Raw genomic sequence first — 72,089 nt, 5'->3', positions numbered from 1 at the left:
AACTGTCCGTGCAGCTGTAATATGAAAAGTGAGCACGAGGTGCCGGAGAAATATGATGATTTAATTATGGGCACGAAGTGCCGCGGAAATATAAAAATGGGCTGCGACCCGTATTTACGAAAAATATGAAAATGGGCTGAGACCCGTATTTTTATGATTATGAAACGAGGTGTCACATGGTGACTTTTTAATTGAAAGACTTATATTCAAAATATTTATTTGGAAGGATTTTTATTCAAAGAGTATTATATGATAGAATTGTATGTGAAAGATATTTATTTGAGGAAATTATATTTGAAGAGATTTATTGAAAGAATTTTATTTGAAAGATATTTATTTGAGAAAATTATATTTGGAAAAGAGTTATTTGGAAGAATTATATGTGAAAGACATTTATTTGAAGGACTTGATTTAATTGAGTGTACTTGTATTTATTATTTGTTGAGCGATATTAATGGTGTTTTTGTTGTCTTGCTGTGCATATCACTGGTTGATTTATGTTGCCATTATTGTTATTTGTTTCCTATTATTTTGTATATCATATTGCATAAGTTATTAGACTAGTGAGTGTTTTGACTGTACCTCATCTCTACTCCACTGAGGTTAGTCTTGATACTTACTGGGTACCGACCGTGGTGTACTCATACTATACTTTTGTATAGTTTTGTGCAGAGTCGGGTATTGGAGCTATCAAACTCGAACATAGTTAAAGTAAGATCGCAAGGATTTAAGGTAGAGCTGCTTGGTCGTCGCAGTTCCTTAGAGTCTTTCTATTTTATCGTACTGTTAATTTTTATTCAAACAATATAGAGTATTCGATCTTTGAGATCATTTCATGTATTCAGTTAGAGTTCGTGACTCAGTATTACCAGTCTTGGGAATGTTGCTATATTTATAATTATTTTCGTTGTTAGTTTCTATTTTAAAAAAATGGCTTGAATTGTAATTAAAACCGGCTTACTTAGTCTTAGAGACTAAGTGCCATCACAACGCATGTGGTGGAATTTTGGGTCGTGACAAGTTGGTATTAGAGCTCTAGGTTCATAGGTTCTACGAGTCACTAACTAGTTTTAGTAGAGTCTTGTGGATCGGTACGGAGACGTCTGTACTTATTTTCGAGAGGCTACAAAGCTAGTAGGAAATTTTTTCACTTCTTTCATTCCTTATCGTGCGGTATTTATTCAGCTTGAAGCATATATCTTATGTTCTTTTGCATCCACTCGTATATGAAATTGTACACTCGGTATCAACTATGCGCCAACGGTTCGTGATACCGCAGAGGGGTTATAAGGGAGCCAGGGTTGCTCAACCATTATTACCACGTGTCATCCAGATCGAGGATGCGAAAGTATTGAGAGATCATTCAGTTGTGCACATTGGGGTGCAGCAGGTTCTGACATCTGGTTGATAAGTATGATATTAAGAAGGTTTAATTAATTACCTAATCATCGCAATTGTGGTAGGGTCACGAGGTAGATGTAGATCTGAAATAGTTTGTGGTATTAGAGACTATATAGTTCGTATGGGATTTCTATTTAGCGAAGGGTACATACGTAGCCAAGGCACTGGAGGAAGCGAGTTTAACTGTCACAAGGATGACATGCGCCAAATAAATGGCTTGAGATGTCTTAAGACCGGTGTCCTACGAGCGATGAAGTTAGTATTATGGATCATCACAATGTGTCCTATGGCTTCGTGCCAAGTGAGAGAGTCCTCTATCAACGATCAGATTGCGGGGTCATGTGTTATATGAGTTTTGGCCTGAGATGTATTTATATGGTATTGAAAGGTTCTCCTAAACTTGTATATGATTAAGAGGTGATATTTGTATGGGATGATGTTGGGACTTGCGGTATTCCCGCGTCCTTAATAATTCTACATTTCATTATCAACGGGGTTATGGAAACAATTTCAGAATACTCAGGGTATTCCAGTAAGTTCTTTAATGCACCACCGGCACGAGGTTCCTATAATGGTTATTCCAGTTATTCGGAACCGACTAAGTGGGAGCAGCCGAACCCGCAGAGGGGTTGTTATGAGTGTGGTGGTACTAGACACATCAAGAGAAATTGTCCTAGACTCGGGAGGGGTGAATTTCATCAGAACACTCAGGCTACAAGATTTATTCCAGTTAATACTCCACGTGAATAGCCGGTTAGGGGTGGAGGACATGCGGATAGAGGGCACCTAAGAGGTGGAGGCCCAGCCCGTTGATATGATTGCTATATTATGGCTAAGGCTACTACACCAGATGGTGTCTTTACAGGTACGATCCTGATTTGTTATAAAAGAATGTCTTTCCTTAATTTGATTCGCCCTCCTATTATGCTCCGCTTATGGGTGAGCTTCGTAATTTTGTGACCCACATATATATTTATCCCTGTTGGGTGATTTGAAGATGTGAGCCCGTGTCTGTCATTTTTATTTTTTGGGCACCATTGAGGGATATAAGTTCAAAAGTAACTTTTATTATTCTTTACAGTGGGTTTGATGTGTTTCAGAATAATTTATTCCAATTTTATGAATTATATGCCCTACCGGTATAAGGGTTCATTATGTGTTATGAAAAAAAATATATTTACGAAATTTATTGAAAAGAAGAAAGAAAGAAAATTGAAAATTTCAGTTGGCACAATGTGCAAAATACTTGTGATTCGGAGTTGAGGATGAGATCCTCACATTTTTATATAAGAAGAAATATTTAAACTAGGCTACGAGCCGCGCTGGAAGTTATATAAGGACGAGGTCCTTGTGGTGAAATATTTATGAGTTAAATTCTCCCTTTGTGGATTTTAATTTGTACTATAGTACTAATATGGAGTTATGCTTAATAGGCTTATGTGATAATTCTTTTATGTGTTTTTGTGCCATAATTGTGCTGCAATTATTGAGTTTTAGCCTACGAGGTGAGTGCCTAGGTGACGTTAAATATGACTTGTTAATTCGAGTAAATAGTTATAAGGTCTTCATGCCTCACATTTTATTATCAGTGTTGTGAAAATTCGAAACGAGGTGTTGGTTAATATGAGATTAATTGATGATTCTGGATTTAATTATGAACAGATTTTATGACCAGAGATGTGGTAATGGGCATACATATGATGTACTTCATGTCCTGATGTCATTATGATAATGCAGTGCTTGTAATGCTGAGATTAGTGTTATTGATATATACCTTGTGGTGTTTTGTCGGGTTGTGGATGTGTTGTTAGGAGTTGATTTGGTGTTACTCTAGCAGGCGGATAGGCCCATTTACAGGAGAGACTCTGCCGAAATTTCTGAAAAAATTTGGGAGTTAGAAAAATTTGGGAGATTGATATGTACGAAAGAAGAAAAAAGTTATGTTATGTGTTTGAGGGTGGACTCTACTTCTCATTCAAGGGCGAATGATCCTAAGCGGGGGAGAATGTAATACCCCAAAATTTTTTTGAAGTACTTCAACACTATCAAGAAAGTTGATGTGTGCGTAGGCACGAGTTGCTATATCCAGTTGAGACTAATACCATGCGTTGTTGTAAAAATCAGGCATTTTGGAAATGATTGGAGAGTTAGGGATTTTGCTTTAAAGTTTATAAGAATGGGAAAAAGAAATAATCTCAATTGAGATGGTGTTGTCGGACCCGTGTTAAATTGCGAGAACGTAGAATCACCCACAAGTATATGCGTAAGAATACACTCAGTAATTTAAAGTTCTCAGAAAGATTCTTAGCTCGTTTGAGGACGCACGTTTGTTTAAGAGGTGGAGAATGTAACGACCCGACTTGTCATTTTAGAAATTTATGCCGCATTCAACGACTTAATATCCCGAGCAACTTCGTAATACGTATTATGACTTGTATGTGTGATCGAGTTTGATTTTCGTAAGATTCATAATTTAATTAAAAGAACAATTCTCATTTTTGAAGTTTAAATAGAAAGAGTTGACCGAAGATTTACCTTATGTGTAAACGACCTCGGATTCAAATTCTGATGATTCCAATACCTCCGTATGGTTATTTTGGACGTAGGAGCATGTCCGAAAAATTATTTGGAAGTCCGTTGTCACGACCCAATTTCACCTATAGGTCGTGATGGTGCCCAACACTACAGTTAGGCAAGCCAACTAATAAGTCATACGTACATTGGTTAAACTTTTATTCCAAAAAAATAATAAAATACCAACTTCTACCAATGTGTGTGTGCCAAGACCCGGTGTCACAAGTGCATGAGCATCTAGTAGATTATACAAAACTCCAAATACTGTCTGAAATGAAATAGACAGAATATAAATATAAGAAGAGACACTGGTAGCTGCAGAACGTCTCAGAAAGGCAGCTCACCACTATGCCTCGGGATGACGTGGGTATGTAATGATAGGTCCTCCACTAGCACCTGTCTCAGATCCTGCACAAAAAGTGCAGCAAGTGTAGTATGATTACGTAAACAACGTGTACCCAGTAAGTATCAAGCCTAATCTCGAAGTGGTAGAGACAAGATGGCCGACTTTGACACTCACTATGGGTCAATAATAATAACTAAAATATATCTAGAATATTTAAATCAGCATGATTTACAGAATTTACAATAATTTATTTAATCAGCAGAGATAATCAAATTCCTTCAAATGTAATAATTAACAATATATTAATTAAATTTCTTCAATTCAGAAAAATTCCAATTTATCAATTTAAATCTCATTTACAGGAGTAACAATTAATTCCATAAACAAGCAAGAATAATAATCCATTAAATTTCAAGGATTTTTCAATTTATTAATTAGCTTCTCAAGCTGAAATAAATTATTAAAGTATCGTATAATTATTATTATTAAGCACGATTTCTGCCGAGGACGTACGGCCCGATCCAGAGTGTCGTGTACACTGTCGAGGGACGTGCGGCGCGATCCATAGATGCATCTATCCTGCCGAGGTGTTCGGCCCACTCTACAAGAAAGGAGGACATTTTCTTATGTGCCTCCGGAAGGACAGTATGTTTATTATATGATAAATTTGGGAGGAGAACAATTTTTTTTGACAATTAATTGATATAAATAGAAATCAAGCCTATGAGATTTTCATCCTTTAATATCTTTATCAAACAATTCACAATATATATATATATATATATCAATTAATATTAATTAATCAAAGAATACAATTTACACAAGTAATACATGCTTTGAGTCCTAAACTACCCGGACTTTAGCATTAATAGTAGCTACGCACGGACTCTCGTCACCTCGTGCGTACGTAGCCCCCACAATTAGCAACAATTATTTAATCTTAATCACCTATGAGGTAATTTCCCCCTCACAAGATTAGACAAGAGACTTACCTCGTCTTGCTCCAATTTAATCCACTACAAGGCCTTTTTCACAATTATCCAACTCCGTCTGGCTCGAATCTAGCCAAAATAATTCGATACAATCACTAAATATTATAGGAATCAATTCTATAAGAAAACACTACATTTTAAAGAAAAGATCCGAAATTAATTAAAAATTCGTCCGCGGGGCCCACATCTCGGAATCTGGCGAAAGTTATGAAATCCGGCAACCCATTAAATTACGAGTCCAACCATACCAGTTTCACTCAAATCCGACTCCGAATCGATACCGAAATCTCAAAATTTCGTTTCTATGAGATTTCTAAACTTTTTCCAAATTTCAATCTCAAAACACTAATTAAATTATGAAAACAATAATGTATTCGTGTATATTGATCCAATCCAAGTTAGAATCACTTATCCCAAATGTCTTTCCTTAAAAATCTGTCAAATATCTCCTCTGTTCAAGATCAAGTTTGTCAAAAATGGCAAATGGGTTGAATGCCTCTATTTTGTTTTATAACTTACATATCTCCCCAGTTCGATCTTGGGAGCTCGATCTGTCTAGTTCGATCTTGGGAGCTCGATCTGTCCAGTTCGATCTTGGGAGCTCGATCTTTGGGAGCTCGATCTCGGGAGCTCGTTCTCGGGAGCTCGATCTCGGGAACTCGATCTCGGGAGCTCGATCTCGGGAGCTCGTTCTTGGGAGCTCGATCTCGAGAGCTCGATCTCGGGAGCTCGTTCTCGGGAGTTCGATCTCGGGAGCTCGATCTGTCAGGGGTTCGATTTTTGACAGGCAGCCCGATTTTGACAGCATTTCCAGTAGAAAAAATTGCAGCAGCTAAGTCCTACTTTTGATCCGTTAACCATCCGAAACTCACCCGAGGCCCTCGGGACCTCAACCCAAAACACCAACAAGTCCTAAAATATCATACAAACTTATTTGAAACCTCAAATCACATCAAACAACGCTAAATTCACGAATCATGCTCCAATTCAAGCTTAATGAAACTTAGAATTTTCAACTTCTACATTCGATGTCGGAACCCATCAAATCAACTCCATTTGACCTCAAATTTTGCACACAAGTCATAAATTACATAATGGAGCTATGAAAATTTTCGAAACTGGATTCCGACTCCGGTATCAAAAAGTTAACTCCCCGGTCAAACTTTCAAACTTTAAATTCCTATTTTAGCCTAATTTCACTAAGGACTTCCAAATAAAATTTCGATCACGCTCCTAAGTCCAAAATCACCATACGGAGCTGTTGGAATCATCAAAATTCTATTCCGGGGTCGTTTTCTCAAAATATTGACCGAAGTCAAACTTAGCACTTTAAGGCCAACTTAAGGAACCAAGTATTCCGGTTTCACCTCAAACACTTCCAAATCCCGAACCAACCATCCCCGCAAGTTATAAATCATTACAAGCACCTACGAAAAGTTTTATTTTAGGGAACATGGTTTTAAAATTAAAATGACCGGTTGGGTCATTACATCCGTAGTAGAATTTGGCTTGAAATGGCAAAAATAAATTTTTTAGGAAGTTTGACCGGAGAGTTGGCTTTTTGATACCGGGGTCGGAATCCATTTCTGAAAATTTGTATAGGTCCATTATGTCATTTATGACTTGTGTGCAAAAGTTGAGGTTAATCGGACGTGATTTGATATGTTTTGACATTAAATGTATAAGTTAGAATTTCTTAGTTTCATTAAGCTTGAATTGGGGTATGATTCGTGGTTCTAGCATTGTTCGATGTAATTTGAAGTTTCGACTAAGTTCGTATAATGTTTTAGGACTTGTTGGAATGATTTAACGGGTCCCGAGGGGCTTAGGTGTATTTTTGGATCCTTGATTGAGAGACTAACAGAAGATGAAAGTAGCAGAAATGAGAATGTTGAGGTGGATGTACGGGCACACTAGGATAGATAAGATTAGGAGTGATGTTATTCGGGAGAAGGTGCACGTGGCTCCCATTGATGACAAGATGCGGGAAGCGAGACTTAGATGGTTCGGACATGTTCAAAGGAGAAGCCCAGATGCTCTGGTACGGAGTTACGAGCGGCTGGTTGTGGAGGGCACGAGAAGAGGTAGAGGGCGTCTTAAGAAGTATTGTTAAGAGATGATTAGACAAGATATGACGAGGCTCCAGATTTTCGAGGACATGACACTTGATAGGAAGATGTGGAGGTCGATTATTAGAGTTGTAGATTAGGATGTAGTTGAGTCTTGACTTACTTCGTACCATTGTGGGACTAGCCAGGTAGGGTTTTTGTCTAATATAGCTAGTGACAATATTGTGTTTTACTACTTTGCTTTTCAGTGCATGTCTTATTTACTAGCTATCGCTTTTGCTTTGCATCTTTCTTCTGCATTTCATGGTGTTCCTATTTTTCCTATGATTGTTGTGGTGATACTAATATTGTCTCCTTTTGTCCTTTTGTCTTTTTGTTTTCTTGAGCCGAGGGTCTTTCGGAAACAGCCTCTCTACTCCTTTGGGGTAGGGGTAAGGTCTGCGTACACACTACCCTCCCCAGACCCCATTAGTAGAATTTTATCGGGTTGTGTTGTTGTTGTTAGTTGAGAGGCTAGTAAAGTTAAAAAATTTGGGAGTTTGACCATGGTCAATATCGGGTCAAGACTACCTCTTTTCAGTGTTTTGAGTGCGCGAACAGGTCCGTAGCATGTTTTATGATTGAAATTCATATATGATTTTTGTCCTGGAGGTTCCGGATGAGTTTCAAGGTGGTTTTAGATCATTTCGAAGAAGATTAGATTTTGTTTGTTTCTGGTGCGGTACTGTTCATTCGCAAATGCGAAGTCTATGTTCGCAAATGCGAAAACACTATTCATTTGCAAAAAATGCGAAAATACTGTTCATTCGTAAATGCGAAAACTTTGTCCGCAAATGCGAAAACACTGTTCATTTGCAAAATGCAAAAACACTGTTCATTCGTAAATGCGAAGTTTTTGTCCGCAAATATGAAAACACTGTTCATTCGCAAATGCGAAGTTTTTGTCCGCAAATGCGAACCTAGGCAGAAACTTATGGATTGAAAATCTGTCATTTCTTCATTTTCGATTGGAATTTTTAGAGCTCGGTTCTTGGGCGATTTTGAGAATTTCTTCACGACTTCGACTATGGTAAGTGTTCTATATCCAAAAGTGATTATATTTCATGAATCTATGGTTATATTTATCGTTTAATTCAGATTTAAATGAAAGAAATCAAGATTTTTGAAAAATCTTCCAAAAACAAAAATTCAAGATTTGGAGGACGATTTGTTGTTGGAATTTGATAAAATTGGTATGGTTGAACTCGTATCGGAATGGGTGTTCGGATTTCATGAAAATTATATCGGGTTCCGAAAGGCGGCCCCCGCGTTGACCTTTGTTGTCTTTTTGGGATAAATTTCTAAGTCGACGTTTTATTATCCGGAATTATTTCCGATAAATTTTCATGAAGTTATACAATTAATTTAGATAGATTTGAGCTGTCCGGAGGTCAATTCAAGCAAGAAGGATATTTTAGAATATCGGCCTAACTTCAAAAAGGCAAGTGTCTTGCCTAACCTCGAGTGGGTGAATTACCCCTTAGGCATCGAGCGTTATGTGCCATTTGTGAAGTGTGAAATGTGAAAAGCCGTGTACGCGAGGTGACGAGTACGTACTCGGGCTTATATGTAAAAAATTTATTGGGTTAAAGTCTTAGGCATTATTGTGTAGTAAATTGGATAACTGTGGCATTTATTTAATCATCCATTTGCCATGCCTAAATTCGCGTTTGTTGAATTTATTTTTATATGACAATTTGATGTTGTGGCTATAAGAGCGATAAGAATGGCTATAGATATTGTGAGGGCGGAGGGATAAGAGAGGCTATTATAAGAGTGATAAGGGTGGCTATTGATATTGTCAGCACATAGGGGTAAGGGAAGCTATTATAGGAGTGATAAGGGTGGCTCTAGGAGAGATAAGAATGGCTATTGTTAAGGATGATATATGATAATGTGGAGTTATTGTGTTGGTGATTTTCATGTGATGTTGTGATTTCCTTGTGTTTATTTTTATACCTTGTGCAATTTGTCTTGTGGTTGGTAAATTGATAACGATCTGATTTATGTTGAAATTGGGAGCTTGTGGCTATTGCCATGCGGATTATGAAATGAAATGTGGGCACGAGGTGCGGTGAGTAAATAATGATGATATTGGCACGTGAATTGTCCGTACAATCGGGATACGAAACGTGGGAAAAAATATGATGGTTTTATTATTGGCACGTGAACTGTCCGTGCAGATGTAATATGAAAAGTGGGCACGAGGTGCGGGGGAAATATGATGATTTAATTATGGGCACGAAGTACCGTGAAAATATGAAAATGGATTGAGACCCGTATTTACGAAAAATATAAAAATAGGTTGAGACCCGTATTTTTATGGTTATGAAATGAGGTGTCACATGGTGACTTTTTAATTGAAAGAATTATAATCAAAATATTTATTTGAAAGGATTTTTATTCAAAAAATATTATATGATAGAATTGTATGTGAAAGATATTTATTTGAGGAAATTATATTTGAAGAGATTTATTGAAAGAATTATATTTGAAAGATATTTATTTGAGAAAATTATATTTGAAAGAGAGTTATTTGGAAGAATTATATGTGAAAGACATTTATTTGAAGAACTTGATTTAATTGGGTGTACTTGTATTTATTATTTGTTGAGCGATATTAATGGTGTTCTTGTTGTCTTGCTGTGCATATCACTCGTTGATTTATGTTGCCATTTTTGTTATTTGTTTCCTATTATTTTGTATATCATATTGCACAAGTTATTAGACTAGTGGGTGTCTTGACTGTACCTCGTCTCTACTCCACTGAGGTTAGTCTTGATACTTACTGGGTACCGATCGTGGTGTACTCATACTACACTTCTGCATATTTTTGTGCAGAGTCAGGTATTGGAGCTATCGAACTCGAATAATGTTAAAGTGAGATCGCAAGGATTCAAGGTAGAACTGTTTGGTCGTCGTAATTCTTTGGAGTCTTCACATTTTATTGTATTGTTAAGTTTTATTCAAACATTATGGAGTATTCGATCTTTGAGATCATTTCATATATTCAGTTAGAGTTCGTGACTTAGTATTACCAGTCTTAGGAAGGTTGCTATATTTGTAATTATTTCCGTTGTTAGTTTCTATTTTTTTTTTTAAAATGGCTTGAATTGTAATTAAAATCGGCTTACTTAGCCTTAGAGACTAAATGCCATCACGACGCCTGTGATGAGATTTTGAATCGTGACAAAAACCTAACCTACGAATTATTTGACTTTCTTTTACCATTTTATTACTCGCTTTTATTACATACTTCAAACTATAAAAGCCAACTTTTCCTAACATACAACCGTGAACCAACCACATTATTTACTTGTACTATTCTCACTTCTCGGATGTGGTTCTATTTAGTATCCAACTTCTTCTCTTATTATTTTTAATTTCCCATTATCAAATAAAAAAATTCAGTAATATATACATAAGATTTTGAAATCAACTAATTAAACTTTTTGTTTTTATAAATCAGCCACGATACAAACATATACTAAAATAACTCTCACTAGGATTCATAGGACGAAGAGTTGTAGTTGAGGAAAGCTAACTAACAAAGGGGTGAAATACTGAAAGAAACGCGAATTGAGTTAAAATAAAAAGTAAATTTCACAAATGAGCATATAATTATGTTTTTTAACATAAAAATTACTTTCATCAATTCACACAAATATCACAATTGCGGAAAAACACAACTTCTAATGCAATATCTTTTACTCCATAATTTTTTTAAAAAAATTTTAAATCTAATAACTATTGACCAAAAGTGCATGAATTTGCTTTTTAATAACTACTCTCTATATGATACAACTTTAGGAAAGTGTCGAACACTTTTCAAAGTTTAGCAGTCTTTTTGTTTTATTAATAAAATGTGAAAGTTAAGACCAAGTTTTAGCACTCTCTTAAAATAAGTAAAATGTGTGTAAAGAACTTTTAATTGTTGATAATATATCAGACAAAAGTTTAATAATAACTACTAATATACACGCAATGTATGTATGCAAGTGTTCTTGTAAAGTTGAACGACCGTTTACCTTTCAATCAAATGTTGCTCCTATGATACTTTTGTATAATGAAGCAAGTACTAGAACACATGTAAGAAAATTACTATAAAAATAATTTAAACCATTATCATTTTCGAACTTGATTTTTTTTTTTTGTAGTTTTTATATCGTTGCGCAAACATATTATTGAACAATACTTATGTTATTTTTAAAAGTTTATTCTCCTTAATACGAGAGACACGCGCAATGCACGTACACTAAGTCTAGTCTCTCTCTCTATATATATTATTATACTAAAAACACGAATATATTGTCGTTTACCTTTTTTACCCTTAAAAAATAGAGTTCACATAAGACAACATTGTCCTTTAATTATTCTCCTAACATATTAGGACTTCAAAAACAATAAATTTTTTACTCATTCCTTATTTGAACTAGGTAGAAAATCCTAATATTTAGGACTTTAGTATGCAAGAGCTTTATTTTCTTTGTACGTAACTTTAACATATTTTTAATATAAAGTTATTTCGTCGGTTGACAAAAAAAAAATATTTGCTTAACGCATTGTAGTGAGATTGTTGCTTCTTTCCAAGTTTGTCTTTTTTCCCTTTCTTACTCTGTTATTAATTATCAATAAATTCATTAGTTAAACTTAATATCGTTATAGCCAATAAATATATAAAATTTACCACATACTCATTATCCGGTAGTTTTATGTGATGTATGCAGTTTGTGATGACCCAAAATGTCATCTTTAAATTTAATAAGTAATTCTGTGTTCTAAGATCTCGAAAAGCACCATTTATCATTCCTCGACTTGCATGCGCAGTCCGTACAATTTTACGAAAAGTTTTCATGAAAAATGGATTAAAATGTGAAATAGAGTCTTAAAACTCAACTGAGTTGACTTTGATCAATATTTTGAGCAAACGGACCCGGATTAGTATTTTGACAGTTCCGGTAGCTCCGTATCGTAATTTGAGACTTGAGCGTATGCCCGAAATTTAATTTGGAGGTCCCTAGCTCAAGTTATGACCATTTAACGGAAACTAGTAATTTAAAGGCTAAAGATTTTCAAGTTTGACCACGGGGTTGACTTTTTGATATCGGAGCCGGAGATGTCTGTACTTATCTCTCAGAGGGTATGAAATTTAGGAACAATATCATTTCTTTCTTATTCTGTCGTGCAGATTTATTCTATCATCCATGATTGAACCATTCTACTCTTATTCTCTCGCAGATGGTGAGAACACGTAATACCTCTATCGATGGACAGGGACCAGAACCCCCGGTGGCAACTATGGCCAGGGGTAGAGGTCGAGGTCGAGGTCGTGCTAAAGGCCGAGGTAGAGCTCAGTCTAGAGCTCGAGCAGTTGCACCTGAGGTAGACCTTCAGGAGGAGGTCCCAGTTCAGAATGTACCAGTTGGACCAGTTCAGGTCCCCGAAAGATTCATAGCCACTCCAGTGCTTCAGGACGCTCTAGTCTGATTGGTGAGTCTTATGGAGGGTGTGGCCCAGAATGGTACATTTCCAGTGGCACCAGCCGTCTCACAGGTTGGGGGAGGAGCATAAACTCCTACTACTCCCGCTCCAGAGCAGATGGCTCCCTAGAATCCAGCTCCAGCAGTCCCGCCAGTTGGAGTATTTCAGCCAGTTATTGCGGCACAGATCGGTGATAGGCCCGTCATGTCTTTTGAGGCCTTATTGAGACTGGATAAGTTCACTTAGCTCTTTCCAGTTCACTTCAGTGGTACACCTTCTAAGGACCCATAAGATTATCTTGAACGTTGCCATGAGGTGTTGCGAAACATGGGTATAGTTGAGACCAATGGAGTTGATTTTGCTGTACTCCAGATGACGGATTCCGCCAAGAGGTAGTGGAGAGATTACATATTGACTCGACCAGTCAGATCACCTGCACTTACCTGGGAGCAATTCTCTCAGCTATTTCTGGAGAAGTTCCTCCCTATCACACTGAGAGAGGAATTCCGCAAGCAATTTGAGCGTCTACAGCAGGGCAGTATGACGGTTACTCAGTATGAGTCCCATTTTGTGGATTTGGCTCGTCATTCTCTCCTTTTACTACCTACAGAGGGAGAGAGAGCGAGGAGGTTCATTGAGGGACTCACTCACCCTATCAGACTTCAGATGGCCAAGAAGACCGGAAGTGAGATTTCTTTTCAGGCGGCTGCTAATGTCGCAAGGAGGATCGAGATGATTCTTGCATAGGAAAGAGGGCAGAGGTCCGATAAGAGGCCTCGTCAGTTCGGTGGTTACAGTGGTGCCTCGTCTGGAGGCATGGGTAATTTTGGTAGGGGTCATCCTCCCAGACCATTTCATTCAGCACTTCATGTATCTCCCGGTGCTTCAGAGAGTCACGGTCCTATTATGCCTTACTCTGGGCAGCCAGTATTCAGTGCACATTCAACTCCTATCAGTGCACCACCACTCCATAGTTACTACAGTGGTTATCCGGCCCATCTGGGTTAGCTTCAGCTTCAGCAGCCAAGGCATCAAGATGGGTGTTATGAGTGTGGGAACATTGGTCACATCAGGAGGTATTGCCCTAGATTGGCGAGTAACAGATCTCGACAAGATTCTCGTGCCATCATACCGGCATCGGTTTCTTCATCGCCTGCTCAGCCAGCTAGAGGTAGGGGTCAGACAGCTAGAGGTGGAGATTAGGCCATTAGAGGTGGAGGTCAGGCCATTAGAGGTAGAGGCCAGCCAGTTAGAGGTCGTCCCAGAGATGCAGTTCAGAGTTATGGGGCCCAGCCCCGATTTTGTGCTTTTCCAGCTAGGCCTGAGGCCGAGTCATCTGATGTTGTGATCACATGTATTATTCCAGTTTTCTATAGAGATGTTTCAGTTCTATTTGATCCAGGATCTACTTATTCCTATGTGACCTCCTATTTTGCTTCATATTTGGTTGTGCCTTGTGATTCTCTGTGTGCTTCTGTGTATGTATCTATACCGGTAGGAGACTCTGTTGTAGTAGATCATGTCTATCATTTGTGTGTGGTTACTATTGGTAATCTTGAGACTAGTGTGGATCTTCTACTTCTTGATATGGTAGATTTTGATGTCATCTTGGGTATGGATTGGCTGTCTCCTTATCATGCTATATTGGAATGTCATGCCAAGACAGTGACCCTAGCTATGCCGGGGTTACCTCGGTTAGAGTGGAAAGGAACTCCTGGCCATTCTGCCAGCGGGGTTATTTCTTATATGAAAGCTCGGCGTATGGTAGAGAAATGGTGTCTAGCCTATTTGGCTTATATTCGTGATCCCAGTGCGGATGTCCCTTCTATGGACTCAGTACCAGTTGTTCGTGAATTTTCATAAGTATTTCCTGCAGATCTGCCGGGGATACCATTCGACAGAGATATTGACTTCTGTATTGATTTGGCTCCGGGCACTCAGCCCATTTCTATTCCACCATACCGTATGGCCCCGCCAGAGTTGAAAGAATTGAAAGAGCAGTTACAAGACTTGCTTGATCAGGGATTCATTAGACCTAGTGTCTCGCCCTGGGGTGCACCAGTATTATTTGTAAAGAAGAAAGATGGCTCGATGCGGATGTGTATAGACTATCGGCAGTTGAACAAGGCCACTATCAAAAACAAATATCCGCTGCCAAGAATTGATGACTTATTTGATTAGCTTCAGGGTGCCAAGGTATTTTCGAAGATTGATTTGAGATCTGGTTACCATCAGTTGAAGATTAGGGCATCTGATGTCCCTAAGATAACTTTTCGAACTCGGTATGGGCATTACGAGTTCTTAGTGATGTCATTTGGGTTGACAAATGCTCCAGCAACATTTATGGATTTGATGAATCGGGTGTTCAAGCCTTATTTGGATTCTTTTGTGGTTGTATTCATTGATGATATCTTGATTTACTCCAGCAGTCGAGAGGAGCATGAGCATCATCTTCGAAGTGTGCTTCACACCTTGAAGAATAATCAGTTATATGCCAAATTTTCAAAATGTGAGTTTTGGTTAGACTCAGTTGCCTTTTTGGGACATGTTGTATTGGCAGAAGGCCTAGACCTACTTCGGTTACAGAGATCCGGAGTTTCCTGGGTTTGGCAGGTTATTATTGTTGGTTTGTGGAAGGGTTTTCATCTATAGCAAGCACATTGACCAGACTAACCCAGAAGGGTGTTCCATTCAGATGGTCAGACGAGTGTGAGTTGAGCTTTTAGAAGCTCAAGACCGCTTTGACTACGGCGCCAATATTGGTATTACCCATAGGTTCAGGATCGTATACGATATATTGTGACGCATCTCACATTGGGTTTGGTGCAGTATTAATGCAAAATGGCAAGGTAATTGCATATGTGTCGCGGCAGTTGAAAGTTCACGAGAAGAATTATCCTGTTCATGAATTAGAATTGGCAGCCATTGTTCATGCGCTGAAGATTTGGAGGCATTACCTCTACGGTGTCTCGTGTGAGGTTTTTACTGATCATCACAGCCTTCAGTATCTGTTCAAACAAAAAGATCTTAATTTGAGATAGAGAAGATGGTTGGAGTTGTTGAAAGACTATGATATCATCATTTTTTATCACCCCGGAAAAGCCAATGTGGTGACTGATGCCTTGAGTAGAAAGGCTATGAGTATAGACAGTCTTGCGTATATTCCGGTTGGTGAGAGGCCATTAGCTGCAGATGTTCAAACTTTGGCTAATCAGTTCATAAGGTTAGATGTTTCAGAACCCAGTCGGGTTCTAGCTTGCACAGCCACTCGATCTTCTTTATATGAGCGCATTAGAGAGAGCCAGTATGATGATCCTCATTTACTTGTCCTTAAGGACACAGTGCGGCACAGTGATGCCAAACAGGTTGCTGTGGGGGAAGATGGAGTTTTGCGAATGCAGGGCCGTATTTGTGTGCCTAATGTGGATGGGCTTCGTGAATTAATTCTTGAAGAAGCACACAGTTTCAGGTATTCTATTCATCCTGGTACCGCTAAAATGTATCAAGATTTGCAGCAACATTATTGGTGGAGGATAATGAAAAAGGATATAGTTGCACATGTAGCTCGGTGTCTGAATTTTCAGCAAGTTAAGTACGAGCATCAGAGACCTGGTGGTTTGCTTCAGAAGTTAGAAATTCCTGAGTGGAAGTGGGAGCGTATCACTATGGATTTTGTTGTTGGGCTCCCACGGACTCAGAGAAAATTTAATGCAGATTGGGTCATTGTGGACAGGTTGACCAAGTCAGCCCATTTCATTCCAGTGGCAGTTACCTATTCTTTATAGAGGTTAGCTGAAATTTACATTCATGAGATTGTCCGCCTTCATGATGTGCCCGTGTCTATTATTTCAGATCGAGGTACGCAGTTTACCTCACATTTCTGGAGGGCTGTACAATGTGAGTTAGGCACGCTGGTGGAGTTGAGTACATCATTTCATCCACAGACAGACGAACAGTCAGAGCGCACTATTCAGATATTGGAAGATATGCTTCGCGCTTGTGTTATAGACTTTAGAGGTTTTTGGAATCATTTCTTACCACTTGCAGAGTTTGCTTATAATAATAGCTACCAGTCGAGCATTCAGATGGCTCCATATGAGGCATTATACCGAAGGCGATGCCGATCGCCAGTTGGTTGGTTTGAACCGGGAGAGGCTCGATTGTTAGGTACCAATTTGGTACAGGATGACTTGGATAAGGTTAAGATTATTCAGAATCGACTTCGCACAGCTCAGTCTAGGCAAAAGAGTTATGCCAACCGTAAAGTTCGTGATATTGCATTCATGGTTGGAGAACGAATATTGCTCCGAGTTTTACCTATGAAAGGTGTAATGAGGTTCGGAAAGAAGGGCAAGTTAAGCCCTAGGTATATCAGACCCTTTGAAATTCTTGAAAGGGTGGGTAAAGTAGCCTACAAGCTTGCATTACCACCTAGTTTATCAGCGGTTCATCCGGTGTTCCATATGTCTATGCTCCGGAAATATCATGATGATCCCTCTCATGTGTTAGATTTTAGCTCAGTCCAATTGGACAAAGATTTGACTTACGAGGAGGAGCCGGTGGCTATTCTAGCCCGGCAGGTCCGACAATTGAGGTCAAAGAGTTATCCTTCAGTTCGGGTGCAATGGAGAGGTCAGCAGGTAGAGGCATCTACCTGGGAGTTCGAGTCGGACATACGGAGTAAATATCCACACCTTTTCTCTAGCTCAGGTACTTTTTCTAGCTCCGTTTGAGGACGAACGTTTGTTTTAGAGATGGAGAATGTGATGACCCAAAATGTCATCTTTAAATTTAATAAGTAATTCTGTGTTCTAAGATCTCAAAAAGCACCATTTATCATTCCTCGACTTGCGTGCGTAGTCCGTACAATTTTCCAAAAAGTTTTTATGTGAAAAATGGATTAAAATGTGAAATAGAGCCTTAAAACTCAACAGAGTTGACTTTGGTCCACATTTTGAGTAAACGGACTCGGATTAGTGTTTTGACAGTTTCGATAGCTCCGTATTGTGATTTGGGACTTGGGCGTATGCCCGGAATTTAATTTGGCGGTCCCTAACTCAAGTTATGACCATTTAACAGAAACTAATAATTTAAAGGCTAAAGATTTTCAAGTTTGACCACGAGGTTGACGTTTTGATATCGGAGCCGAAATTGTGTGCCAAATTTGAAGTCATTCCGGATTCATTTAATATGTTTTGGCACGAGATTTGCAAATTGAAAGTTTAAAATTCAAAGTTCGAATCGGGGCGTGAATTATAATTTCAGTGTTGTTTGACGTGATTTTAGACCCCGAGTCAGTCCGTATTATGTTACGGAGTACCCCGAGTGTGATTCGAATCGAAATCGGAACAAGAATTGGACTTAAGCAAAATCTGAAATTTTGGGTTCTGGTGTAATCGCACCTTCGAATTTTTGACCGCAGGTGCGAGCTCGCAGAAGCGAGCCTTCCATCGCAGATGCGAGACTGGGCTGGCTTGGGGTTTTCGCAGGTGCGACAGGGATGCCTGCAGATGCAGAACTTTACCTGGCAGCATGGCATCGCAAATGCGAGCTTTGTCTCGCAAATGCGAGTCCGCAAATGCAGAACTTTTATCCGCAGATGCGAAATGAGTGGATAGAGCCCATAAATTCGGAAGTTGCCATTTTTACTCATTTTTGAGTTTTAAGTCTCGGATTTGGGTGATTTTCAGGGAGATTTTCATGACTTTGAATTGGGTAAGTGTTCTTTAACCAGAAGTGATTATATTTCACAAATCCATATCTATATTCATCATTTATTTCGGATTTAGATGAAAAAAATTGGATTTTTTGTAAAACTTTCCAAAAAACGAAAAATTAAGATTTGAAGGTCCATTTGATATCGGAATTGGACAAATATGGTATGGTTGAACTCGTATCGGAACGGGTGTTCAGATTTTGCATTTTTTCGGGATTTGAGACGTGGGTCCCACTGCCGAATATCTTAATGAATTTTGGATTTTTATCCGAAAAATTTGTAAATTCATATGGAATTTATTCCTATGATTCGTATTGAATATATCGAATTGTTTGTGAATAGATTTGAAGCTTTTGGAGGCAAATTTAAAAGAAAAAGTTGTGGTTGAATAATTGATTGGAATTTGCAAAGCGACGTAAGTGTCGGGGTTAACATTGACTTGAGGGAATAGAACCCTTAAATTATTTGTTATGTGAATTGTATGTGAACGACGTATAGGCTAGGTGACGAGTGTCTATACGTCGTCAAATTAATTATTTGCCTGCTTACTTGAAAAATCATAAATTATTTTTAATCATAAATTAATTATTATAATAATTGTTTCTCTCTTATTCTTTGTCAAATATTAATTCCTGGCTTCCTGCATTAATTGTTACATGCTGTTTGAATTATGTATTTTAATTGTTATATGACATTTAGCATATTAAATATTAAACTGCCTATTTTCTCCCTGATCTCTATAATAATTTGCTATTTGTCATTGTTTGTTTCATGATTAAATCATAATTGTTGTATGCTTGTTGTCTTATGATTTTATATTAATTATTGCATTTATTGTGGAAATTTCTTCTATAAGAATTGATTGAAATGGAAATATTGGAGGATCGGGTTTCATGCCGCAACCGACTTATTAAAAGTTAATATTGGAGGATCGGGTTGCACGCTGCAACAGACTTATTAAAAGGAAAATATTCGGAGAGTGTGTTGCACACTGCAACAGAATTGAATGTGAATATATTGTGAGAGCGGGTTGCACACTGCAACAGAATTGGTTGAAATAATAATGGATTATGACTGCTGGGTTGGCTTCAATTATTATAAATGAGTTACCTGATTTATTTCTATTATTTGTGGTTATTATTAATATTGCGTACATGTTAATGTAAGTGAACCGCCTTAGCCTCGTCACTACTTCGTTGAGGTTAGGCTCAGCACTTACCAGTACATGAGGTCGGTTGTACTGATACTATACTTTGCACTTCTTGTGCAAGTTTTGGAGTTGGTCCCAGCGGCGTACCATAGACTTGCTCGGATTTCAGCTACCAGAGGAGACTTAAGGTATAACTGCATGGCGTCCGCAGTTCTGAAGTCCCCGTCTATTTTACTTTAGCTGTGTGTTTATTTCCAAACAACTTTATTTTATTCAGACTTTTATTTGTATTTATTCTAGAAACTCGTGCACTTGTGACACTAATTTTGGGATGGTATTTAGACACCATTGGTTTTATGGATTATTCACTATATTTCAAACTTTGTTTCCGCATTTGTTTCTTTGATTATTAATAATTTAAAAATTATTTAAAAATTGATTAATATCATTCTAACGTTGGCTTGCCTAGCAAGTGAAATGTTAGGCGTCATCACGGTCCGAAAGTGAGAATTTCGGATCGTAACACAGTTAAATTTGATTATCGTATTCCTAAGGGAAAATTAAGCGACACATCAAATATTTATACTGTATTTATTATTCGTAGCCATACTTTCAGTAAATTTACCATTCATAGCTAGTTTGAATTTTATAGCAAATCCATGAAATAAGAGATTAACTATTTTGAACCGAAACAAGTTCAGTTGGTTAGAGCGTGTGCTTAGTTAGTCGAAGTCTTGAGTTCAACTCTCAACAAGAACATTTTATTTTTCTGTATTTCTGTATTTCGCCTTAGTTGTGTTCATTGCGCGAACAAATACAATTGATACATGTTGTATCCACGTATACAGTCGATACAAATTGTATCCTTTGTATATACCCTTATATTTCGACTTGGTTATAATTGATACATATTATATTCGTTGCACAGTCGATACAAATTGTATCCGTTGTATACACTCTTGTATTTCGCCTTGGTTACAATTGATACATATTATATTCGTTGCACGAATAAATACAATTGCGCGAATGAATACAGTTGATACACGTTGTATTCATTGTGCGAACGAATACAATTGATACGAGATGTATTCGTTGTGCGTTTGAATACAAGTGATACAAGTTAACAACGATTAAATAGTGTGATTTATGAATATTCCTCTATTTCTAATCATGCAGAAATTAATAATTATACTTGAGTTAGAAAGGTACATCTATAAGGATTTAATACATTGGTGATCGTGATATGAATTAAAGTTGTATAATATTCGTATTCTTTTTATAATATCAGTAAATTGTAACTCGTGATACTTATTGAAATATATAGTAAAATATTTTCTTTAGATTTTATTAAATCAAACTTACTATAAATTAATCTATATTTCATGGAAACCATTAAGATAGAAAAATCAACATATTTGTTTTATTTCACGTTGAACATCTCTTTTAACCCTCCCTTTTTGTTCTTCTTTAAATAAGTTTTTGTTTTATTTATTAGGTGACAATAGTTATTTTTGTGAAGCCACGATACAGAGTTATTTTATTTTACAAAAAAAGAAGAAGTTAAATTGCAATGGTAAATAAGTTTCACGGATAGTAAATACTTGTTTTAGACTAATAATAATAATAATTATTTTTTGGTAATGTCAGATTCTCAAGCAAGCTTCTTCTAAGCTAATACTTCAAAACATACTTTAAATTTATTCTATTTTAAGTCTTAAAGAATTGTGTATTCTTGTTGAAACTGAAAAGGGAGCATAATAGTCTGAACTTAAAGTGATAAATTTATGAAACCGAAGCAAATTCTAAGTTGAACATATCAACGAATGATTAAGGACTTCTATATGATAATTTTATTTATTGAGTTAGCTATATAAGATAAATATTCGTCTTTTTCAGGTACATACACATTTCTTTTATTACTTAAATTATGTAATTTTTTGAAAATTTTTTTTACTCATTGAGATATGGTACATGCGCATAAACTAGGTATCAATTATGTACGTAGCCAGTGCAAGGTTAATAATTTTGAAAAGTTATAAATCTTTCATTAATTAAAAGTCACATTAGCTATATATATATTGTCAGTTTATAGCAGCATCGAGTACCACAAATAAGTATGCGATAAAATCTGTCACAGGGACACTAGAAATCCAGTGTAAGGCAATTCAAATGTATTAATTCAACCTGTTGACTTTGCGAATTTGCATCGGCATGTTTAATGTTGGCTAGTTTACAAAATTAGTACTCACAATAAAAATTACCAAAAAAAAAAAAAAAAAAATTACGGCAAATGGCCAAATATGCCCATCTATTTTTGAAAATGGTCTAAGAATACCCCTCGTTACACTATTGGGTTATCTATACCTCTGCAGTCATACTTTGGGTTCAAATATACCCCTCATTTAAACGGAGGGACACGTATCACCCTCCTGTTGGTCAATTTTAAATATCTTTTAATTAATTAAAAAGACCCATTAATCATACCCGAAAAATAATTTTTTAAAGCAATTTTTTTTTTTGTAAAAACTGGAAAAAACTGAAATTATTTTTACTAAAAACTGAAAAAAACGAAAATATTTTTTTCCAGTTTTAACAAAAAACTGCTTTAGAAAAACTGAAAAATATTATCTAAAACAATGTTTTTGAAAAAACTGAAAAAACAAAAAGCTGAAAATCAATTTTCTAAAGTAATTTTTTTTTGTAAAAACTGGATTTTTTTTTACTAAAAACTGAAAAAAACGAAAATATTTTTTCCCAGTTTTTACAAAAAAACTGCTTTAAACAAAGATGAAAAATATTTTCTAAAACAATATTTTTGTAAAAACTGGAAAAAAACTAAAAAGCAAATTTCTAAAGCAGTGTTTTTGTAAAAACTGAAAAAATAAATATTTTATTTTTTTTCCAGTTTTTAGTTAAAAATATTTCAGTTTTTAATTGCTTTAGAAAATTATTTTTCAGTTTTTTTTCCAGTTTTTACAAAAATATTGTTTTAGAAAATATTTTTCAGTTTTTTTAAAGCAGTTTTTTGTAAAAACTCGAAAAAAAATATTTTTCATTTTTTTTTTTCAGTTTTTAGTAAAATTTTTTTTAGTTTTTTCCAGTTTTTACAAAAAAAAATAATTTTCGGGTATGGATAATGAATCTTTTTAATTAATTAGGAGATATTTAGAATTGACCAACAAGACGATGACACGTGTCCCTCCGTTTAAATGAGGGGTATATTTGAAACTCAAAGTATGACTGCAAGAGTATAGATAACCCAATAGTATAACGATGAATATTCTTAGACCATTTTCGAAAGTAGAGGGGTATATTTGGCCCATTGCCGAAAAATTTAATACTCACAATCAAGCATGAAATAATTGTAAGGTTGTTATGAAAATATTATATTGTGAATGTCCATTCATTACTCTACTATAAAGAAGATTATCCATTTAGTATTATGTTGAAATTTATCTACTAGCAGCTGATACAGGCAGGTTGCAAGCAACTCAATGAAATGATTTGCAGCAGCTTCTTATTAAACAGACAGGTTGCAAGCAGCTCATGCAGACAGCTTACAAGTAGCTGATGCAAGCAGGTTGCAACCAACTTAATGAAATGATTTGCATCAGCTTCTTATTAAACATGCAGGTTGCAAGCAACTCATGCAGACAACTTACAAGCAGTTAAAGAAGAGCCTTGCAGTTGCTTCCTGAAAAGCCTCGCAGCTGCTTCCTTTCTTCTATAAATAGAGAAGTTTTCAGTTCATTATAAACATAACTTTGAAAGTTGAATAGAATATCAATCTCCCTCTATACTTGTCTTCAGTTTATTTCTTTTATAGTCTTTATTTTATAGCACGTTATCAGCACGAGACTCTGCCATTTTGAGCACTTACATCGAATTTAATTTCTATTTCACTGTTCATCTCCGATGTAAGGCGACACTCTTATGTCTGTGGTAAGATCTTATTCATTCCGAGCATCATAAGGCAGATTATATCCTTGAGGTGGTGAGTTTTTCTTCTTGGCAGTAGTGATGTGGATATCACTTACATATGGAGTGACCAAATTCGCATAATTTAATTTAAGCCTTCTGCTTATATTTTAATATCTTTATCATCGCTTGCTTGGTTATATGTTACGTATACAATACCTATTTTGGTATTTGTTTTCATCCTTATTATCTTAATAAAGGATTACAAAGTGGATAACATTGTTAGATCCACTTAAACTCCATCAGAGTTTGCAAAAAATATACAACCACCAGAAGTGGTTATATTTCGTATATCTCATTGTAACTAAATTTTGTTAACCACCAGAAGTGTTATATGCCTATGACTACCAGAAGTGATAATTTAGGTTTTCTATGGTTACAATTAAAGATAAGCTAGAGAAACATTCTCTATATTACATGCACGTCTCGATTTGCTCCTGAAGTAGTAAATATTTTAAAAGAGGTTGAAACATCACAATTTGATGTGATTAATGCGCGTTCAGATAATTATGTTCGAATTTCCTAAAGGATGAGAATTTTTGATAAATACTAATCTATTTCCTGAAGTGAATGTGATAATATTAATAAAGTCGTAAATATGAACACGTTCTTGTTGTAAATATATTACAATTAACCTCTAGAAGAGTTAATATGATTGAGAGAATATATACTTAATATTTCGTATTTTAAATTTGCTCCTGAAGAAGTAACACAATTGAAATTTCCTCCCGAAGTAGAAAAATATTTTTGAAGCAGTATCTTTATGTGCTTAAACAAAATAATGAGTTATTCAAAGTTATTTTTGAAGCACATTTTCATTCTCTGGTGTGAATGAAGAAATACCACAACTCACCTCCTTAAGAGGTAGAATAATAGAGGATATAAATATTATTTTTGTAGCATAAAGATCATTGCCACATGTACTTGTTGTACATAAAACATCTTGGATAATTTTATTAAGTATCATTCTAAGGCAAAAGTATTTTTATAGAATGCTTTCTACTACAACCACATTAATATATTATGGTTAGTTATTGAGTTCCCCGAAGGAAATAATAACTCGTGTATCTTTCCTTAAAAGATGCAATGACTATGTGGTTGCCGTATTGATACAAAATATTCAGATGTTAATGATATTTCTCCCTGAAGGAGATATTTGTCACAAAATTAGGGGTAAAAATATTAAAATTCTTAATTTTCGTCATTTATAAATTTAGAATTAACTTTATATTGTTCATTTGATTATGATTTTCTCTCATGACACCAGAAGTGTCTGAGCAATATTTGGTAGTACAACAAAAGCTCCTGAAGAGCTAACTGTTTGTCTAGAAGACACATGACACAAGTAGTGTCTGAATAATATTTGATTGTGGAGAATAAATGGAAGGCTCCCGAAGATCTTATGTGTCATTATTGTGGTCAAAATATATGTTATGATAAACCGAAGTTTACTAATACATATGACTATCATACTGAGACTACAAATGATTGAAAGATTGAAAATCTTCATGTTTTCACAATTATATGACGTAAATATGTATGTGAAAAGATACCTGCCTTATTCTTCAAATTTGTACTACATCATGTATCACAATATACCAAAAGTTTATTAATGCAAAAGCAGTCACAGTAAATCAGAAATTTACTGATACAAAAGTAGCCACAGTGAATCAGAAGTTTACTGATGCAAAAGTGTATGCCATAGTAAACCAGAAGTTTACTTAGAAATAGCACATGCCATGATAAACTTGAAGTTTTCATTTGCCATTTTTAAATGAGCTATTTGAGAATTCAGATAAGCATATACTGAAGAACTAGAAGATTCTTCAAGAATTCTCTTGTGTTGCTTGTTCTCATAATAACTTGATTATACCAGCTAAAGTTGGGACTAAAATCCCCGAATTCTGGAATATATAAAAGGTGAATATGAGCCCATTCACTTATCATGTGAACCACTTATAGATGCATATATAAGATGGTTACATGTATGTTTATTGTCAACCTGCAATTTGGCATTTGAAATTGTCTTTCTCAATTAAGAGCATAATATTCAGATTATGAAATCAAGATAGTTCATCTTGATGATGCTGGTTTATATCCAAGCTAGTTTAGTATTGAACACCTCCTATTAATGGCTAAACTATTGCTTATGAGAACAAAGCCTCATGTGTTGGTCTAAGATTTTCTAAATTGCATACAACAACACTTGTATGCATCAGACCAACAAAATATGATAAGTCCTCCCCTCACAATTGGTTTAGGATAAAAAACCAAATATTTTTACTATCTAATAACTTTTGATGTATGGTATATGATTAATTTCTCTACCACAATGCACAAAGATATGTTTTCCAAAGAAGATTGGGGATATGAGTTAGTTTTTCTAACATTTGGGGGATGGAATAAAACAACTGAAAAATATGCTATATTAATTGAATTATCATTAATATGATCCTCGCTTAGAAGTTAATTCAAGTCAAATGTCAGAAGCATTTGTTGATCCAAATTTAAATATCATATTTCAGCTGCAAATGCTCCTATTAAAATTAAAGTCTCTGAAGGATAGAGTTTACTGTACGCATGAAGCGTGATAGACCAATCGGTTCCAAAGATAACAATCCTTGAAAAGAATAGGAGCAAATGATCAAAATGATCATAATAAGGAGGAAATAAGCTCTGGAAGAGCCCACGACATAACATTTCATGAAACTCCAGAAGAAGTTCAGGTACCAGAAAATAAAGAAAGTGATGAGATCTCAACAAGTTATGTCGCTTGCAAACTGATACAAAATGATCGTCGACGATATATTTGATATAATATAGTGCACAATATTGTAAACGATTGTGAGAATCAGACCTGTAGTCCAGACACCTGAAGATGTCATGCCATTTAAATGTAAGTCATAAACTATATGACTCATTTGATTAATTCTATATGAAGATCCCTGAAGGATTTAAAATGCCTGAAGCAAATTCAAAATCTCGAAAAATATATTCAATCAGATTACAAAGATCTTTGTACGGCTTAAAGCAATCTGGACGCATGTGGTATAATCGCCTTAGTGAATATTTATTGCAAGAAGGTTACATAAATTATGTTATTTGTCCATGTATTTTTATAAAGAAAATGGCATCATAATTTGTTATACTTGTTGTTTATGTTGATGACATAAATCTTGTTGGAACTCCAGAAGAGCTCCAAAAGGCAATTGAATATCTTAAGAAAGAATTTGAGATGAAAGATCTTGGAAAGACAAAACTTTGTCTTGGTCTGCAAATTCAATATTTAGCAGACGAAATCTTTATACATCAATCTGCATATACATAAAGGGTCTTAAAACGCTTTTACATGGACAAAGCGCACCCATTGAGTACACCAATGATTGTTCGATCACTTGAAGTGAATAATGACCTGTTCCGACCTCCAGAAGAGGATGAGGAACTCCTTGGTCATGAAACACTCTATCTCAGTGTAATTGGTACACTTATGTATCTTGCTAATGCTACAAGGCCTGACATAACATTTTCTGTTAATTTACTAGCAAGATATAGCTCTTCTCCTACACGGAGACATTGGAATGAGATTAAGCATATATTGTGATATTTAAAGGAAACTCTTGATATGGGTTTGTTTTATGCTAACAAAGGTAGTGCAGATCTTGTTGGTTATGCAGATGCAGGTTATTTATCTGATCCCTATAAAGCTCGATCTCAAACCGGGTACGTATTTACATGTGGAGGTACTATCATATGGCGCTCCACAAAACAATCTATTGTTGCTACTTATTCAAATCATACCGAGATAATAGATATTCATGAAGCAAGTAGGGAATGCGTATGATTGATATCAGTGATTCATTTCATTCGAGAAAAATATGGTTTGGAATGTGATAAAAGATCCACAATTTTATACGAAGACAATGCTGCATGCATAGCCCAATAAAAGGGAGGATTTATAAAAGGAGATAGAACGAAGCACATCTCACCAAAATTATCTACACACATGATCTTCAGAAAAATGGTGACATTGATGTGCAACAAATCCGTTCAAGTGACAATCCGGCAGATTTGTTCACTAAGTCTTTGCCAACTTCAACTTTTGAGAAGATGGTATACAAGATTGGAATGTGGAGACTCAAATATTTGAAACAAGATTTTTATCAGGGGGAGTGAAATACGCACTGTACTCTTTTTTCCTTACTAAAGTTTTTTCCCATGGGGTTTTTCTTGTAGGGTTTTTAATGAGGCAGCTAGAAATGCGTATTACTAAATATGTGTACTCTTTTTTCTTCACTAGATTTTTTTCACTGGATTTTTTCTAGTAAGGTTTTAACGAGGCACGTTATCTTTTAATGAATATATAAGGGGGAGTGTTATGAAAATATTATATTGTAGATGTCTATTTATTACTCTGTTGTAGATAATCTTCATGAAGAAGATAATCCATTTAGTATTCTATTGAAATTTATCTACAAGTAGTTGATGCAGGCAGGTTGCAAGCAACTCAATGAAATGATTTGCAGCAGCTTCTTATTAAACATGCAGGTTGCAAACAGCTCATGCAGACAACTTACAAGCAGCTGATGCAAGCAGGTTGCAAGCAACTCAATGAATTGATTTGCAGTAGCTTCTTATTAAACAGACAGGTTGCAAGCAGCTCATGCAGACAACTTACAAGCAGCTAAAGAAAAGCCTTGCAGCTGCTTCCTGAAAAGCCTCGCAGCTGCTTCCTTTCTTTTATAAATAGAGGAGTTTTCAGTTCATTATGAACATAACTTTGAAAGTTGTTTGTCTTCAATTTATTTCTTTTATAGTCTTTATTTTATAACAAAGTTCAAATACTATACCAGGGTTAATATCTTTATCCATGTAACCGAACCACCCCTAACTTCCAAAATCACACAAAGGAGTCGTTTGGTAGGGTGTATAAGAATAATGCAGAATACAATGTATTAGTAATGCAGGGATTAGTAATACATGGGTTAGTAATGCAAGCATTAGTTATGCAGATATTATTTCTTATAAACTGTTTAGTGCGGAGTATTAAAAATTATAATGCATTGCATAATTTTTAAGAAAAATAGTTGTTTATAAAAATGTGCTCCACATTCTTTAGCTTTAAGGGACTTTAAGGATAATTTTGTCTTTAACCATACTAATGCATTGCATTAATAGCCTTGGTATTACTAATATAATAGTTTTTTATATATTACTTATACATAGACTAATACCAAGTATAATATATATATTAAAAAAATATATCAAATAAGATATTAGTAATGCAAATGCTTCCATTACTTTTTGCAATAAGTCCGACCAAACGATCCCAAAATGTAAAAGGAAAGGAAAACTCTATCTTGCCGCCTAGCTTCTAGATTATCAGACTTTTCAACGCTTCGTCAAATCAATGGAAACGCGGTTTTGAAACTCTGCAAACCCAAATCATCTTCCCCAAAATAAAACCCCTCTTTCCTCCACTGAACCCTCTCAGCGATCAACAATGGCATCGATCTACAGTTGTAAAGAATGCGGTACAAACTTCAGCCTCCACACCACCTACCTTTACCCACCCGATTTTTACTTCGAAGCAGGCAATAAAGGTACTCTATCTTTCTCCGCCGTTGATTCCACCAAATTCAAGTTCGAAAAAGAAGATAAAATCAGGCCTTTTTTTGAGACCATCAATTACTGGGGTATCCAAAGGAAAAGGACCAAGATGGCGTGCAATAACTGTGGGAAGGTTGTGGGATATGTGTATGATGATGGGCCGCCCATGACTGATAGTCCGGGTCAGTTTCACTTTGGACCTAGTCAGGTTATTCCTAGAGCCCCCAGATATAGGATTAAAAACAAGGCTTTGAACATTACTTCTGAGACTTGACTTGTTCTTCAGTTTTTTAGATGCAGGGATTTGTATACGAATTTCGAGAGATGTATGATGTTTGTGTATATGAGATTTTTCATTACATATTTCCTTTTTGTGATTTGTTCTCTTTCGTGTAAATATTCATACTGGTTGAATAAAAAAAAATTCGTTTTTTAGCCTCTCTCCAACTATTTTAGCAGTTGAATTTAAATTCTGTTTCAAAGAGAAATAAACGGATGAAATTAAGCTGGAATCAGAATTTGAATGGCTATTACATATCTGAGAATTAGTGAACTTGGAATGCTTTGAACTGTTTCCTGTTTTGTTGTATAAGATGTCTGAAGAGCAATAGCATGTTAGTTTGCCAATAAGTAATTTGATGATTTAGATGCATGGAATTTCTTACCCTACAGACAATTGTACGTTTATTACTGAGAAAGCTAGCAATGAATAGTTTGTCGACCCATTTTGAGGTTATTTGCAATGATTTTGCATATTTGATGATTGTACAATTTTCCGCATTGGCTTGTTATTGTAGTCAAAAGGAGCCAGTGTTAAATCCATGCATAAGTTTTGCTCTGTAGTTTTTCCTCTTTCTTCCCTGCATTCAATAATTTGGTCCTTGTCCTTCCTCATTAGCAGTTTCATGGTGAGACACCTTCCCTGCAAGATCTCTTGGCACCATTCTGATGATTGTCCTCACAAATACCAAATACAGTTATTTGTCTGATTACTGGTAGCTGGCATTCAGGGTCATTATAGTATAGCAAACTTGGATGTTTGTCCAAGATCGCCTTGTTGAGATCAGGCATATGTGTGCACAAATATTCAGAATCTTTGGTGAACTAATATTCAGAATGTTTGGTGATGCATTTTCTGATTATCCACTTCAATGGCTACCTATAGAAACTTGTCGAACCTCTGTGGCTCCTCTTCTAGCTATATAAAAGGATAACTATTGTGGTCATGTAGTAAGCAAAAAAGAAGAGCGATCTTGCTCCAAAATTTCATCTATTATGACAGAATGAAACAGCTGCAGACTTTTTCACTTAACATGCTTTTTCAGCATTATCTAGTTTAGGTGACTGTAGAGTACCTTCTCCGTGGGAGCTATGGCTGTTATAGAAAGATAAACAAATTACTGTTCTGAGAAGTCCTGACCATTGGCCTTGCCAAATTTTCTGACAACTTATTCGAGTTTCTTCTTAGAGATGCAATTTTACACCATTTTGTGGAGGTAGCACTCAGCCCTTGAGGTACTGGGTGTGTGGTTCCTCCCCTTAATAGACATTATTAACTAACTACATAAGTGCAGGCTAGTGGATTAGAAGTCTGGCGTCAATGCTATTCTATTGACGTTTTGCCAGAATCTTATTTAAAGACTCCTTCAAGGGCCATCTAGTTCAAAATTTTCGGTAGCTTCTGCAATATGACTCGCTGGTTAATCCTTGTTATCTACCCAGTCTTTTGAACATCAAAGTATCAAACCTGTAAATCCTCCAGCATCTGGCCCAACATATTATGCAAGACAACACCTTTTTTCTAGTATACACCAGTCAATTGTCCTTCTAATTTTTTTGTTTCTGCATATGGTGGACCATCCAAGAAATTCTGGTGCTCCACTTGCTTTATGTACCCTTCTCTTGATTAGATCCCTTATCAGTCATGTTCATGGATGAATATCCATTTTTGTTCTCTCTTTATTGAGAAATGTTGTACAATAAGATAGGAAAAGATACCCCCACCCCTTGTACTTTTATGAGGCTGGAAAAGAGATTCTCAGCCTACTATTTGCGACAACTTAGCTTCACTATGAGTATGATCCAACTTTTGTTCCTATCTCATCCTCGCTTTCCTAATCTCAGTACTATTTCTGTTGGAACTGTTAAGGTGAATGAGGAATTTATACTATTACAGAGGAGATTAGACAGAAAGATAATTAGAACACAGTTTCTTTTTCTTGACTTCAGAATCCACATAAGAAGGTGGTCAGGCTCTCTCTCCTTCCGGTTCATTGAGAACAAGTAATTACAAAAGAAGGAGATTAACATTCACCTATACTTTCTTAAAACAAGCTAAGAGTGGACAAGCTCTCTCCTTTACATTGAGGACATAGTTATCTTGTCATCATCTTTACTGGCAACTTGTATGCAATATATCTCTTTGTGAACAGGGGAATTTGTTACTCCTATCCTTTTGTGGTATCACTAGTTGTAATTGGTTATCAAGAGCAGCAAGTACATGAAATAGACGTGTTCTTGATTTTCGCCCTGGTACTTCAAATTAACTTGATTCCAGTTGTCTGCATTAAGGAGGAGGATTACAAACAATTTAAGGTGTCCTTGATGGAAGATGACGATTAACGAGAATGACATGGTGACTAAGACCAGCACCAAAGTTGTTGAGAACAAGAAGGAAACTAGAGTTGGTATAAAGGACTGGTAAGTGGTAAGTCCTAGTAATGCAAAAAATACATTTGACATGTTAGAGTAAAAGTGCAAGCATAAACCTCCTGTAGTGAAGTCCATGGAACACAGGCATCTGAATGCCAAGGCTTCTGGTACATTCCCCAATTTTATTGCTATAGGTCTCCTCTGCAACCAGTTACATGCACCCTTGGCTTTCTCTAGCCAAATTTAGCCGCTCATAGTGTCATATTTCGTTCATTTGCTATTTTGCTTCTAAATGTTTTCTTGTGGAGTGTGATCCTCAAAGGAAGTGTCTAATGATTGAAATGGCTGTTTCAAGTTTATGAACTAATCTGTGCTTTTATGAAAACTGTGCAACTAATAATGGTTATGTTGCCGGATATATATTTGATCTATTTCAGCTTTCAGCTCATCATTGTTCTCCACAGTACTTGTAGTTGAATCTGCGGACCATATTAATCCGACGATACTCTTCCTTAGCCTGCATTATTAAACCATCATGAGTAGACGGCATATGATTATTTTACTTCGTATGTCAGACGTTTTGATAGCAACATTTTACCCAATTCTAAAACGGAGATATTGTAGATACGTGACATTTACTCACATCTAAAAGGCCATCAGTCAACTGTTATTCGGGTGTGGAGCCGATATCATTGAATAGCAATCAGTTGTGACTTATAATTTCCAATCTGAATTGGCTGAATACTATGGTAGTTGAAGGTAAAATTCTACAAACAATATAATTATATCATGTATTGAGAAAAGAAAATTGGGTTAATCACTTTTATGCATACATGATTGGTGCATATGGTTTGACCCATCAAGAACCAGCCAATAGGTACCAATTAAACTTAAAGTACAATAATTTAAACCTGGACTATACCTAATCATAAGTGGTTGGTATCCAATTAATCACCTCATAAATCAGAATGTTTGGGGATGCATTTCTCTAATTTTCACTTCAATCACCGCCCTAATCTTGTCCAAGGTCGTTCTTAATAATTCTGGTAAAAATGTGCTGACTGAGAAAACTGGAGTTACTGTGACAGGATAAATTCGATGCTGAAGTTGTTCTTCTATTCTACTACTTTTCTGAAGGAGTAGGGTTGGAGAGCAGGTCAGAAGGCAAGCACCATTAAAGTTTCTTGATATGACCTACAGGGTTATGGTGAGTACTCTTTTTTCATTAACCAGATGTCTCGGATTCGAGCTCTGGATATGGAGTCGCCTTTGTTAGAGAGTGCTTTACCCCAATGCGGGACTTTCCGATGCAAATTCAGATTTAGTCGAGCTCCAATGTGAATACTGGACACCGGGTAAAACAAAAAAAAAAGTTTCTTGATCCGAGGTATTGTGCATATTGTCCATTGCAACGGTCAAAAATTCTACTTCTGATGGAAACAATAATGTTGCTTTTTAGAAGAAATTTGCAGCATGACACACAAAAAGACAAAACAATGGTGGGTAACTGATAACGTCATACCAAATTGCTGAGAAAAGATAAGGATAATGAAAAGCCGTTTTATTAGTTAATTAAGCAAGTGGTTCAGAAGTCTTCGATCAGGGTCATATTCTAATAAAATTTATTTATTGTAAATATATATCCGCAAGTTTGCTAGAATCAAGCTTAAAGACTCCTTCAAAGTTCGAATGCATCTATTTCAAGTATCAGCAATATAGCTCTCTGGCTAATCCATGTTATTTGCCGACTCTATTGTACATCAAACCTGTAAGTCCTTCTACATCTGGTCCCAAACAAGTCTATTCTTGAACCTTACTGAAATATTTGTGATTCTAACTACTAGTCAAATTGCCCTACTAATTTTGTTGCCGACTAGTCTAAACTCAGTCCCCACAGAAGAAAAACAAGTTCTGCTGGAACTTACAGTCATATTGAAGGTTTGAAAGTTTGGTTTGAACAATATATAGCTATCTCCAGTTTTTCAGCTTCAGCATATATTTTTCATAATCTTGAAAGCTCAAACTTCTAAATCCGGCAAGAATCTATTGGATAATAGTTGCTGAAATGAAGCAAAGGGAAGGTAAAAGTGTAGCTGATGGAAAAGAGATCAAGAAGACGGTTCCACCACCACCGCCACCACTACCAGCATGGAGGTTCATTTGTAGCAGGAAACAGCTATTTAAGCCGATGGCAGCACCAAGCCTGACCAAACAGGAGATTGCTAAGTATTGGAAGCAGAAGCGCAAAACTGAAGAAGATCATTTCCTTTATGCTATTAAGGCTGCAGCCCGTATCAGGGCGCGCAATCTCTCGGTAAAGTTTTAGAGAAGGGATTAAAAGCACAAAATAATTGGTAAAGTTTGATAGATGAATCATTGATCAAGCATACACCTTGTGAATTAGTATAGGGAAACAGTCCGTCTTTACAACTTTATCCTTTCATTCATTTGTTTAATTCCTATCATCTTAAAATTGCATCCTTTCTCATCTGTCAAGGAATTCTCATCCTGATCCATGTCCTGCAACTTGCCACAACTTTTTTGATATAGGCATTTACAAGAGTCTTATAAAGTAGGAGATATGTCAAATCACACAATATATGACTTCTCAATTTTTCCATACTCAAACTAGATAAGTAGTTAGTAAGAAATATTGAGTGCTCCACTTTCTTTGCGTGTTTTCCTATATATCAATAAGATTCCTTAGAAGTCATATCCATCCGAAGGTACAATAATAATAGTTAATTGAAGGACGATGTCCACAAGCAAAGGCTATTACGTTGCATTATTATATACACTATAGTTGGATTCTTCTTATGGGCCCAGTAGGCCACTACAACAATGAATGATTAAAAAAGTATTGGATGAATATTCATTGTTATTTTCTGTCTAATATAGATAGGAATATAAAATAAGTTAAGAAAATATACCACTCCCCACCTCTTGAATCTTTAAAGAAATGCGTAAGCTGCACTTTGGGACATACTCCGTATATGGCTAATGACTATGACTGAAATTTACTCGTCCCAATCTGTGCACTATTTCTATGGGAACTGTCAAGAGGAATTTGGAACTTATACTACTCCATTAAAGAGTAGATTTTGACAGAAGGTCAATTTACAACACTATATCTTGCCTGTCATCTGCAACTGTGTACAAACAGAGCCTATCTCGTCATCAGGGGAAATACTTGTCTTTCTGTGGGATACCTTGTGATATTTGATTATCAAAAGAAATAGAGATGCTTGAGAACTAGCCTTGCATCAGGATAGACTGCGTACATCACACCCCTTAGGGTACGATATTTTCTCATACCCTGCGTGAGTGCGGTATACTTCGTGCACCGAGCTGCCGGGCATCCTAATTAGTATTTGATTTAGATTCCAATATTCTTAATTAACTTGCTTCCATATTTCTGTGGTATTAAGGAGGAGGACTACAAAGAGTTTGTGGATTCGTTAAAGCAGGATGATGATGACAAGGAGAATGAAATGGCAACTGAGTACATATCCAAAATTGATGACAACATGAAGGAGAAGAGAGTTGGTATAAAAGACTGGTAAGTGGTAGAGACTTTCTGCTATGATATCGTTTTCTTTCATTAGTTTTAAAAGCAAAAGCCTTTTCAAGTATATACTTATATTTTTGAGATTTGCAGGTGGACAAAGAGCAAATATGCATATCTAAACCAACCTGCTTTGAAGTCCATGGAACGCCAGGGCTCCACTTATATTCCGCAACTATATTGCTACAAGGTTCCTCCTCCACCAGTTACAAGCACTTTCGGCATATTCTAAGGCAATTCAATCCTACGTACAGTCATGCGTCATATACCATATATTTATATTGTGCTTAAGTGTATATCATTGTTTGCTTTGTGTGATCCTCAAAGGAAGTGTCATATATGATTGAAATTGCTGTATTGGGTTTGTGAACTATTATGTGAACCAGTGTCAATAAATAATGCTTATTATGTTGGATGCTCTAACTATTTTAGCTTTCAATTCGTCAAGTATTTGCCATTTTTTTACCGGATGCAGGGGCGAAGCTATGTTGGCCCAAGGTGGTCCACTGAACACCCTGCGTCGAAAAATAATACTACGTATAAGCTGAAATATTACTTGTTATTTGTTTACCCGAAAAATGGATAGAGTTAAATTTGTACGTAGTTCTAAGGGTATGTGTATAACTTGACACAAATCGTAAGGATGAATAGAAATATCGAGTGTTGATTGTATGGAATGAAAAATAAGCAAAGTTGGAAAGAAGATGACTTATGGATTGAGTAACATGAATCAATCTATGAAGCTAAAAAATGATAACTCTTCAATATAGGAGTGTATGATATTTCAGTTACAATGTATGCCAAACTTGATCCCTTACAGAAATAATAACCACCACCTTTATAGTGGAGGAATCCTACTTTAGATATAATTAAAAATACATAGTGGGAGGCCCGTGATAAATCAGCTTTTCCATAATTCCTGCCAGGATTCTCTCCTCTAGTGCGGTTGCAACGGCTCTTGTCTATGAGCTCGGTATTGACTCGAGCTCTCGATCTTGATTCGAGCTCGATTCTGACTCGGAGCCTTGTATTGATTCGGGGTCAGTGTTGGTTGGTCTCTTCCTCATAAGCTCGATAACTTCACTTCGCATCATAGTTTGATTTGGATTCAAGCTCGACATTGATCGGTCCCCAGGGCTCGAAGCTTGATGACCTGACTTTGGACCTCAACCTGATATTATGAAGACGCTCTTCGATCCAATGTATTACCATTTCGATCAGTTCGTACGAAGGACTAACCGGTTTTGACCGTATACAGATAGTCCCCTCATTTCTCGGGAAGGATGTGGCGAGAAACGATATGATTTCCCAACGGCTCGATCAGATATAAGCCGGCGTTTACATCGGGCTCGATCATGACGTACATGATAGCTGTCCCATCGGTTTAGCTTCCCAAGGCATTTAATGCGTGTCAGACGATGGTCAGCCACTGTTGATACTGAACTGACATTGCTTAATCTATAAATAGCCCCTTTCTTTACCATTTACCACTTTTGCGTCTCCAATCTCCAAATTTTATAAAAGTTCTTTCTTGCATCTTCTGTGTTTATCTGTAAATCTGTGATTTTTTCACTGCAAAATCTCTCTTCAAAAAACACCAAATCTTTGTTACCTCCTTCTATTTCCGATCTTTAAATCCAAAAATGGCGAAAACATCAAAAATCATTCCTCAGAAAGAAAAAGCTTATTCTTCACAACCTGCCGCCGACACAACACCGGTGGAGCCACGGCCCGAGGAGTGCGTTCTTGGGGCGTGTGTTCTTACCTTCGATTTTAAGGTCGATAAAGGCTCGTCGGTTCCCGGCCAATGTGAGCCAGTATCGAGGTATATGTGTTCGATAACCGAGGGGCACCTCGAACAGCTAAAGAAAGATGGCAATTGGGAGAACAAATAAATAGTAATCACGTCTTCTGAAGAAGCTATCACCACTTACGTGAAAGGGGTTTTAAGTGTGTATACTTACCCTTTCACGTTAGGCCCCCTCGACCCTGTTATTATTGATTTCTACCGTCAATACCAAATAACCCTAGGCCAGATCCATCCTTCTTTTTGGCGGATCATTATTTTGATCCGTTACTTCGTGAATAAAATGGAGGGGATGCCTTTCACCCCCGACCATCTCATTCGATTGTACTGCCCTCGCCTCTTTCGAGGCGGGTTAATAAAACTTCAGCAACGAGCTACCAAGGTTCTGTTCTCGAGCATAGACGAGGACATGGATCGAGGCTGGATGGGCAGGTTCGTTCGAGTGAAGACTTCGGACCTGATTTCGACTGAAAAGATGCCATTTTCTGAGGAGTGGAACATGAAGCGTAAGTGTAATTCTGCTGTTATCTCCTACTATTTTGCCCCTTTTATTTTCTTTTCTCACCAATATCCCCTTTTTGTGATGTAGCGGTTCCTTGGATGCCCGGTGCAGTTCCCGACCTCAAGAACTGGGTACGGGATCTAGCTTCGATCTCCATATATGCTGAGCGCTCATGGCGCGATTTGTCAAAGGGCCGATGGGAGGCCAAGAATCATGGTAAGCCTCTTTCTCGTATCTTTGGTAATTCGAACGAGATGTTTTCCATATACTTAAATCAATTTTCCTGTATGTAGGTATGGGCAAAGATGCAGGTCCCCACCCGGCGAGGAAGTGGTTTCAATCTCTGTTCCAAAACCGGTGAAGGATAATAAGAGAAAAAAGGCCTATGATTTCGAAGATCCAAAATCGAAGACGAGGATGGCTCGTAAGCCGAGGAAGAATACCATCCCTTTAACCATGGAATCAGTTCTGCATCTAAGGTATGAAGATGAGGAAGAAGAAGAAAACGATGGGTCCGTACTGGTGGCCCGAATGAAGAAAACCATCGATGCACCAAAGGCAGCTGCGTCGATGGTGATTTATAAAGATCCGCCTCAGACTGAGGAGATATCGGAGGAAGGTTCGAGCAGAGTCCCCGAACCGTTAGAGATCGAGGATGCTCCCCACCGAAGTCAACAAACGGTGGGTATATCAGGAGAGGCCGATCCTGAAGCTCTCTGAACTGAGGAGAATGCCCCAAGCGAGTCGCTTGGGGAAATAGTAAACGGAGACTCGCCCAATCTCCCTGCCTTTTCCAAAGGGGCGATTTGGGAAGCCCAAGCTTTGGGGGCCCTCGAGATAAACCGATCTCATGAAGGGGAGGACCCCTTATGTGATTTGTTTACTGGTGTCGAGGATGTTGCTGGCCTAAGTGATGTGTCGGGCCTTTTATGTGAAGTGCAACAAGCTCTAAATCGGGTAAGCTCTAACTCCCTTCGTTGATACCACTTTCATGTTTGCTATTCTTTTCTAACTTCTTTTCTTCTTTCTTTGTAGGCCGCAACAGTTTATCGAGAAGCATGTTCTCGGTCTCGAGCCGAGCTGCGTCGATACGAGGCCGACCTTCAACGGGTCATGGAGGAGAGGAACGCCCTTAAACTCTTCTTAGGGCAAATGGGAGAGGAAATCAAAGACTTCTGAGCTGAGTTGGCCAAGGCTCACCAAGATCAGACTGATCTGTCTGAGAAGGTATTGATACTATTAAAAGCCTATGGGCTCGATATCGGAATGATGGCTAATTTTTTGATCTCACAACTGCAACAGAAACTTGAGATGATCGGGAAACTCCGTGAGGAGGTCGATGTGATAAAGGCAGAGTCCTTGAAGTGAAAAGAAAGTATGGACCGCCTCGCTGTAGAGAAAGAGGCTGCTCGAGCCCAATTATCATCAACGAAAACCAACTTCAAAGCATGAAGGAGAAAAGCTCGGTTCAAGCAAGAAAAATAGAGGAGCTCGAGGCTCGGTTGGCCTCCAAACTTGCCAAGGCCAAATCTGACGCCGAAAAGGCAAAGGCCGATACGGATGCATTCGTGGCAGTCTATCGGGCCGATGCTGAAGCTGCTCAGGTACAAGTAAGAGAGGCAGCCGAGAGCGCCAACACTCGATCACATTGGGTTGCTGAACTTGCTAAGTGCCGATCTCGGAGGGAGACCCTCGAGGAGATCCATGCTCGAGGTTTCGATCTCACCGAAGAGAAAAAAAGAGAGCTTGAAGCCGATCCTGAAGCCTTAGCTTTCGGTGATGATGATGGTGATGATGGGAGCAAGAGTGGGCCCGAGAATGGGGAAGAGCCCGATGGAGAAGATACTGCCCCCATAGATAACCAAGAAATATAGCCCTTAGTTTTCATTTTGTTTTTTTGTGTAGGGGCCTGTTCGGACATTGTAAATATTCTTATATATATATAAAGATCTTTTCTTTTCCCGACTTTCTTCTATTTTATTCTCTGCCTCGTGAAGATTTTGTTTCATTCATGCCTTATGAAGATTTTCATAAGGCTTTAGGCAATTTGATCGTATTTGGACCTTGTAGCCTTTATAACTGAGTGAGTGCTTGCTCGAACTCGAAATAAGGTAGCCCGTAGGCTTAGTAGTCGAGTGAGTGATTGCTCGAACTTGAAGTAATATAGCCCATAGGCTTATTAGTCGAGTGAGTGATTCGAACTCGAAGTAGTGTAGCTCGTAGGCTTAATGATCGAGTGAGTGATTCGAACTCGAAGTAATGTAGCCCGTAGGCTTAATGATCGAGTGAGTGATTCGAACTTGATGTAATGTAGCCCGTAGGCTTTAATGGTCGAGCGAGTAGTTGCTCAAACTCGAAATAAGAGTAGCCCGTAGGCTTAGTAGTCGAGTGAGTGCTTTCTCGAACTCTAAGTGATGTAGCCCGTAGGCTTTATGTTCAAGTGAGTGATTCGAACTCGAAGTAATGTAGCCAGTAGGCTTAATGATCGAGTGAGTGATTCGAACTCGAAGTAATGTAGCCCGTAGGCTTAATGATCGAGTGAGTGATTCGAACTCGAAGTAATGTAGCCCGTAGGCTTTAATGGTCGAGCGAGTAGTTGCTCGAACTCGAAATAAGAGTAGCCCGTAGGCTTAGTAGTCGAGTGAGTGCTTGCTCGAACTCGAAGTGATGTAGCCCGTAGGATTTATGTTCAAGTGAGTGATTCGAACTCGAAGTAATGTAGCCCGTTGGTTTAATGATCGAGTGAGTGATTCAAACTCGAAGTAATGTAGCCCGTAGGCTTAATGGTCGAGTGAGTAGTTGCTTGAACTCGAAATAATGTAGCCCATAGGCTTAATGGTCGAGTGAGTAGTTGCTTGAACTCGAAATAAGAGTAGCCCGTAGGCTTAGTAGTCGAGTGACTGCTTGCTCGAACTCGAAGTGAGAGTAGCCCGTAGGCTTAATGGTAGACTGGCAGTCCCCGATTTGTGGGGTAATCATCGGCCCTTGAGCCTGTTTGCGTAATAGATCATGAAATAGAGGATGGGTCGTGAGACATGAGATATGGGCAGAGAAGTTTCTTTTCATGTCGTTATACATGTGTTTATATTTTGTACCAGGGATCGAGCAATCTACACGAGCATGATTCGTTTTAACCATTTGGCTCTTACAATTTTTCCTATCGGAACCCTGTTGTTATGAAGTAACTTTCTTGCATTGAACTTGATATATTTGAGGATAATGCCCCACCAGTATTCGAGGTTGATTGTAAAGAGGTCTTGGATACTGTTAAATTGTTCTACGTTAGCACGATCAATGGTTACCTCATTAAAAACCTTGCCGAAAAACCCATTTAGGATAAAACCGGTCTAAGGGAAAAAGAGTGCAACGCATGCTTTCAGACCTAAGGCTTCGTGTTGAACGATCCATCCTTGTTCTTGATTGAACTCCTGCAAGGGTTAGTTTCGAAATATAAACGAACATGGGAGGGTCGTACCTTAGCAGTAATATCGTTTTAGGTGTGACACATTCCAATTGCTTGGTAGTTGTTTACCGTTTATAATACCGAGTTTGTAGGATCCTTTACCGATGTTTTCGAGTACTTGATACGGTCCTTCCCAGTTCGGACCCAGTTTTTCGTCGTTTGATTTCGGGTGCTGAGGGTGACTTTCCTTAGCACTAAGTCCCCGATTTTAAAATGGCGAAGATTGGTTCTTCGATTATAGTATCTTTCGATCCGCTGCTTTTGGGCGGCCAATTGGACGAGAGCGACTTCTCGTTTTTCATCCAATAATTCGAGGCTAGTATTCATAGCCTCGTGATTTGACTCTTCTGTTGTATATCGATACATGTCACTTGGTTCCCCGACTTCGACTGGAATCAAGGCTTCAGAGCCATATACTAAGGAGAACGGGATTGCCCCCGTACTGGATTTTGATGTTGTTCGATATGCCCAAAGAACTTCGGGTAAGATTTCTCTCCATTTTCCCTTAGCGTCATTCAACCTTTTCTTTAGGTTTTGAATGATAGTCTTGTTCGTCGATTCGGCCTGTCCATTCCCACTAGGGTGATACAGTGTCGATAATATCCTTTTTATTTTGTGGTCTTCGAAGAATTTTGCCACTTTGCTGCCGATAAATTGTTTCCCGCTGTCACACACTATTTCAGCGGGTATCCCAAATCGACATACGATATGATCCCAGATGAAGTCTATAACCTCTTTCTCTCTTACTTTCTCGAATGCGTGTGCTTAAACCCATTTAGAGAAATAGTCAGTCATAAATAAAATAAATTTAGCTTTACCTGGGGCCGATGGCAGAAGGCCGACGATATCCATTCTCCATTTCATGAATGGCCATGGGGATAGGACTGAGTGAAGCTGCTCTCCGGGCTGATGGATCATCGATGCAAACCTATGACATTTGTCACATTTTTGAACAAACTCCTTTGAATCTTTATCCATGTCGATCCAATAATATCCTGCTCTGATTATTTTTTGGACTAATGAATCGGCACCAGAATGATTTCCACAAGTACCCTCGTGAATCTCACGTAGGATGTAGTCAGTGTCTCCTGGACCTAAACATACCGCCAATGGTCCATCGAATGTCCTTAGGTATAATGTTCCATCTGCAGTCAATGTGAATCGAGTAGCTTTGGTTCGCATGGCCCTCGAATTTTTAGGATCCGATGGGAGTTTTCCGTTCTCCAAGTATTTAATATACTTATTCCTCCACTCCTAGGTTAAGCTTGTAGAATTTATCTCAGCATGACCTTCTTCGATCACGGACCTCGAGAGTTGAACGACAGTCCCCGAGCTGATCTCTTCTTCCTCGACTGATGATCCCAAATTTGCAAGTGCATCGGCCTCACTGTTTTGTTCTCGAGGTATATGCAATAAAGTCCATTCTTTGAAACGGTGCAAAGTTACCTGTAGTTTGTCCACATACCTTTGCATTCTATCCTCTCGAATTTCGAAGGTTTTGTTAACTTGATTGACCACCAGTAAAGAGTCACAATTGGCTTCAATGACTACTGTTACCAAGCTTTTAGCTAATTCGAGACCTGCAATCATGGCCTCATACTCGACCTCGTTGTTAGTCAACCTAGTAGTTTTGATAGATTGCCTAATAGTGCTACCCGTAGGTGGCTTTAAAATGATGCCTAGCCCGAACCCTTTTAGGTTCGAAGCCCCGTATGTGAAAAGGGTCCATACCCTCGATGATGTACCCGATTTCAACAAGAGTTCTTTTTCAACTTCGGGTACGAGGGTTGGCGTGAAATCGGCCACGAAGTCCGCTAAAATTTGAGACTTGATGGCCATCCGGGGTTGATATTCGATATCGTACCCACTGAGTTCGACGGCCTATTTGGTCAATCGGCCTGATAGTTCGGGCTTGTGTAAAATATTACGAAGTGGTAAGTGGTTAATACGCATATGAGGTGACATTGAAAGTATGGTCTTAACTTTCTAGAGGCGCTTATCAGCGCTAATGCCAATTTCTCTAAGTGTGGATATCTAGTTTCTGATTCCCCTAAGGTTCGACTTACATAATAAATGGGAAATTGCGTACCTTGCTCTTCTCGAACTAGGACACTACTTACCGCGATTTCCGATACTGCCAAGTACAAGCAAAGTTTCTCGTCTGCCTTTGGAGTGTGCAACAGTGGTGGGATCGATAGGTATCGTTTCAATTCCTCTAATGCATGTTGGCATTCTGGGGTCCAGGAGAAATCTTTCTTCTTTTTGAGCAGAGTGAAAAATCTGTGACTTCGATCCGACGACCTTGAAATGAATCGGCCTAAGGTAGCAATCCATCCCGTTAGACTCTGCACGGCTTTTACACTGTCCACGACGGTGATGTCTTCGATGGCCTTGATTTTATCGGGGTTGATCTCGATACCACGAAGCCAAGAAACTTGCCCGAATCGACCCCGAAAGCACATTTCTCGGGGTTGAGCTTCATGTTGTATTTCTTTAAAATCTCGAATGTTTCCTGCAAATGAGCCAAATGGTCCTCTGCGCGCAGGGACTTAACTAGCATGTCATCAATATAAACTTCCATTGATTTACCTATTTGTTTCTCGAACATTTTATTTACTAGGCGTTGGTAAGTAGTTCCTGCATTTTTTAGCCCGAAGGGCATTACATTATAACAATAGGTTCAATACTTGGTGATAAACGAAGTCTTTTCTCGGTCCTCCGGGTTCATTTGGATTTGATTGTACCCGAAATAGGCATCGAGAAAAGTAAGGATCTCGTGGCCGGCCATGGCATCGATCATGCGATCGATGTTAGGCAACGAAAAAGAATTTTTGGGGCATGCCTTGTTTAGATCCTTATAATCTACACACATTCTAAGTTTGTTCCCTTTTTTAGAGACTACAACTATATTGGCTAACCATTCGAGGTATTTCACCTCCCGAATGGACCCTATTTTAAGAAGTTTAGTTACCTCGTCCTTTATGAATGCGTGCTTTACCTCAGACCGGGGTCTTCTCTTTTGCTTCACCGATTTGAACCTAGGGTCCAGGCTTAGCCGATGCGTCGTTATATCCGGTGAAATCCTTGTTATATCTAAATGGGACCAAGCAAAACAATCTATGTTATCGATAAGAAATTGAATAAGCCTTTTCCTGAGTTCGGGGGTTAATCCCGTTCCCAGGTATAACTTTCGTTCGGGAAAATGCTCGATTAGTATGACTTGCTCCAGTTCTTCAATCGTTGATCGGGTAGCGTCGGAATCATCGGGGAACACGAAGGATCGAGGGATCCTTTGATCATCATCTTCGTCAATCTTCTGATTTTCTAGTTGGGTTGAGGCTGATGTCTGTGATTACTATTTGGCATCTTGTTCCCCTTTTGAGTCCAACCCCTTTATTGACGAAGGTGAGGATATCAGAATTGCTTCTTCGACGGCAAATATTTCTCTCACGGCCAGTTGTTCTCAGTACATTGTTTTGACTCCCTCCGATGTTGGGAATTTAAGAACCTGGTGGAGGGTCGAAGGCACATCTCTCATATTGTGGATCCATGGCCTTCCAAAAAGGGCGTTGTATCTCATAACACCTTCTATTATGTGAAACTTCATTTCCTGGATAGTCCCGGCCACTTTTATCGGCAGAATTATCTCGCCTTTGGTATATTGAATCCGTTTAGAACCAGGGTTGCGGGTACGACCTGGTCTTGTAGACCGAACTGTTCTACAACCTTCGATCAAATAATGTTGGCCGAGCTACCTGGATCAATTAACACACGCTTAACTTTAGTTTTATTCATAAGTACGGATATTACAAGTGCATCGTTGTGAGGTTGCATGACTCCTTCTGCATTTTCATCATTAAAGGACAAGGTTCCGATGGGTGCGTAATCCTAAGTTCGAGGTCGCTTTTCTCTCATAACCGATGTATTAGTACGTTTAAGTACCGGCCCCTAAGGGGTATCGAAGCTACCGATGATCATGTGGATGATGTGCTGTGGTTCTTCCTGTTTGTTTTGTTTACCGAAATCCCTATTTTTGAAATGGTTTTTGGCCCTGTCACTTAAAAATTCTCGAAGGTGCCTTTTACTGAATAATCAGGCTATCTCCTCTCTTAGTTGCCTGCAATCTTCCGTTCTGTGTCCATGGGTGCCATGATATTCACACATTTGATTGGGGTTCCTCTGGACAGGATTGGTCTGTATGGGTCGAGGCCATTTAGTGTCTTTGATGCGTTCGATAGCCGACACGATGGCGGATGCATCGATGCTGAAGTTATACTCCGACAACCGTGGTGCTTCCTTAGGTCCGGTATGCATATAGAACCCATTTCTGTTCATCAGTCCCTGAGACCCTTGGCTTCGATCATTTCTCTTTTCGCCTCGTACGGGGTTGCATGAAAGTTCGCTACCCCGACGTTCTCCGTTGTACGGCCGGTATCGATCCTTGCTTGACCTTGGTTCTCGATCGGTATCCCTTTTAAAATCGGATCCAGAACCCAAATGGTCGTCTTCGACCCTTATTTTAGATTGATACCGATTGTGCACATCGGCCCAAGTAATAGCTAGGTATTCGATTAAGTTATGCTTCAGCCGTCGTGAAGCCAGCGAGCTTCGTTCGTTCAGACCTTTAGTGAAAGCTTGAACAACCCAATCGTCTGTGACTGGTGGTAGATCCATTCGCTCCATTTGGAAACGAGATACAAATTCTCTTAGAATCTCGTTATCCTTTTGTCTTACCTTGAATAGGTCCGACTTCCGGGTCTCGACTTTTATGGCCCCGACATGTGCTTTTACGAAATAATCTGCAAGCATAGCAAAAGAATCGATAGAGTTAGATGGTAAATTATGATACCATATCATTGGCCCCTTCGACAGGGTTTCACCGAATTTTTTCCATAATACAGATTCGATCTCATCATCCTCTAGATCGTTCCCTTTAATGGCACATGTGTAAGAGGTGACATGTTCGTTGAGGTTGGTCGTCCCATTATACTTAGAAATTTCGGGCATGCGAAATTTCTTTGAGATTGGTTTAGGGGCCGCGCTCGGGGGGAAGGCTTCTTTACGAAGTTTTTGGAATCTAAGCCTTTCAATATCGGGGGTGCCCCCGGGATTTGATCGACCCTGGAGTTGTACGTTTCCACTTTTTTGTTGTTTTCTTCGATCCTTTTTTTCTCCTGATTCTATTCGTTTTTCTCAGTTCTTCGAACATCTTAATAATTTCGGGATTAGTCCCCGATTCTTGCTCATTTGACCTCACTATAGCTGGTTCCGTTCTGTGGGTGACCTCCCGGGGCGGATTGGGCTTCAGCCTGCTCGGTATCTGGGTTTGACTCTGCAACTGAGCTATTACTACCTGTTGAGCTTGCAACATTTCGAAAATCATATGCAAGCTAACTCCGTTTTCTTCAACGTTATGGGTATCTTGAGCTGCAGATCGAGTACCACTATGAATGCTATTTTCAGGTTTAGAACGTTGGTCTGCCTCGATGGCCACATGTGAGTTAACGTCCAATGGTAATTCGATCGAGCTCCAACGGTGTTGACGAGTGGTGTTTCGCCACCAGGCGCCAAGTTATTGTTCTCATCTTGAAGGCCAGCTTCGTTGTCGATAGGCAAGGCCATTAATCGGGAGTTTGCTGTTGCTAGTCTGAAATCAGAGATGCTTCAAAATAAGCGTGAAACAGTGAGTATTTCAGAGATTTGTGTCAAACAGCCACTGTTATCCTTAGCCCCACGGTGGGCGCCAAACTGTTTACTCGAAAAATGGATAGAGTTAAATTTGTACGTAGTTCTAAGGGTATGTGGTATAACTTGACACAAATCATACAGATTAATAGAAATATCGAGTGTTGATTGTAGAGAATGAAAAATAAGCAAAGTTAGAAAGAAGATAACTTATGGATTGAGCAAGATGAATCAATCTATGAAGCTAAAAAAGGATAACTCTTCAATATAGGAGTGTATGATATCTCAGTTACAATGTATGCCAAACTTGATCCCTTACAGAAATAATAATCATTCCCTTTATAGTGGAGGGATCCTATTTTAGATATAATTAAAAATACATAGTGGGAGGCCCATGATAAATCAACTTTTCCATAATTCCTGCCAGGATTCTCTCCTATAGTATGGTTGCAACGGTTCTTGTCTATGAGCTCGGTATTGACTCAAGCTCTCGATCTTGACTCGAGCTCGATAATGATATCGAGCTCGACATTGATCGGTCCTCAGGGCTCGAAGCTTGATGACCTGACTTCGGACCTCAACCTGATATTATGAAGACGCTCTTCGATCCAATGTATTACCATTTCGATCAGTTCGTACGAAGGACTATCCGGTTTTGACTGTATACATTATTGATTAAAAAATAGAATACCCTTGCATAAATCACTGGCAAAGGGTGTTCAAAATTTGAACACTCTTATTGAATTTTCTGGTTTCGCCACTGACCGGATGATACTGTCTATCTACTCTGGACATGAAACATATAGTTCAAAATTTCTTTACACTATAATACGGATGTATTTTAGTGCACATACAGTAACTTAGTGTCTTCTATTAGCTTGATTATTATATGAGAGAGCCCGTCATACATTAGCCCGTTACTCAATTAAATCCAGCTTTGGATGAGCTGCGAACATTTTGTGCGTCATACTTTTCAAACTAGTTAGGCTGCGAATGGTAGTTGAGCATGGAATTTCTACAAATAATTACATCAGATATTGAGAAAAGAAAATTGGGTTTACTTTTAATCGTTACTGTACTTAGTTTGGATGCAGTTGTTAGCTAATAATTCCAACTTGAATCCTACTAATATCAGCCTCCTAATTTCGACGTAATAACTTTGACTTTAAATAAGTAAGAAATAGTCATTAAAAGCACTATTCCGTGAAAGAGACGTTTAATTTTATTAAACATACAAAGCACGATTTGTCCATTATGTTCATCCAAGTCTTTGATTCTCTCTCAGTTCTTTAATGCAACTTACCGATTTTATCATTTATTCTACACAAATTACGTTTATCTTCTTATTGAACTTGGTGGGCGAATTAATGATAAGAGAACTATATGAAGTAAAATCTCAAGTATGGAAGACTAATAATCTGTTTGACTGTGCTTCTTTTTTGCCAGAAGTGCTTTTTTTTGGACGAAAAGTATTTTTTTAAAAGTTCAAAAATATTTGATCAATCAGACTATAATGTATAATCGGGAGATCATTTAATTTCGGGTGAAAATCATTTACATTCCCCAAGTTTGTTTTAAAAATCAAATTCATCCTCCAACTTTGAACCATTATAATTCTACTCCTCGTATCAAAGGTGACTTCTTAAAATGCCTATTTTACCCTCTACAACTTTTATCTCTTATTTTTAATCTTTAATATAATAATTTTTTATTTTAATTTATGTTATCGACTTACCTATAGAGAAATTAAAAAAACTTTTTCGAAACTAAAAAAAGTGAGAATTAGTAGTCAAGCAAGTTAATGATGTTATAGTTAAATAAATAATTTACTTGTATCCGTAATTTTTTTTAATAGCAATCAAAACTCAATCTATTTACAAAATTGAGAATAAAAGAAATTAAAATTTTTATAAATTATACAATGCTGGAAATAAAAAAAATAATGAGAAAAAATATAGGTAAGTTTTATAATAAATTTGCAAAAATTATCTATTTACACTTTACATGAACTTTAATTATAATTAGAAAAAACTCTAGCAATAACAATCAAAACTCAAAAATTTATATACACATAGAGAATAATAAAAATAGTTGAACTTAAAATCTCTCACACACACTGACATACATTATATGTATTTAATTATATATAATATTAAAATAATAATAATAATAATAAAAATAAAGTAGCAATATAATTTGTAATAAATTCATAATATAATTTTTATATTTATAATGTTAGTGAAATTAGATTAAATTATATAGTATATATAATATTTTTAACTTATGATAAATACATGCATTAAAAATATCTAAATAATATAAAAAAGATATTACATATATGGAGAGTTGAAAATGTCAAGAGTAAAATAGACATTGTGTAGGATAAAAGGATGAAAATGACAATTGTTCAAAGTTGAAGGATAAGTTTAATTTTTAGAATAAACTTGGGGTGTAAACGATTTTCACCCGTTTTTTTCTCATTAGTTCGCTCCAACCAAATACAAAAGAGAGAAAATGGTCTAAGTTTAGAAGAAAAAATTAGTTTTAAAGAATGTGTCTTTAATTAATACTCTCAAAGTACGATTCCTTTTCACTGCTCATTTAAGCAATTCACCATTTAGTTAGCAGACCATGATGAGTTGGGTAACTATACCTCAAAAGAGGGTAAGAAAACAAGGAATGTTTTCCCACCGCACCAGCATGGGTAAGGTTAAGGGACCCTAATCCTTTCTGTTTTATGCCAGTTAGTCACATCTAATTGAGTTTCATCTACTAAAACGTTAGCAGATAAATTAAAGCAAAAATATATATTATCATTTTATTTTGTATTCATGTAATTGATATAAAGTACGTACTGTTATGAAAATATTATATTGTGGATGTTCATTTATTACCCCACAGTAGATATTAAAATTTATCTACAAGCAGCTGATGCAGGCATGCTGCAAGCAATTCAACGAAATGACTTGCAACAGCTTTTTATTAAACAGGCAGGTTGCAAGCAGCTAATGAAGACAGCTTACAAGCAGCTCAAGAAAAGTCTCGCAGCTGCTTCTAGGAGTTTTCAGTTCATTATGTACATCAGTTTGAAATTGAATATTATATCAATCTCTCTCTATACTTGTCTTCAGTTTATTTACTTTACAGTTTTTATTTAATAACATGTTATCAGCACGAGACTCTGCCATTTTGAGTACTTACTTCGAATTTAATTTCTATTTCAGTATTCATCTCCAATGTAAGGCGACGCTCTTACGACCGTGGTTAGATCTTGTTCATTCCGAGCATCATAAGACAGATTATATCTTTGAGATGGTGAGCTTTTCTTCTTGACAGTGATGATGTAGATATCACTTACGCCTGGAGTGGCCAAATTTGTGTAAAGTAATTTGAGCCTTTTGTTTATATTTGCTTTTATCTTTATCATCACTTGCTTGGTTATATGCTATGCATACAATACCTATTTTGATATTTGTTTTTATCCTAATTATCTTAATAAAGGATTACAAAGTGGATAACATTGTTAGACCGACTTACACTCCACCAGAGTTTGCAAGAAATATACAACAACAGAAGTAGTTATGTTTCGTATATCTCATTGTAACTAAATTTTGTTAACCACCAGAAGTGGTATATTTCTATTACCATCAGAAATGATAATTTAGGCTTGCTATGGTTACATGAAGATAAGTTAGAGAAAATTTCTCTATATCACATGCATATCTCGATTTGCTTTTGAAGTAGAAAATATATTAAAAGAGGTTACACACCATCACAATTTGATGTGGTTATTGCACGTTTAGATAATTATGTTCCATCACTTAAAGGAAGAGAACTTTTGATAATATTAATCCATTCTCTGAAGTGAATGTGACAATATTAATACAACTTGTAAATATGAACGCGCTCTTGATATAAACATATTACGATATTGTCTCGACCCAAACCGATGGGCCGCGACAGGCACCTAGTGCCTTACCTAACCGAGCACCAACATAACGTATCTTTCTTATCATACCATCATGGGTAAATAAGCTAGAAGTGACGTCATGAGATAACCAGAATAAAATATAAGGGAATACTTGTCACGCCCCGAACCTGGGGGGCGAGACCGGCACCCGGTGCCTCACCTAACCTAGCATACCAACTTGCGACTAAGGGACTCTAAACATATAATGTTATAATTTGGCCATGGGGCCACATTGCAAGACACTTTGTGAAGCAAAATATAAAACTAAACGGAAACTAACGCTGACTAAATATCAATATAAAGCTGGGCCGACAAGGCCGTCATAACTACTACAGCTGACAAACCAACAAAATATACATACCAAGCCTACAAGCCCAACATACTGCACTAGCTGACAGGATATGTCTACAACCCTCTACTGATGGATGTATTGTGATCGGAATAGGGCCCCCACCTACCCATAACATATATGCATACATACAGAAGATGTACACAAAACCCTAAACCAGGTAACTCCGAAGGACGTGCAGCTTACCGATCAGGCTGAACTCGGGAAATACCTACTGAGGAGGTCTACCTGTCTGTCTATCTGAACCTGCACACATGAAATGCAGCGTCCCCAGAAAAGGGACGTCAGTACAAAATAATATACCAAGTATGTAAGGCAATAACATAACTGAAAGCTGAAACTGAACTGATAATATAATAACTGAAAGTAACTAGGAGTCAAAGATGATCTGGAGATATACTTACCTGTTGATACTAACTCAACTCCTTCAATATAGTAAGTAAAATAAATGTTCGACCCTATAAGACTCGGTACGTGTAACTGCTCGGCCGTAGTAGGCTCGCTCATAGGCACTCGGCCATACTAGGCTCTGTATCTCGGCCATCCTAGGCTCGCTCATAGGTGCTTGGTCACAGTAGGCTCGGAATATAACTTACCATCTGATCAGAGGTTGCCCAATACGGGCCCGCCTATCGATTATAGCTCGATGGTGGTGAAAATACTATAATATTATATATATATATATATATATATATGCTCTTTTGACTAGAAGAAAAGAATACTTAACTGAATATAAAGTCCCGATAAAGGAGAATACTGTAACTTTCGAGACTAGGATAATGTGAATAAATTAATGAATACGAACTTCTCTTTATGTCTAGTTGTCAAACAAATGTAGTTACGAGATCATGCCAAAATGAAGGAAAGGTTTAGCCTTAACATACCTTATCACAATCTTTTCAATCACCAAGTTGAACTCGCCTCTTCGCACCTAATCTACAACAACGATAATAATACTATCATTAAGTTACAAAAGGTACAACTATCGCACAACGAACGACAAACTTATTAAAATGGGCAGCATCTCCCCTATAATCCTTACTTCCTCCAAATTCAAGATAACACCAACAACACAAGAACGCAACAATAACAACATATATACATTATTTTCTGACCTTATATACACCACAAAATACTATAAAATAGCCCAACACACCCCAATCTCTTCATACACAAAGCGACCACCGTAGTAGTGTCAAATAACCTGAAAATGTTACGACGAACGACCAGCCCTCCACCCTGAATTTATGTGGTATTTATCCACACCCTTAGTCCTCCAAAACACCACAAAACAGTAGTAAAATATGCAACCCAACAGCAACACAAAACAGTCCACTAAACAGTTCGCTACAAGTGAATAACTCGAACTCACGGCTTCCGATCACCGTCCCGTAAGTTCTTACAAATATAGAACGACTTAATATGCATTTACATCCGAAAAAAATGGATGAAAGATAGCAGTAAAATTACCTTATTTGTTGGATAACTCATCTCCTATCTTGGTTCTTCAAACTCTAGGTTTTACCTCCAATTAGAACTTGAAAGGGAGAGAAAATCCATTAGGGTTTGTGGGCAATTTTTGGGAGAATTTTTGCAGAGATTATGCCTGGTTATTATGCCTTATTATCAGTCTAATATATGAAGGAGATAGGCCTTTAAAATAGCCTCTTTGGACGACCCGAACTGGCCCATTTTTGGACGACCCGAACTGGCCCATTTTTGGACTCTCATTTAAGCAAGTAGGCGACAGTCTGCGCAGCCTCGCAAAACGCCCATACCTCTCTACTCCAATATCATATTACCAAATGGTTTAATGAGTTAAAAAATAGACTCATATTTATTCTATTTGATGGGTGGAACACCCTATAACTCTAAGTATATTGGGAGAAAATCATAGTTACATTTGACCCAAAGTTTCAGTAACACTTATGAACGTAACTTTTGATGACTTTCATCGACTTTTGTTCCACCACTCGCTTGACTTCAAAACATAACACACCACTATCATACGACTAACATAACTTATAACATAACCTCCTTATCATTTTAAGAACCCTAGTCTCACCCCAAAAGTACATGTTATAACATTCCCAACTTGCCGACTTTCGACAAAACATTATTTTCTTCAATTCCTTTACCTTCTGAACCTTCCAACCCTCTTTGTACTTGTTGTTCATGATCTTCAATATTTGTAACCTCCGAGGTAACATGATTAACTTACTTTATATATTTTCAAAGATGATCTCATTTTTGGTCCTACATTAGTTTGCTCACGATGCACTTTTACGTACGAAAATATAGGGTGTAACATCATTCCCCCCTTAGGAACATTCGTCCTCGAATGTTTACTCTTAGAGACTTTGGAATTTTGTTTTGCCAGAGTCTCCTCCGTACACTAGACTAAAATCAACCTGCACGCAGGCAGAAAACATACTATGTATACCACACATGGCCAATGCCTATAAATAGCAACACTTTGCCTCACACAACCGTAAATCATAAATACTGAAAGTCAAGAAATAAGAGCTTACCTGATGACCTACTAGCCTGAATAGAGTTGTGTTGTAGCATCCCATCGCAAGCCATATCTTCAGTTTGAAATAGGTGGGGGTATTTAGACTTCATTTATTCCTCCGCTTCCCACGTCATCTCTTCCACATTCTTGCTTCTCCATAAAACCTTCACGGAGGCTACCTCCTTATTTTGTAGCTTGTGGATTTGTCGCTCTAGGATGGCAACTGGAATTTCCTCGTATGACAAGTCCTCCGTAATTTGTACATCATCTGTGGGCACCACTCTGGTAGGATCACCAATGCACTTCCGTAGCATAGATACGTGAAAAACCGGATGGACTGACTCCAATTCTGAGGGCAATTCTAACTCATAAGCTACTTGGCCCACTCTCTGAATGATCCTATAAGGCCCAATATACCGTGGGCTAAGCTTGCCTTTCTTTCCAAACCTCATCACGCGCTTCATAGGTGATACCTTTAAGAATACCCAGTCATTAACCCCGAACTCTAAGTCTCGTCGCCGCATGTCAGAATATGACTTCTGACGACTCTGAGCTGTCAACAGTCGCTCCCGGATAAGCTTTACTTTCTTTACGGCCTGCTGAACCAGGTCTGGCCATGTAACCCAAATTCTCTAACATCAAACCACCCTATAGGAGATCTGCACTTACGCCCATACAAAGCCTCGTACAGAGCCATCTGGATACTGGAGTGGTAACTGTTATTATATGCAAACTCGATAAGAGGTAGATGTTCATCCCAACTTCTTTTAAAATCCAACACACATGCTCGTAACATATCCTCGAGCGTCTGAATAATGCGCTCGGCTAGTCCATCAGTCTGTGGATGAAAAGTTGTTCTGAGATTCACCTGAGTCCCTAGACCTCTCTAAAATGACCTCCAAAAATGTGCTGTAAACTGGGCCCTACGGTCAGATATAATAGATACTAGTACTCCGTGTAGCTGCACTATCTCCTTAATATATAACTTTGGATAATCTTCTGTTGTATATGTAGATCTGACCGGTAGGAAATGAGCTGATTTCGTGTGCCTATCGACTATCACCCATATAGAATCGAACTTACGATGAGAACGAGGTAAACCCGTGATAAAGTCCATATTTATTGCCTCCCATTTCCACGTCAGGATCTCTATAGTCTGCATTAGCCCTCCGGACTTCTGATGCTCTACCTTCACCTGCTGGTAACTAGGACACTGGGAGACAAACCCATCAATGTTCTTCTTCATATCGTTCTACCAGTACACATCCTTAATATCATGATACATCTTCGTCGACCCAGGATGAATGGAGTACCACGAATAATGTGCCTCTGACATAATCCTGTCTTGTAGCCCTGCTATATCTGGAACACACATACAACCCCTGTATCTGAGAACCCCATCTCCCTTGAGCTCTAACAATGGCTTCTTCTGCTGCGGAACTCGCTCTCTCAACTCGACCAACTCTGGGTCCTCGTGCTGCCTTTCCTTGACTTCAGCTATGAGAGATGATTTTGCAATGTTTTGGAGTACAACTCCACCATCGTCAGAATCTACTAACCGAATACTCAAACAAGCCAATTGATGAATCTCTCTAGTTAATTGTCTTTTCTCGGCCTCTACATGTGCTAAGCTACCCATAGATCGATGACTTAAGGCATCTGCTACAACATTAGCTTTCCCTGGATGGTAGAGAATGTTAACATCGTAATCTTTCAATAACTCAAGCCATCCCTCTGTCGCAAATTCAACTCTTTTTGCTTGAAGATATATTGCAGGCTTTTATGATCTGTAAATACATCAACATGAACTCCATATAAATAATGTCGCCATATCTTAAATGCATGGACAACTGCAGCTAACTCGAGGTCGTGGGTTGAATAATTCCTCTTGTTCTTCCTTAACTGCCTTGAAGCATACGTAATTACCTTCCTATGTTGCATTAGGACACATCCTAACCCAACACCCGAGGCATCACAATACACGGCATAACCCTCTGGACCCTCTGGAAGTGTTAGAACTGGCACTGAGATCAACCTGTTGTTAAGCTCTTAGAAAATCCACTCGCAAGTCTCCGTCCATTGAAACTTAGTTGCTTTCTATGTCAACTTCGTCAATGATGCCGAAAGGGAAGAAAAACCCTCTACGAACCTCCGGTAATATCCTGCTAAGCCTAGAAAGCTACGAACCTCTGTCGGAGTGGTAGGTCTAGGACAAGATTTCACGACCTCAATCTTCTGAGTGTCTACCTTTATACCTTTATCGGATACAATATGCCCCAAGAACACTACCCCTTTGTACTTCGATCCAATCAATCGATCGATCAAGAGGCACTTTCAGAAAGAGGACTGTACCGATTATAGAGTAGCATTATTCTCCTTCACATCGTCGATCAACTCTGGGGACAGTGGATAGAGCTCGTCCCTATTTGACTGAAGAGGGTGGGGTTCGCTTCTATGACAAGTGCTTCTTGTTGACTGCCACAGACCGGCTTTCCTCAGTCATTGACTATGGCGAGGCTACCCCTCTATCAAGAGAAGAAGTTTTCCCAAATCAAACATGGCCCACAACTCTTTGTGTTGAGGCTTCAACTAGAACTCACATTTAGAAAACTTAGCATACAACTTACGATCACGGAGGGTTTGGAGTACCGCTCGCAGGTGGTCCGCATGCTCATCCTCTGAACTTGAATAAACCAGAATATCATCAATAAATACTATCACGAACAGATCTAAAAATGGCCGGAATAGGCTATTCATCAAGTCCATAAATACGGCAGGTGCATTCGTCAACCCAAAGGACTAGACAAGGTACTCGAATTGGCCATATCGGGTCCTGAAGGCTGTCTTCGGAATATCTTTCTCCCGAACTCTGACCTGGTGGTATCCCGACCTCAAATCTATCTTTGAAAAGAATCTAGCCCCCTGCAACTGATCAAACAAGTCATCGATCCATGGAAGTGGATACTTATTCTTAATAGTTACTTTGTTCAGCTGCCTATAATCGATACACATCCTCAGCGAGCCGTCTTTCTTCCGCACAAACAGTACCGGTGCACCCCAAGGTGAGGTACTGGGCCTGATGAAACCTTTCTCCAGCAAATCTTTTAACTGCTCCTTCAACTCCTTCAATTCAGTTGGTGCCATTCTATACAGAGGGATGGATATTGGTTGAGTTCCTGGAAGCAAATCGATGCTAAAATAAATCTCTTGCTCTGGAGGAATATGTGGAAGCTCATCTGGAAACACATCTGCATACTCTTTGACTAAGGGAATAGACTAAAGTGTAGGTATCTCAGCATCTACCTCTCTAACTCGCACAATATGATAAATGCACCCTTTTGCGATCATTTTCCTCGCCTTCAGATAGGAAATAAACCTACCTCTAGGTGTCGCTGTATTACCTACCCATTCAAGGACTGGCTCACCCGAAAAATGAAATCTGGCTGCCTTTGCTCGGCAATCAACTGTGGCATAGCAAGATGCCAACTAGTCCATGCCCATGATAGCATCAAAATCCATCATCTCTAGATCAACTAGGTCGGCTGAGTTCTGACGACTACAAACTGTCACCGTACAACCTCGGTAAACCCGTCTAGAAATAATCAGTTCTCCGACTGGTGTAGATACTGCAAAAGGATCACTTAGTATTTCAGGCACTATACCAAACTTCCTCGCGACAAAAGGGGTAATATACGATAAAGTAGATCGTGGGTCTATCAAGGCATAAGATAGTGAAAGAAAATGGTCAATATACCTGTCACAACGTCTGGTGAAGACTCCTGGTCCTGTCGACCCGCTAAAGCATAAATACGATTCTGATTACCACCTAAACTAGAACCTCTACCTCTGCCTCGTCCTCTACCACCCGAAGACTGAGACTCGCGCACTAAAGGATGCACGGATATAGATGATCCTGTTACTGAACTTGTTGGTTGTGCCATACCCCCAGAATCTCTGTTTGGGCAATCTCACATCATATGCCCTGGACGCCCACATGTATAACAAACATCAGAACCTACTCGGCATTGGCCCAAGTGTCCTCTACCACAAATGTCACACCGTGGAGGAAATAACCATGTCTGCCTTGAACCTCGCTATCGTTGCAAACTCGACGCCCGTGAGCTCTCACCTTGTCCTGACTAAGTATAACGATCATACCTGTAACCTTGTAACTGAGGTGGCGGAGGCCTAGGTGGCAGTCTAAAGTACTAGGGCCTAAATCTACCCTGAGACTGCTCCTAAGACCTTGGAAATCTCATCCTCTTACGCTGCCCTTGCTTAGTCCTCTATGTACCCTGCTGCCAACGCCTACCCCTTTCTATATTCTGAGCGAATGCCTGAATCGGGGAGATGTCCATACTATCCTGCAATGCAGTGGTGGCACATGCCTCGGTCAACTCTTGGGCCAACCCTGCTATAAACCTGTGGATCCTGTCCTGTGTAGTAGAAACTATGGATGGTGCATCTCTAGCTAATGAGTCAAAACAGAGACTATACTCTCGAACACTCATACTGCCCTGCTTGAGGGCTAGAAATTGATCGACCTGAGCCTGTTGGATCTCCCACGGTAAGTACTGGTCAAAGAAGGCATCTAAAAAATTCTCCCAACTAGCTAGAGGTGCATCACGTTCCCTGGACCTCTCCCATCCCTCGTACCAAAGGATGGCTATATCTTGGAGTCGAAAAGCTGCTAGCTCAATTGCCTCTTTCTCTATGGCATGCATAACCTGAAAGATCCTGTGAAGCTGATCTATGAAATCCTGTGGGTCCTCCCTCTGATCTGTCCCCGTTAACTCTGGGGGACTCAAAGCAATAAACTCTCGGACCCTTGAACTCCCAGACCCCTCAGAAGATCGTGCACTAGCTGATGCCCTAGCTTGTTGCTGGGTAGCTACCAACTGTGTCAACAAATGCACCATACTCCTCAAGTCTTGATCTGATGGAAGTGAAGGAGGAACTGGGTGTACGGTATCCCTAGGAATATCCTAAGGTGGTGGAGGAGCTGATAATGGCTGATTAAGGGTCTCGCCCTGGGCCTCAGACTGGGACCCATCTACTAGGGGTACCCTGGTGGTCCCCTCACCTGCTGCTGCATCTCCTCTCTGGCTAGCCGTAGTCTTCCTAGTCACCATCATTTGTGTATGCAACACCAACACGTAAGGTTAACTCAAATTTCCTATAACTCAGTTCTACATCACGATTTAGATTTGAAAGAAGGGTAACCAACTCCTAAATTCCCTGTAGTTCCCTGCTTATATAATATGGTGCACAACACATCTATAAACAAGACCCTACTAGACATGGCTTGTAGACTCCCTAGGACAGAACTGCTCTGATACTAAGTTTGTCACTCCCCGAACCTGGGGATCGAGATCGGCACCCGGTGCCTCACCTAACCTAGCGTACCAACTTGCGACTTAAGGGACTCTGAGCATATAATGTCATAATTTAGCCATGGGGCCACAGTACAAGACACTTTGCAAAGTAAAATATAAAACTGAATGGAAACTAGCGTTGACTAAACATCAATATAAAGCTGGGCCGACAAGGCCGTCATAACTACTACAACTGACAAACCAACAAAATATACATACCAGGCCTACAAGCCCAACATACTGCACTAGCTAACAGGATATGTCTACAAGCCTCTACTGATGGATGTATTGTGATCGGAATAGGGCCCCCACCTACCTATAACATATATAGATGCATACAGAAGATGTACACAAAATCCTAGACCAGGAAACTCCGAAGGACGTGCAGCTTACCAATCAGGCTGAACTCGGGAAACACCTACTGAGGAGGTCTACCTGTCTGTCTATCTGAACCTGCACGCATGAAATGCAGCTTTCCCAGAAAAGGGGCGTCAGTACAAAATAATGTACCGAGTATGTAAGGTAATAACATAATTGAAAGCTGAAACTGAACTAATAATATAATAACTGAAAGTAACTGGGAGTCAAAGATGATCTGGAGATATACTTACCTGTTGATACTGACTCAACTCCTTCAATATAGTAAGTAAAATACATGTTCGGCCCTATAAGGCTCGGTACGTGTAACTGCTCGGTTGTAGTAGGCTTGCTCATAGGCACTCGGCCATACTAGGCTCTGTATCTCAGCCATCCTGGGGTCGCTCATAGGCGCTCGGCCACATTAGGCTCATAGGGGTCTGCCCATTGATTATAGCTCGATGGTGGTAAAAAAACTGTAGTACTGTATGTGTATATGTATATATATATATATATATATATATATATATATATATATATATATATATATATATATATATATATATATATATATATGACCCTCTGCTCTTTTGACTGTAATAAAACAATACTTAACTGAATATATATATATATATATATATTCAGTTAAGTATTGTTATATAGACCCTCTGCTCTTTTGACTGTAATAAAACAATACTTAACTGAATATAAAGTCCTGATAAGGGAAAATAATGTAACTTCTGAGACTAGGATAATGTGAATAAATTCATGAATACAAACTTCTCTTTATGTCTCGTTGTCAAACAAATGTAGTTACTTGATCATGCCAAAATGAAGGAAAGGTTTAGCCTTAATATACCTTATCACAATCTTTCCAATCACCAAGTTGAACTCACCTCTTCGTACCTTAATCTACAACAATGATAATAATACTATCATTAAGTTATGAAAGGTACAACTATCGCACAATGAACGACAAGCTTATTTTGTATTAAAATGGGCAGCATCTCCCCTATAATCCTTACTTCCTCCAAATTCAAGATAACACTAACAACACAAGAACGCAACAATAACAACATATATACATTATTTTCCAACCTTATATACACCACAAAATACTACAAAAGAGCCCAACACACCCCAATCTCTTCATACACAAAGCGACCATCGTAGTAGTGTCAAACAACCTAAAAATGTTACGACGAATGACCAGCCCACCACCCTGAATTTATGTGGTGTTTATCCACACCCTTCCTCCTCCAAAACTCCACAAAACAGTAGTAAAACATGCAGCCCAACAGCAACACAAAACAGTTTGCTACAAGTGAATAACTCGAACTCACGGCTTCCGATCACCATCCCGTGAGTTCTTACAAATATAGAACGACTTACTATGCATTTACATCAGAAAAAAATGGATGAAAGAGATCATTAAAATTACCTTATTTGTTGGATAACTCATCTCCTATCTTGGTTCTTCAAACTCTAGGTTTTACCTCCAATTAGAACTTGAAAGGGAGAGAAAATCAATTAGGGTTTGTGGGCAATTTTTGGGAGGATTTTTGCAGAGATTATGTCTGGTTATTATGCCTTATTATCAGTCTAATATATGAAGGAGATAGGCCTTTATAATGGCCTCTTTGGACGACCCGAACTGGCCCATATTTGGACTCTCATTTAAGCAAGTAGGTTATAGTCTGTGTAGTCTTGCAAAACCGCCCATACCTCTCTACTCCGATATCATATTGATAAACGATTTAATGAGTTAGAAAATAGACTCATAGTTATTCAATTTTATGGGTGGAACACCCCATAACTCTAAGTATATTGGGAGAAAATCACTGTTATATTTGACCCAACGTTTCAGTAAAACTTATGAACGTAATTTGTGATGACTTTCATCGACTTTTGTTCCACCACTCGCTTGACTTCAAAACATAACACACGACTATCATACGACTAACATAACTCATAACATAACCTCCTTATCATGTTAAGCACCCTAGTCTCACCCCAAAATTACATGTTATAACATTCCCAACTTGTCGGCTTTTGACGAAACATTATTTTCTTCAATTCCTTTAGCTTCTGAACCTTCCAACCCTCTTTATACTTGTTGTTCATGATCTTCAATATTTGTAACCTCTGAGGTAACATGATTAACTTACTTTATATATTTTCAAATATGATCTCATTTTTGGTCCTACATTAGTTTGCTCACGACGCACTTTTACGTACGAAAATATAGAAATTTATACATTTGACATACGGGCCTATAAGGCAGACATGATCATTTGTACACTCAAAACATAGGCCGACAAGGCCATACAAGTATCCATAAACATGACATCTGTCTACAAGCCTCTAAGAGTACATAAATATCATAAAGGATGGGACAGGTCCCGCCATACCAATTAATACATGTCCAAATCATACTGACCAAATAGGCAACTCCGGAGCAAGTGGAGTGAACCAACACCTTCCGCTGAGCTGATAGCCTACTAGGAGGACTCTCAACCTGTTTATTGGGACCTACCGGTATGAAACACAGCATCCCTAGGCAAAAGAGACATCAGTACAAATAAAGTACCGAGTATGTAAGGCATGAAAGCGGTATCTAAAAGACATGAAAGAAACATGGAGTAAAGAACTCAACCTGCAAGTCTGAATAGCTCTGTGAATCATGAAACATTTATAATGTCATGCATATGCGTATAAATATCATATAATGCATAGATATGTGTGTACATAACATCATTAAGCCTCTGAGGTCATCCCATCATATCATCTCGGTATATGTGGGCGAAATCATCAATGTAGACCAGCTGATCAGGTGGTGGTGCGTATATAACGCCATAACATTTCCCCATATATATATACTATACGCGTATATAACCCCATCTGGTCATGGGTCAATATACATGTCTAAATGAATGCAATGCATAATGAAGTAAGTCAATAAGACCTCTCGGAATATCATGAGACCCATGAACAAACGATATGATAGTAGGACATATAGGGAATAAAGAACATAGGCAACCCTAGTACTTCTAGGAATAGAATCATTTGTGAAAGTTGCGTGCTTGCTCGTTTCATTGTATCATATGGATCATGCTGATAAGTGGAGATTTTGGCTACTTATTAAGGCCTTTTAGCTTTTGTTTTAGTCTAAAATCATTGAATTGTGTTCCCGAAAACTGATGAAATGTGCTAAATTGCAAGAATATTGGAAGATGGACTCCCGAGATGAAATCCAACTCCAAAAGGAGTAATCTAAACTCAAGGCCATAAAAGGCACAGAAGCTCACAAAGTGCGGACCGCTGAATTTCATCTGCGGCCGCAGATGATGAAGAAAAGGCCACCATACTTTTGTACAAAGTGCGGACCGCACATGAATTGTGCGGCCACAAAAGATGGCTAGGAACAAAGTTCAGAGAATGTGCAAAGTCCCAAGTTTCCAAGCCCTCAGAAGTGCGGACCGCACAGGAATTGTGCGACCGCAGACATAAAAGTGCGGACCGCAGAAGACCAAGTGCGACCGCAGTTACAAATCTACGGACCACAGAAAGAATGCCTTGCTACCGCAGATCAGAATTATGCGCTCGCGGACCTCCAGTCCTGACAAGTTGAAGAAATTTGCGGACCACACATGGAATTGTGCGGCCGTAGAACCTCCCGAAGGGCATTTTTGTCCGAAATTTCTAGCCTTGTATAAATAGATGAGTTTCACACTTTTAGGTCAACATTTGACATCACCAGCTACATTAGCCGTTGCTCTTTACTTCTTTTAGTAGTTTTTCATATTTTGGGATATTTTAACATAGATTTTATCATTTTGATTTCACAATATGAGTTTATTTATCATTTCTTCTTATATTTCTTCAATTTCAAGCATGAGTAGCTAGATTCTTACTAGGGTTGTGACCCAACCCTAGTGTGTAAACCTCATGGGTGTTTAATTTGATGTTTGTTTATGGTTGGGTATTTATTATTTAGCCTTGTTCATACTTTAATTTGTGAAATTAATGGTTGCAAACATTAGTTCATCCCTATTTGACTTTGTCTCTACTTGAGGAAAAAAAACTTAGTCTAGGACAACTTGGCTAACAAGAAATTGGGTCAATTGAGAGATTGATAATCCCAATTAAAGGGTTCAACCTAGAGATAGTAATAACCCGACTTAAGCTTTTATCAACCATTTTGTACAATACCCATTTGGAATTGAAAAAGCCAAATTGGGCAAAATCACTCTCTGACTGAGAGGTATTGAGTGGGTATTTGAGAGTTGATAGCTATGATACACCCCGATCAATAAAACAAGCATTAAGGATTATATCCCATTTGGCAAACACCTAGGTGAAGATCATAGCCCTAGGCTTTTTACAAAACTTAAAAAATAACAAAAATAATTCTCTTATTCTCATTTCTTAACTTTGCAATCTTAGTTTAAATTAGATCCCCAATTTGTGGAAGTGTAAATTGAGGTAGATCAAATGCACGTACTATAATATATACGCCTAACTCCCATATATAACTCCCTGTAGAAATCGACCCCGAATCTTGTTGGGTACTATTATTCCATCGACCGTTTCATAACCTTGAATTGAGGTGTGAAATTGGAAGAGACCAATTTTTGGCACCGTTGCCGGGGAGTTAAAAAGTGGTGTTAACTATATATTTAGGTGTGTTTTTGAAATATCTTCTTTTCCTTCCTTGTTACTAACGTGTTGAGAAATTGTAGGTGCAATCATGGCGAACAATGAGCTCGGAAACATAGCTTTGGGGGACGTGGACGAGGATGATCAAATGGATAAGGCCCCTTTTGAACCTCAAGAAAATAGATGAGGCCGAGCGGCTCATGACAATATACCCGCTCCACCCCCACCTCCAACAAGAGCGGCTCCACACCGGGTGTTGCCGAATGAAGGGTATGCAAGTACTATAGTCCCTCCCCGTATTAGGGCGTGCAACTTTCAAATAACCAGCGTGATGTTCACTTTGCTCAAGCAACGAGGGTTCTTCACCGGTGCACGGGGTGAAAATGCATACAAACACTTGAAGGGTTTCGTAGATACTTGTTGGGGGAGTAAACAAACTAATGTCTCCGAGGATGCCTTGAGGCTAAGGCCTTTTCCTTTCTCTCTATGGGGGAAAGCTTTAGATTGGTTGGAGCGTTTACCAAATCATTCCATTCATACTTGTGATGAATTGGCGAAGAAATTTATTTCTAAGTACTTCTCTCCCGGGCACATGGCTATACTTCGGGATGAAATTCTAACATTCAAGCAAGAGCCCAATGAACCACTACACGAGATATGGGAAATATATAGAACAATGGTTAAAGAGTGTCCCAACAACGATATGACGGAGAACATGATTCAACAAACTTTCTATCGGGGGATCAATACAACCAACCAATGTATAGTGAATCAACTTGCTGGTGGAAACTTCATGACTACGCCTTATGCGGAGGCGTGTGATATTTTGGATGAGATGGAAGATACTTCATCGGCGTGTCAATCCCGAGCAAATGTTCCACAAGGTGATCCCAATGTGATTCACCTTCACAAAGAATTGCATGACCATGGGCAAGACATAGCCGAGTTGACCACCACCATGAACCAATTGGCAAAGGCTCAACTTCAACAAGTGCAAAATCTGAGGCAAATCAATGCAATGGAGGGAGTAAACATGATGGTGAACAAACGGAGAACAAAGAGTCCGCAAGTGCAATAAAGAGTGGAAAATTTTGTGCAAGAAGATATTGGGTTTGAGCAAGAGGATTCCTACAATGACCAAGAAGAAAAGGTCCAATATGTGAACAACTTTTAAGGGCAAAGAAACAACTTCCAAGGCCCAAGCCAACAACAATGGAGACCTCAAAACAATCAAGAAAATCGGAATTCTCACAATCAAGGTAAATGGAGTGGTGGAAACAATCAAAGCAATTGGAATAACAACAACAATCAAGGCAATTAGAGTGGAGGCAATAATCAAGGGAATTGGCATAACAACAATAACTAAGGCAATTGGGGAGGCAACAATCAAGGTGGGTGGAATAACAATCAAGGAAATCGGGGGTCGGGTTTTCAAAGGCCCCCGATGTATCAACAACCGAGTAACCCACCTCCTTATCCTTTACATGGTCCTAGTTCTTCCAATAATGAAATGGGTCATATTGAGAACATGTTCATGAAAATGATGGAGAAGAATGTCATTTCTGATGCCCAACCTATTTCACACAACACATCGATCCACAACTTAGAAGTGCAAATGGGGAGAATCTCTCAAGCTTTAAATTCTCGTCCTAAGGGGGCACTACCAAGTGACACAGTGGTAAACCCAAAGGGTGAGAACAATACGGGGCATGCCATGGCCGTTATTACAAGAAGTGGAAGAGGTAGGAATGCACCCACCTCAAGTAAAAGGCAACTTGTGGATTCTGAGCAAGTGGTAGAAGAAGAATAAATCCCGAACAATGAGGTGCAAGAAAATGATGAAGTGCGGATTGATATTGATGACACTGTGGAAGAGACTCACGAGGAAGTGAACCCGTCTAAGGATCATGTTATTGACATATCGGAACCGGTAGTGCAAAAGGCTAAGGCACCATTGCCTAAGCCACCTCCTCCATATCCTCAAAGGCTCTCCAAGTAAAATGGCGAGAATCAATTCAAAACGTTTATTAACATGAGTGACTTTGATAGTTTCAAAATTCATTGACCACTTCTTTGTCACCAAATCCTTCATAAACTTTGCATAACCAGGCATGTGCTAATGCAATTGTGCGTTCGATGGCTCCTAAATTGGAAGATCCCGGTGCTCTCACAATCCCTTGTACCATTAGAAGTGCCGAGTTTGCTAAAGCTCTTTGTGATCTTGGGAAAAGTATCAATTTGATGCCTTATTCGATTTTCAAGACCTTGGGAATTGGGCAACCAAGGCCCACATCTATGAGATTACAAATGGCTGATCGTACAATGAAGAGACCATTGGGAGTAATTGAAGATGTATTGGTTCGTGTTGATAAGTTCATTCTTCCAGCGAATTTTGTTATTCTTGATTATGAAGTGGACTATGAGGTGTCGATTATTCTTGGAAGACCTTTCCTGGCTACTGGGAAGGCTCTTGTTGATGTGGAAGCTGTAGAACTCACTTTTCAGGTGGGTGATGAAAGGTGGTGTTCCACGTGTGTAAATCTATGCGGCAACCAAATAGCAATGAAGTGTGTTCTTTCGTGGACTTGGTGACCGATGTGATTATTGATGACATAATTGCCACGGTTAATGTGGGTGATTTGTTGGAGGTCGTCTTGCTCAACTTTGATGATGACGAGATGGATGGCTTCATGGAATGTGTGAATTTTTTACAAGGAATGGGGTCGTACAACTATGCGCCCCGAAAAATTTCCTTGGATCTTGAAAATAGGAAAACTCCTCCTACAAAGCCTTCAATTGAAGAGCCTCCTACCTTGGAGTTGAAGCCATTGCTTCCACATCTTCGGTATGAATTTCTTGGTCCTTGTTCTACTTTACCGGTTATTCTTTCCTCTTGTTTGACTAACGTGCAGGTTGACTCTACATTGGCGGTGCTCCACAAGAGAAAGAAGAATATTGGGGTGGACTTTGGTGGATATTCGGGGAATATGCCCCTCATTTTGCATGCACAAGATTAACTTGGAGGAGGATTCCAAACCATCTATTGAACATCAAAGGAGACTCAATGAAGCTATGCAAGACGTGGTCAAAAAGGAGATTATCAAGTGGTTGGATGTCGGGGTTGTCTACCCCATTTCCGATAGTTTTTTGACTTCTCCAGTGCAATGTGTCCCAAACAAGGTGGGCATGACAGTGGTCACCAATGACAAGAATTATTTGATTCCCACAAGAATGGTGACTGGGTGGAGAATGTGTATGGACTATCGCAAGCTAAACAAAGTCACGAGGAAGGATCATTTTCCACTTTCCTTCCTTGACCGAATGCTTGATAGGTTGGTCGGCGTGCTTTCTATTGCTTTCTAGATGGATATTCCTGCTACAACCAAATCCTTATTGCTCCGGAAGATCAAGAGAAAACAACTTTCACATGTCCCTATGGCACTTTCGCTTTCAAGCGGATGCCGTTTGGCTTATGTAATGAACCAGCGAGGCAAGAGTGTTTTACCCCTCCCCCCCCAAAAGATAATCACAAAGAAGGCTACAGTCAGCCGAGGTAGAAATGCAGAGACCTCAGAATCCAGTTCTTATGCCCCGTCTAGGGAAGCATCGGAGGGCAACTCAGCTCAAGAGTTGCCGGTTGTCCAATCAAATCCACCAGGAAGGTATCAACTCCGGGACGAGCCTTCTACATCACATAGCACCTCCGACGGTTCGGACAATGTTAGTCAGGCTTCCAAATCCTCCTCTAGAACTGTCCCTGAGGCACAAACGACTACAGTTGATGACATCCTAGATGATGGCTGAGGGGGAGATACTACAGTTGCCGGCCTTGAGCGGTCAAAGAAAAAATAGGTCTGGGAGGAACGGTTCGTCAGTCTGGCTGCCTTTAATACCTTCCGTTGGTGGTGGCCGGTGAGGTCGCTCACTCTTGAGCGACAATTCCAATTACAAGATTTAGAAAAGTATAACCCGGCTGTCTTGAGGCAGTTTCGAGATTGGAAGGGTGGATATGGTTCACCCAGAGCGTAGTGGATGCAAAGGAATATCTTGTCCGGGAGTTCTACGCCAATGTGGCGCACATCAAGAAAGGGACAAATATAACCAAAGTGAGTACCTGAAGGTACGTTTTGACCAGCACACAATGAACGCCTACTTGGGGTTTGATGATGTTGAGCCTGCACAATATCTGGACAAGTTGGCAATGGGAGATGCAGCTCGCCCATGGCTAGCTGAGATTCTGGCAGCTCCTGGGCCACCATCACCATGGATTACTGCAGGGGTGTCTATTCACAGAAACACCCTGAGTTTTGAGGCGAAGAGGTGGCATACCTTTGTATGTAGCCGACCCGACCCGTGTCAGAATGAGACAAATCTTCCTATTCGGCGGGCTGTTCTAGTCGCCTCCATCATGGTCAGGTACCCGATCAATATGGGTGCTGTGATGTCGGCCAACATATATGTGGTTGCTAGGCAAGATGATACCTCCTATCTGTATCCCAACACTATTAGTGAGTATCTTACGGATGCACGGGTGGAGCCGAGAGATTTTGATACGAAGGTGCGGGCAAAAAAGCCCTTCTCATGGTATTCGTTGATGGATGCACACAACCCTAAGAAAAAGGGTCAGCCGACTACCACTATAGGCCAGTCTGATGAGCCATCGGTGGTAGCTACACAGACAACCGACATGCCATCTACTTCAGCAGAGCCTTCATCCAGTGCAACACCTCCAGCCTCAGTGCCTCCAACATCCCCCATTATAGGTTCCACCTCATCTTTGAAGTCAGTACCGATTCCCACTACTCCACTATCTGCGCTGCGAGTCTCCCAGACACTGGCGAGCCTCAACAACTGGATGCAGACAACTACTGCAAATCTGTCTGACATATCCAGTAATGTTGTAGCACAATCTTCCATTCCAGCACCCCAGATTCCCCCCCCTAAATTAAGGAAACTCTGAAGAAGCTCTAGGAGAATCAGAACACAATCATGGCCACTTTGGTGCAACATGGGTCAGTGATAGAAGAGCTGGGCAATGAAGTGAAGAAGATGAGGAAGTCCCAGGCCTCCAAGAAGTTAGTGGACAAGCTCCGGAGACAGGTTACCAAGCTTGCAGCAGCCGGAGACATTCCATTTGACATGTTGATCGACCAGCACCATCCAAGGCCAGATCCTACAACACATACAGCACCAACTGGCCAGTCTGAGGAGCCAGGCATTGTTGCTGATACTGCCGAGTAGAGTTGCTAATGATGAGATCCAGTTGGATGAGATTGAGGTCAGTGATGCTGCGGTGGACACAGAGATGGCCAAAGAGCCATAGGTAGTTTTCTTCACTTTTACCTCTCCTGTACTCTTATTTTGTTAAGCGTTGGGGACAATGTTTATTTTTATTTGGGGGGTGGAGTTTATTTGATATATTTTGTTGATTCTGAGATATTTGGCCTGTAATTAACTTGATACTATTTTCTTCTTCTTCTTTCTCATTATGTATATATTCTCTCTACTCTCTCATTATGTATATTCGTTACGCTTTCAATAGTTTTTGCTTTGTAGTTTCTTTATGTTTGTTTTCTTATTAGTTAGTGTTTAACTAGGTGGCTTCTTTTTGAATTAGTAGCTTTTTTCTGATTTAATAGCTTCTCTTTGTGTTTTAGTTGATAATAAGCCTTTGGTTTTCTTAATGCCACGGTTCTTTCCAAAGATAGTTTTTGTGTGAACCGGGTGACTCTTCCCAATGATGGATGGCATGACAACCTTCTTAAGGGATTGGTTCCGTTTTTGGTGTTTATGTAATAATAGTAGTAGTAATGAATAAAAATACCTAATTGAGTCATGCTCGAAGAGTCAAACATGCTTCACTTGGTACCAACACACTTAACTACGTGCCAATGGTTAAAAACAAAGTTTTTGGAAAGAAATAGCTCTACTTAGTGACTCTTGTGTTGACTTAGGCAATCATCAAGTGATTTAATCGAACCATAGTGATTTTCAATCTTGAATATTGTGTCGCCCCTTTTTCTCGCAAAATCGGGTTTCGACATGTGACAACTCTTTTAAGAAGATATTAAAAGAGGAGAGTCGCCACCTAATAATTTTTAAGGTGCGTTAGGGCACCTATTTGCAAATGACTCTGGTTTAACTGGTCAATGCCATCAAAGATCGGGTAAGGGCTCAAGTTACCTCAAAGAGAGGGTGTTGGGCACTCCTCGAGGTCCACAACTGTGGGTTTCGGCCGAACTTAAATTATGTGGATTAGTCTATGTGATCAAGTAAGCAATGAGAATACAAAATCTAAGAATTTAATTACAAAGAGATCTTGAATAGGGAGGTACAACTATTTTTCATTCTAATAGAAAAACAAAATGGGGGAGGGGGGGGGGGGGTCCTAAGTTTTTTAGCCTAAAGGATCACCCCGCGCAACATAAATAATATTTTGTTACTCCCTTGAGATAGGGTGTTACTCATATTATCCAACGGGCACATACTATCATCTCCTACTACCCGATTACTATGTTAAAGTTGTTTACCTAAGAGCGCTCTAATTCAATTCTAAGTCATGCCCTACACATGCCCTACCCATCCCATACCTATGGTCTAAGAGGTTTTGGACCTCTATTTGGATGGTTCTAGACCTTATCTAGGCAGCTCAAAAATGCAAAACTAGGAAACAAACAAAACATATAAAGACTTCACATAAAAGCAATTGAGGGCTCACATTGACCTCTACACTTAAGCAGCGAATGCACGCAAACATATATGTCAATTAGGAAGCTGCAGAATCCAGAATCTTAAACTATAGACATGCTTTCTAGGAGATTTTTGAGTCAAAGTATGCGGGCAATTTCAGATGCAGGACATTGCTTATAGACAAAATTATTCAGGTATTACAAGCTGATTATTGAAGGTTTTAAGTTACCAATCCTATATGTGTTATGCGAGTATAACAAAATATGTTGGGAAATGTCCCAGAATTATCCAGGTTTTCCTAACAGTGACGCTCAGGAAACAGTGTTTGAGTAGTTTAGTATTAACCAATTGACGAGCAATTATTTCCTATAGGCAGGATCTCTAACGCACAACACTTTAAAGCTTATTTTATCGTCATATCTTAATCATATAGGCATAATTTCTAGGTGAGCAACGCCAAGTAGAATAATTGCAATCCTATAGGCATGATTTCTAGTAGGCGATGAGGATTGACAGAAACATCGATGAGAAATTAATTCCTATAGGCAGGTTCTCTAATAACACATAACAATAATATAATTTCAGCATTTGGGGTTTGCGAGCAAACAGTGTGTGTGTGTGCTTCTTCTAATATTGTGATTTCTACAGTGTACATGTAATCGAACAACACATATAGCAAATAAATTACCAAGTCCTATAGGCATGTTATCTACCCATTTTGCATGTAAATATTAAATCCTACCCATTTCCCCTTTTACTAACACCCCAATTATTTATACAAAAGTTATTACAGGCCCAATAATGAGTAAAAATACAAATATTACACAACAGTGACAATAGGCCCACAATAGGCTCAACATGAAATACCCAGCATTGCCTGGGCCTTCAACAACTCTCACACATCGTACCCAGACCTCTAATATGGGCCATATCCAACACACAACCCCATAATCTATAAAGGAGCCCAAACTCAATTTATTCAACCATAGCACCAAGTGTTGCACCATTTAAATCAGCCGATTCAGGTACACAACAAATAACAGGATGAAATAGGATGAATAGGAGTAGTTTGAGATTTAGGGAATGACTAAGGACCAAGCCCTAGTGTGTCAGAATTCACAAGGGTCTCAATTGGACCCCGAGCAGT

At 38.7% G+C, this 72,089-nt stretch overlaps 2 protein-coding genes across 3 annotated transcripts; both read left to right on the top strand.

The window, feature by feature from the left end:
* Positions 1-29,073: 29,073 nt before the first annotated feature.
* On the top strand, positions 29,074-29,788 carry LOC104091053 (uncharacterized protein At4g08330, chloroplastic). Its single transcript, XM_009596306.4, has one exon. The coding sequence runs from the start codon at positions 29,247-29,249 to the stop codon at positions 29,625-29,627; it is 381 nt and encodes a 126-aa protein (XP_009594601.1). The 5' UTR covers positions 29,074-29,246; the 3' UTR covers positions 29,628-29,788.
* A 3,788-nt stretch (positions 29,789-33,576) lies between these two features.
* Positions 33,577-35,993, top strand: LOC104091051 (uncharacterized). 2 transcript variants are annotated; one of them, XM_070195278.1, is made up of 4 exons: positions 33,577-33,773; positions 34,063-34,319; positions 35,434-35,564; positions 35,664-35,993. In XM_070195278.1, the coding sequence occupies exons 1-4, from the start codon at positions 33,740-33,742 to the stop codon at positions 35,800-35,802; spliced, it is 561 nt and encodes a 186-aa protein (XP_070051379.1). In that variant the 5' UTR covers positions 33,577-33,739; the 3' UTR covers positions 35,803-35,993. The 2 variants fall into 2 exon arrangements, with proteins under 2 accessions (XP_070051379.1, XP_070051380.1); XM_070195279.1 differs by having other exon boundaries at positions 33,647-33,943.
* The last annotated feature ends 36,096 nt before the right edge of the window (positions 35,994-72,089 follow it).

Source organism: Nicotiana tomentosiformis, chromosome 2, assembly GCF_000390325.3.
Source record: "Nicotiana tomentosiformis chromosome 2, ASM39032v3, whole genome shotgun sequence".
Taxonomy (NCBI): domain Eukaryota; kingdom Viridiplantae; phylum Streptophyta; class Magnoliopsida; order Solanales; family Solanaceae; genus Nicotiana; species Nicotiana tomentosiformis.
This window is presented reverse-complemented; position numbering and strand designations above follow the sequence as displayed.

Excerpts from the sequence above, each read along its gene's own strand:
- LOC104091053 (XM_009596306.4), top strand. The coding sequence starts at position 29,247 with ATGGCATCGATCTACAGTTGTAAAGAATGCGGTACAAACTTCAGCCTC.
- LOC104091051 (XM_070195278.1), top strand. The coding sequence starts at position 33,740 with ATGTTATTTGCCGACTCTATTGTACATCAAACCT. Across the intron at positions 33,774-34,062 it reads CTCTATTGTACATCAAACCT|TTGCTGAAATGAAGCAAAGG; the intron begins GTAAGTCCTTCT and ends ATTGGATAATAG. Across the intron at positions 35,565-35,663 it reads AGAGTTGGTATAAAAGACTG|GTGGACAAAGAGCAAATATG; the intron begins GTAAGTGGTAGA and ends TGAGATTTGCAG.